The sequence below is a fragment of the Mauremys reevesii genome, linkage group 1 (assembly GCF_016161935.1).
Source record: "Mauremys reevesii isolate NIE-2019 linkage group 1, ASM1616193v1, whole genome shotgun sequence".
Lineage (NCBI taxonomy): Eukaryota > Metazoa > Chordata > Testudines > Geoemydidae > Mauremys > Mauremys reevesii.
Window position 1 is genome coordinate 225,859,280 of NC_052623.1, and position 69,431 is coordinate 225,928,710.

General features: G+C 48.6%; 2 protein-coding genes and 1 long non-coding RNA gene across 4 annotated transcripts; 2 read left to right on the forward strand and 1 right to left on the reverse strand.

Annotated features, from left to right (window-relative positions):
- The first annotated feature begins 13,387 nt into the window (after window positions 1-13,387).
- On the forward strand, window positions 13,388-42,101 carry FKBP4 (FKBP prolyl isomerase 4). The gene is made up of 10 exons (XM_039519973.1): window positions 13,388-13,564; window positions 19,467-19,611; window positions 22,522-22,664; window positions 34,183-34,303; window positions 34,788-34,944; window positions 36,635-36,725; window positions 38,382-38,465; window positions 39,885-40,070; window positions 40,605-40,844; window positions 41,405-42,101. The coding sequence occupies exons 1-10, from the start codon at window positions 13,481-13,483 to the stop codon at window positions 41,513-41,515; spliced, it is 1,362 nt and encodes a 453-aa protein (XP_039375907.1). The 5' UTR covers window positions 13,388-13,480; the 3' UTR covers window positions 41,516-42,101.
- On the reverse strand, window positions 22,794-27,339 carry LOC120395513. The gene is made up of 3 exons (XR_005592674.1): window positions 27,216-27,339; window positions 24,474-24,621; window positions 22,794-22,861 (listed from the first exon to the last, which is right to left on the reverse strand). It is a non-coding gene; the product is annotated as an uncharacterized LOC120395513 (long non-coding RNA).
- Window positions 42,102-45,334: 3,233 nt separating the features above from the next.
- Window positions 45,335-63,748, forward strand: ITFG2 (integrin alpha FG-GAP repeat containing 2). Of its 2 annotated transcripts, XM_039481692.1 has the most exons (13): window positions 45,337-45,522; window positions 47,780-47,875; window positions 48,354-48,395; window positions 49,564-49,741; window positions 50,116-50,255; window positions 50,875-51,023; window positions 52,388-52,482; window positions 56,629-56,682; window positions 59,984-60,075; window positions 61,558-61,675; window positions 62,398-62,571; window positions 62,730-62,873; window positions 63,450-63,748. In XM_039481692.1, the coding sequence occupies exons 1-13, from the start codon at window positions 45,412-45,414 to the stop codon at window positions 63,488-63,490; spliced, it is 1,434 nt and encodes a 477-aa protein (XP_039337626.1). In that variant the 5' UTR covers window positions 45,337-45,411; the 3' UTR covers window positions 63,491-63,748. The 2 variants fall into 2 exon arrangements, 1 of the variants encoding a protein (XP_039337626.1); XR_005582854.1 differs by lacking the exon at window positions 63,450-63,748 and having other exon boundaries at window positions 45,335-45,522; window positions 62,363-62,571; window positions 62,730-62,870.
- The last annotated feature ends 5,683 nt before the right edge of the window (window positions 63,749-69,431 follow it).

The window sequence follows — 69,431 nt, forward strand, 5'->3', positions numbered from 1 at the left end:
TAGGAGTCCAAGAGCAGTTCTGTGTTGTGCAGATTCACAGATTTTAAGGTCTGACTTCCTGCAGAATACAGGCCACTGAACTACCCAGTAGCTCCTGTACAGAGCCCAATAACTTGTAGGACAGAACTTACCCGTTTGGACACTCACAGTGGCATGGTGCAGAGTTAGAATTTCAATTTAGAGATGCAATCAAGGAGGCAGGGATGAAGGAGCCTTATGCCTTTGATCCAGTGCCGGCAGAAGAACTAGAAACGGATGAGCTCTCTGTGCAGAGACAGAGAGAGAACACATAGTGCAAAGCAGAAACACTAACTACATCTGAGGGCTTGGGAGGAAAACTTCAGCAGGCAGCAGTGTGTGTGGTGGGGAGAAAGCAGCAGAGGGATGCTGTGTATTTGAGTGGAGGGAGGATGGTGGAATAGTAGCAACCCAGGGGTCCTAGCTCCTGGCCTCCTCTGCTATAAATACTAGAGAACTCCCACTGGATGCAGGAATGGAACAAAAAAGTCCTGACTACCAGATCCCTGTTCTAACCACTAGATAATTGTTCCCCACAGCACTCCCCTCAGAACCCACCAGTCCCTGCTCTATCCCATTCGAACACAATCCCTCCAAATAGTGGCAGCAGAATCCAATAGTCCTGATACATTTGCTCCAAACACTACATTGCTCCAAACACTATATAGGTCTCCATCACTGTGCTTGGAACAGAATCAAGGAATCCTGACTCCAACTTCCCCCAACACCCCAGGCTCTAACTACTAGATCACATGCCCCAAGGGCTGTCAATAAAACCTAGGATTGGGCCTAGGTAGGTTTGTAAACTCTGTCAGATGAACAGCTGCACCTAAGAGTTTGTAAGCTCTGCCGGCACGTACAAGAGGCCCTGTATGTGAGCAGCCACCCCATGCCAAGGGTTCACTGTACCACTGATGAGCGCTCACTCTCCTCTCAGCCCAGACACACAGACAGATGGTAATTAGTGTCAGCCCTTTCCATAGGGCTGTTCGTCTGTCCTGGTGTAGATGGCGACAAGATAGAGTATCAGAACCAGTGACACAGTAGCTCCGATCTTCAGGAAAGTCAGAAAGAGGATTAAAAATAATCTGACAGTAGCCCATGGTATTCCCTTTCATCTGTTCACTTGTCCAAACCACATAATAGTCATTCTAATACATGGTCACTAACAATAAGTGTACTAATAAATTATAATACATCAAAGAAAACAGTAAAGATAATAACTAGCCTAGAATAACAAACAAGATTAAAGTGATGGGAAAGATCAGAATGAACAGTAAATACCTCACTAATATGAAATTGTTGCTAAGAAGTGTAATTGCTAATGGTGAGCAATAAAAATAATGAGGGTAATTCTCAGAATAATGAATAGCTCTTATTTCTACTGGTAATGTCTCCTTAATTCAAAAGTAAAATGTCATTTACAACTACTCTAATAATCCTAATAAATCATTAATGATCACAAAGAGTAAGACAAATCTGGCTAGTTTCTCAGGCAGTGAGGAAGCTCTGGGCCCCGTGCAGGGATGCGGCAGCTCTGGCAGAGCTAGGAGAGAAACAAAGCAAAACACTGACTCAACAGTTCCTGCGACTCTGGGGTTCATGCACTGAAACCCTGCACTGTAACAGGGACCAGAGAATCGTTATCCCCAGTAACGGTCACACTTGTAGTTACAGCCGCTAATGTGGGATAATGGCCCTGTAAGGGGTTGTGCTCACCACCGTGGCACCTCCTGCTGATTGCTGCGGGAATTAGCTCTGTCCATCAGCAGGGTGCCCTCCTCCTGTGGTGCTTCACTCTCAGTCACTGCTTCTCCACCATCTCCGCTGTCGGTGGGGACCAGCTTTGCTCCCAGACAGCATCCTCTTCAGGGCACGGCCCTCTGGCTGTGCCCCAACTCCGTTGTCTCCCCCGCTTCGGGGGGAACCGACAGTCCTTCACCTGGCCTTTCACTGCGGTGGCGAACTGCAGCCCCTAGTCCACCCCTCGCTCAGGGGCAAACTGCAGTCCTTTGGCTGGCCACTTCCTTTGGCGGCCAGTGGGGCAAAGAAGGGGGGGCAAGCCTACCCACTACTCCGGGCCCCACCCCGGGGACTGTCTAGTTGGCAGCCACTCACTGCCTCTCCTTCCCCTCTGCCGCTACCTGCTTTCACCTTTTTGGTGACAGTAATGTTCATCCATTTGGGTACATCCATTTGCAAACAGACTGTTAAGGAGTAAGGAAATTAAGTTTGGACACAATAAATCTTCCCAGGCAATCTTAATTGCTTTTTAAAAAGTAGAAGTTCAAAATTAGTGGATGACATAAATGCAGCAGAGATCATGTATTTAGATTTTTTGAAAGAAAAATTATATTGGATTTCATGAAAACTTAATTAAAATGTCTTAGACAAAAATATTATCCTATGGTTGGAAGACAGGCTAAAAGACCATAAACAAAAGTAATGATAACCAGTACCTAGTAGGGTACCACAGACATCAGTGTAGAATCTAGTCTTATTTAAAATTTCCATTAATGATCTGGAAAGGGGAGTAAACATCAGGTTAGCAAAACTGGTAGATAAGACTAAATAGGGAATAGCTGCACATGGCCATGCAGAAAGAGAAAAAACATCAAGAGAGCTAGAGAGAAAAACAAGAAGAAAATAACAAAATGAGATTTGGCATAAAGTTATCATGTACCACCTATGTATATTTAGCTCTTGTAAGCCCTGATTTGGAAAGGTGTTTAAAATTAGGTAGGAGCTTAAGCACCTGATATTTTTTCTCTTTTCTGAACTCCCTTCAGCTATAATGTGGTGCTCAAAGCTGGATGCAGTATTTCAGGTGTAATTGAACAACAGCTGTACAGAGGGGAACTCTCTGCTCCATGCCTTTGTTTATGCTGCTCAAAAGTGGCTTTTTTTACTACTATATCACCTTGCAAAGTCGTGTCTAGATTGTTGCTCCCTCTCACCCCTACTTCCCATTACATACACCTCTACCCCAATATAACGCTGTCCTTCGGAGCCAAAAAATTTTACCATGTTATAGGTGAAACCATGTTATATCGAACTTGCTTTGATCCGCCGGAGTGCGCAGTCCCCCTCCGGAGCACTGCTTTACCACGTTTTATCGGAATTCATGTTATATTGGGTCATGTTATATCAGGGTAGAGGTGTATTTGTTTCAGATTTTTTTTCAGATGCATTAGTTTGCATTTTTCCAAGCTGATTCTTATTTGGCTAGTTTACGACCATGTTTCTAATCTCTTTAGGTCCCTGTGATAGGTCTTACCCCCCATCACCTGCCAGGCTAGCAAATGCACCCAATTAGTCAGGCTTTGCACCTGTCCTGGGGCTCTCCATGGAACTCTCCCATTGCCATAGGTGCATCTTCACTAAAGTGCTACAGTGGCACCGCTGCAGCTTTTTAAGTGTAGACCTGCTCTCAGTCAGCACCTGTTTAGATCTAGAGTAATTCCATTAACTCTCATGGAGTTATTTTGCATTTACATAAATGTAACTGAGAGCAGAATTTGCCTGTTCTAATGCAAAAAATCATTTTAAAACAGGAAAAATAGTCTAGCTGTTTCCACCAGTGGTTCTCCAGCTGTGACCTATGGAGAGCAGGCTGGGCACATATGTATGTGCTAAGTTCTGTGCAGCTCCACATGGAACATTTCTCAACAGTGAGAAAAAGTCACTGATTTCCCCTTCGGGGGTCCCCCAAATAGGGTTGCCACCTTTGACATGCAAAAACCCCGGCACCCCTCTGCCCCCTGCAAGGCAAGCCAGCCGCAATTCCAATCCCCAACCATAAAGCAACTCTGCAACCCTCCACATCAACAACCATTAGAGAGATCTAGAGACAGTATCTAGGGAGATAATACATATAGATAAGATTGGTAACATCATTTTCTTAAACTGTGGCAGTGGGAACACTGCAGCACCTTTAGCTGAACACAGAAACTTTTAACATTAGATATCCCAGTGTATTGTTATGATAATGCAAATCATTAGACACTTAAAAAACAACAACAACAAAAACCAAACCAAAACAAAACAAAAAAAACTAGCAGCTTAAATTATTTTTCTTGCAAATTTATAAAAAAACCTGGTCAGGCAGGTCAAATATGGGCCAGGTGGTAATAGGGTGACCAGATGTCCCGATTTTATAGGGACAGTCCCGATTTTGGGGTCTTTTTCTTATATAGGATCCTATTACCCCCCACCCCCTGTCCCGATTTTTCACACTTGCTGTCTGGTCACCCTAGGTGGTAACTTTACCCCCAGACCATGATTGCAGGTGAAGGGGCCCTTTTACTGCATATCTCAGGGAGCAGGATAGCTCAGTGGTTTGAGCATTGGCCTGTTTAAACCCAGGGTTGTGAGTTCAATCCTTGAGGGGGCCACTTAGGGATCTGGGGCAAAAAATTGGTCCTGCTAGTGAAGGCAGGGGGCTGGACTCCATGACCTTTCAAGGTCTCTTCCAGTTCTAGGAGATTGGTATATCTCCAATTATTACCTTTATTATTATTACCTCAGCAGAAAGATGATGTGGGAGGGACTATGGGGAACCAGGTACATGACAGGAGCCAGGGGGACCAGGCAGGGAGGAGGAAGCAGTCAGGTGCTGTGGAAGATGGATTGTTCGGGGGGAGACTGGAGGGTCAATGGGGGTGAGAGGAAGCTGGAGAGGGCTGTTGGAGGCAGTGGGAGCCTGCAGGTTATTAGTGGTGACGGGAAACCAGACACAGCTTCTCCCACTCTGTCCCTATCCCCATCAGCCTCCCCCAGCCCCAGGGCCAGTGCAACCACTAGGCTAACTAGGCAGCCGCCTAGGGCAGCAAGTGGTTGGGGACGCCCAGGGCAGTCCTCAGGCCTAGGCAGCTGGGTAGGGCACCTGAAAATTTGGGGCACCACTGGGTCTTAGTGTCCACCCTACTGGTTTTCCTATCCCTGTTCTGACCCTTCCGGCAGGCTCTGAGTCTTCCAGGGAAGGGGATCTAGTAGTTAAAAGACAAAAACTCTCCAGCCTGCCAGACCTATTAGCACAACACTGAAACGGTTAAAGAGCCATTCAAGGGGTAATGAAGACATTTAACAGGCATTTGCCAACCCCCAGGTATCTACTATCAGTTTCTGAATGTACTGACAAAAACAGTTGTGCATGACTGTAATATTTACTCAGAACATGTCTACAGGACCTCTGTTTAAAATTTGCTTTAAAAACATTTCATTAGTGAGTTGGTGAAGATTATAAAATCACATCTCTAAAAAATCCTTGCATAGATTTTTAGATGCACAATCATCTTTAGCCTTAAATGCTTGGATCTTCAGACATATGTTTTTTTAAATAAATTCTTCAAAAGACCACCCTTATCTAAAATGCACATTTTAATTACTATAGTCAAAAAACTTACTTCCAAAGTATTCCTGTCCTTTCTGTCCATCCATTTCTCCCTTCCCCCCCGCTCTTCCCCCCCAGCCAAGGAAGCAACAGCCCTTTGCTTCCAGATAGCTGGACAAAGAGCTTCCCTTTCTTTACTTCTGACTATCTGATGAACTAGTTTTAAGCAAAATCAGTACCTTAGTAAGATATAAAATCCTTTGTTATGCCTAAAATCTTTGGAAACATATTTGTCAAAGTTGGTGAAATTTCATAAACGTGTATTGTTATGGAGCTCACACACAGTATCCGAAGAAGTGAGCTGTAGCCCACGAAAGCTTATGCTGAAATAAATTTGTTAGTCTCTAAGGTGCCACAAGTACTCCTGTTCTTTTTGTGGATACAGACTAACACGGCTGCTACTCTGAAACCAGTAAATTAGTGTTCCCTTTTTTTAAAAGCAATGAACATTGTTATGAACACACCAAACCTCTGTGACTGATTAATTTAAAATAATGTCTGTTTCAGTGAGTTAAATGTGTAGTAATCTGGAATGATTACTTTATGAAGGCTTAAGAGTACATTTAAAATATAAAATCAGCTTAGAAATACTGATTAAGAAAATGTAAAATAGAGAAGCGCTGCATCATGTATTCCATAATATTTAATGTTGTATTCAGCTGACTCACCCTTACTACAAATCTTTTGCAAATAAATGTCTGACAAACTTCAGGGCATATCAAAAAAACTGTGACTGACATTTTTTATTCCCAAGTTTAGTGCTTTTAATTAGGTACCTTCTGCATGTCCATTCTGCGTGAGGGAGAGGGTACGGGGTCTCTGTGAGCAGGGGCGGCTCTAGAAAGTAGGCTGCCCCAAGCAGCGCAGAGCGCTGCGCCGCCCTTCCCCGGTCCCGCGGCGGGTCCCCTCTTCCCGCGGCTCCGGTTGAGCTCCTGCCGGCATGCCTGCGGCAGGTCCACCGGAGCCCGGGACCAGCGGACCTGCCGCAGTCATGCCTGCGGGAGCTCAACCGGAGCCGCGGGAAGACGGGACCCGCCGCAGTCATGCCTGCGGCAGGTCCGCTCGTTCCGGGCTCCGGTGGACCTGCCGCAGGCATGCCGGCGGGAGCTCAACCGGAGCCAAATGCCGCCCCCCCGGGAAACGGCCGCCCCAAGCGCCTGCTTGGCGCGCTGGGGTCTAGAGCCGCCCCTGTCTGTGGGGAACAGTGACTATCCGCCACCGTGAGGCGGGTCGGGCGTCTTGTTATTCTTTCTGCCTTGTCCCTCTGCCGCCGCCCCCACCCCCGCCAGGCTGCAAGGTCAGGCTGCCGTCGGGCACAGGGGCACCAGTTTAATAATACTGCATAGGGCCCCATAAATCCTAAGGACGGCCCTGGGGGCGCCAAAAAGTGGTGGCTTGGCTTGGCTCGGCAGGGAGGACCCGCCTTCCAGAGGCACCGGAGAGCCAGAGCGTTGGCTTGCGGGGGCAGTGAGCCCCAGCCATGGAGGAGCCGGCGTGGCACAGTGGGGCAGGAGCCCTGCAAAGACGGCGACGCCGCTGGGGGGAGCAGCTGTGCCCCCCTGCCCCTTCAGCCCAGGCTGCAGCCTGGCGCCCCCCCACCCCCCCGGGGCTCCTGCAGCCTGCAGCAAATGCATGCAGGCAGAGGCCCCCGTGCACCCCCCAGCTCCCTCCTCACCATGTTTGGGCTTTGCTCCTCCCGGGCATGTGAGCTGCCACCAGGGCACGGGGCCCTGAGCCTGCTCCGCGAGGGGCAGCGGTGGCTCACACTCCCGGGAGCCGCAGAGCCCGAGCACGGCGAGGGGGGAACCGGGGGGGCGCATGGGGGCCTCTGCCCACATGCATCTGCTGCAGGAGCCCTCAGGAGCCCCCAGAAGGCAGCTCTGAGCTGCCGAGCTGCTGCGGCGGCCCAAGACCGGCAAAGCCAGTGATGGGGTGGGGGCCGCCAGGGTGGGGTGGGGAGGGCTCACGGGGGGGCTGTGCACCCTCCAGGGGAGTTCAGGGGGCAGGGAGGAGGGAACCTGGTCTGGGGAGCAGCCCCTGGGCATGGCTGGCCCCTGGGGTCTATAAAGGCTCGTTGGGATTTGCCCCTCAATGAACCCATGTTACAGGGGGACAAGGTGGAAGTTTCGCCTAGGGCGCAAAATATCCTTGCACCGGCCCTGCCCAGCCCGTCTGCCTGTTGCTCACCTCTCTTCTCTACCAGCCATCGTCACCCTGCACTTGGCAGTGCGCCAGCATGGGGAGCAGAGAGAAGGCTCTGCTTGAAACTGACACCACAGTGTCCCTTGGCAGCCAGGAGGAGAAACTGCCACTGCATCACACACGAGATTGCAGCTGAGGTGTAGGCAAGCATGCTGGGCTGCCACGTGTGAGGCTTGGTTACATAACCCTAGCAACTTATGGCGGTATATCTATGCCCCTGAGCGACGCAGTTACACTGACCTAACTCCCAGTGTAGACAGCACTATGTCGAATGGAGAGCTTCTCCCCCAACAAAGCTACTGCTCTCGGGGAGGTGGAGTACTTACACCGATGGGAGACCCCCTCCCATCAGCATGGGTCCATGTCCTGAAACAGACAGAGAACCTCTGGCTTACGCTATCTGGGTCAAACGTGTCCATTCCCAAAGCCTGAGCACATAGGCATCCCAGTGACTTGCACAGGCTGCTTAGGAGGGACAGAAAGAATCCTACCCCACTGCCCAGCAGCTGGGTGCACAGCCCCAATGGGGACTCACTGCAGTCAGTACTATTGCCCACTGCTCCCCCCATCTTCTGGACTCACTGGCCATGCTTCCAACAGTCCCCAACCTTCCCTACATTCCACTGAATGTGTGATGGAGTCTCCCAGCATAGGTTTTCCACACAGCAGAACCAGGGAGTTTTCACTGTCTTTTGGTCTGTAGAGGGCTGATAATTATTGTCCTACATTGTAAAATGACTTTGCATTACTGATTGAGACTTGCTGTTGGTCTCACTGAGGTGGACTGATGCTTTGCCATTGACTTCAAAGGGTGCAGGACAGGAAAAAGTTGTGCAAAGTGCAATTCAATATAAAGAAAAATGCTTGAAACAAAAATGATGCATAATTCAAATGTAGTTTCCTTCATGTTTACTGGATTTTGTACTGTAATAGGCCAAAGTATTTCAAAATGTATTTGATCTTTTGAAACACTGTCTTTATTGTCTGCTCCTTCCTCACTTTTCCAGTGGTTATAGCAGTTCCCCACACCCTAGTCCTCTTCCACTTTAGACATAGAACTGGAAGAATCTTCCTGGGTCAGTGAGTCCCGTCCCCTGTTATCATAGACAATCCCACCATATAATCCCCTTCATAAACTTGTCAGGCTCCTTCTTAAAACTAGTTAGGTTTTCTGCCCCCACAGCTCCTGTTGGGAGGCTGTTCCAGAAGCTCACTCCTTGGATGGTTAGAAGACTTCTCATTTCCAACCTCAGTCTAGTCATAGCCCGTTTATACTCATGTGTGCCACTTTGACTACTGCACACTTGTCCTCTCTGGTATTACCTTGCTCCTCTTCCAGTCTGTCCAAAATCAGCTGCCAAACTCCTCGTTCTCACCCAGAATTCTGTTCAAGTCATCTGCCCTCTTTGAATACTTCCACTGGCTGCCTTTGCCTTGCATACTTCTTGTCTTTGAGGACCTATATCAATCATTTCTGAGCTATATCTTTTACAGTGGGCCTGGATCTCTTTTTTACAGGAAGGCTCCTTTATAATATTCTGGCAGTATAAACAGGTCTTAAACATGTGTAAATGAGCATCATGGCCTTTGTCTCTATTTGTGTCTCTCTGGTCATCCCTTTCACTATGCCAATGACACCAGCTTCTTGCAGTCTTGCTTCCATGCTTTTTTCCATGACATTCCCTATGTCTGGAACAGCCAGACAGCACTCTTTCACCAAGCTCCTCTCCTCTTCTTAATTTCTACCTTTCCTAAATTCTCACTTCTAGCATGTCAACCTAAGTTAGTTAAATTGGTGCCATTTCTGCAGGTAGCCTGAGCCCCTAATGTTCTCTCCCCCCGGGTACAAAGTTTACAGTCTAAAGTTTAGACCACCCTTAAGTTGTTTTGCAGTACATCTCTACCTCGCTGTAACACAACCCAAGATAACACAGGTTTGCATATAGCGCAGTAGCAGCGGGGGCTCCGGCTGCGCTTTAAAGGTCCGGGGCTCCAGCTGCTGCAGGGAGCCCCGGGCCCTTTAAATCACCGCTCGAGCCCTGCCACCGCTACCCTGGGGCTGCAGCAGCGGGGCTCCGCCGGCGATTTAAAGGGCCTGGGGCTCCCCGCAGCCGGAACCCCGGGCTCTTTAAATCACCGCTGCAGCCCTGCCACTGCTTTCCCGATATAACGGCGTTTCACGTATAATGCGCTAGGGATTTTTGGCTCCCCACGACCGCGTTATATCGGGGTAGAGGTGTATCAGGTTTTGGTAATATTTGAATTGCCCTTTCTGAGCACACACAAATTCAGTAGTACCAACTCTTGTGAATTAATCACAAGTCACTGGATTTTGGATCCTGCAGGGGGAGCTTTCACGATAACATGAGACGCTTCTCCATTCCTATAATTTTGAGGGCTGCTCCAGACACAGCAGCAGCACAATCTCCAGACACAGCAGCAGCACAATGTGACTACAGGAGGAGTGGAGCCTTTGCCATCCCTGCTGCAGCTGAGCCTTGGCAGCACTCTCCTAATGCACACTGCTCATGCACAACAACACACTCCACTCCAGGACTTCTCTTGGAATAGCAGCTGCTAGGTTCCAGGCAGAGGAGAATCCTTGGAACAGCAGGGAGGGCAGAAAAGGTGGGGGCAGTTGGGGAAGTGTTGCTTCTTGCAAAAGGCTAAACCAGTCCCATCGTGTGTTTCCTGTGACATTATAATTCATATGAATGATATAAGTTGTGACATAGAAATATTGTCATTATATTTTGGGATCATTTTTGGAACATTACAAATACTCTAAATATATGTGTATGAATAATGTGCAATGTTATATTGAAAAATTATAAAGTTTGTGGGGAGGACAACTTTATGATTTGTAAAATGTTTCTAGCACAGGGAATGGGGGTGGGGTGGAGAGAAAACTACTGGGATCATGCTCATCCCACAATACATCAATTCCCTTCTAGCTGTAAGAGCACTACTGCTGCAATAAGCCAGATTGTGAATCAAAGGCAAACCTAGCAACTGTCAAAGGAGAGCAGTCAAGTATCACATGGTGTCAGTGGAAGTCCTTTACTGAAGGAGCATTTGTCTAAGAGTGCAATACAAACATTCATCCTGCTGAAATGCAATTCCCAGATGCAGTCAAACCACAGTGAATGAAAGAAGGAAAGACAGAGTATACCACCAGGGAAATACAGAGTTAAAAGATTCTAGGAAGAAAGAAAATACTGATTAGGTACCACCCAGAAGCCACAACTTTACTCCTTCCCCCTCAAATAATATCATAGCTGTGTGTTTGTTTGGCTAGGCGTGTTCTTTCACAGACTTCGGGTTTGCAGACTCCACCCATAAACTAAGGGAAAAGACACCCTGGGGTTACTCTAAGGTTACCTTCCCCTCCCCCCCCCCCCGTCCCGCCCCGCCGCTCCTTTTAGGGTTTAGCACATAGAAGAGGAGATTAGTGAAAACACTCATGTAAGGCAATCTAGCCGGCTGTCAATCTCTTTCATGAGGTGCCCATCCACCCTGTGAGAGCCAAACAGGATGAAGAAGCAAAAAAGAAAATGTTCCCAAACAAAAGCTGTTTCTCTTTGCATTCCCCGGGATTGCAGGGCTGTGTGACTGTACGTGCGTTGCCTTGCCATAATGCCTGCTATTTGCAGCAGGTGTCACTTGTGAGGCAGCGCTTTACTGAGAACGAATCACAGCAGGAGAACTGACTCCTGGGGACTGACGAAGCTGGTGTCAGGGCGCTGCGTTGCCATTGGAGTCGGCTGCCACGGGGATCCGGATGCAGGGATTTCACACCACGCCAGTGGGCCTGGCGGGAGGCAGGGCAACGTTCTCCGCATGTCTGCTGCACACACCAGGAAGTGACAGCAGAGGGCACTGCCTACCCGGGAGGGCGCTGCAGAGCCAACCCCGCCCCAGGCCCCCACACACTTAGGGAATGTCTGAAAAGTGTGAGAGAAAATGGGAAGAGAAAGTGCAAGAAACCTCGGGAACATGCCGGCAGCTTCGTGCTGTGTGCAACAGAGGGGGCACAAAACGTGCAGCGGACAGGAGAAATTGTAAAGTTGCTGGGTAGGACAAGAAAAAGGCAAACAAACGCTACATGAATGTAATTGTAAGAATTAAAAGTGAACATGAAATCAGGTATTCTGGGTATCCCAAGAATACTGACCCGAATACTGATCGCTTGTACATCAGTGCAAATTCAAAGTAACTCCACTGAGGAGGTCAATATAATTACTTACTCCTCATTTGCACCAGTGCACATGAGATCAGAAGTTAACTATGCCATACTGCAGCTATTGTGTATATTTACTTCAAAACAAGGCATTACATTTTGTGGGGGCAAAACTGCAATAAATTGCATGTAAAATTTTACCCCACAATGAATTGCCAGGAAAAGGCAGTCAAAAACAGTAGGCACAATTCACTACAGTTGCAAAATTGTGCCTGCAAAAACAGAAGTCTGGCTAGCAAACATGCCTTTTAAGAGGGAGGGTCAATGTTGCTATGAGAGTGTTTGCATTTATTGTTTTTCTTTGTTTTATTTTAAAGTCACCATTTTCAGAGAGAGCACCAGACAGAAAAGTCAGAGACCTGAGTTCTAGTCCTGGCTGTGCCATTTTCTCACTCTGTGACCCCAATGGGCACATTACATCTTGTCTCTATGCCTGTTTGTCTATCTGTAAAATGATCATAGACTTTAAGGCCAGAAGGGACCATGGTGATCATCTAGTCTGACCTCCTGCACATTGCAGGCCACAGAACCTCATCCACCCACTCCTGTAATAGATCCATAACCTCTGGCTGAGTTACTGAAGTAGTCAAATCATGAAAATAATGTTAAAGTTAAGACAACTAGATCTGGAAGAAACTTAGGGCTTATCTACTACACTTAAAATGCTTAGCAATGCATTATCATATGGCTCCTCCTTTTTAAAGTACTTTGAGATGCATGGATGGAAAGTGCGATATAATATATGATTAATATACTTAAAGCGATTTTAAAATGCAATATTCCAGGATACCACCTCCTCTTCCCTGCAAAGAAAAAAGGGCGGAAAAAAGGATTGAAATAATTTAATTGGCTTCTGCTACCCTGGATCACTTGTAATGCTTTTCACTTTCAGGCAGAAGCCTCTTAACTGGACAGACGCACAGACAGACAGGAGTGTGAAATTTATAAAGAACTGCCCAGCAGACACCTATTGCAATCGAGAATGACTGGCTTAAGTAAGAGAGACAATGTGGGTCAGATAATATCTTTCATTGGACTAAATTCTGTTGGTGAGAGAGAGCAGCTTTCATGCTTACACAGAGCTCTTCTTCAGGTCTGGGAAATGTAGTCCAAGTGTCACTGCTAAGTACTAGGTGGAACAGATTGTTTAGCATAAGCACTTAACACATTTCAAGGGACCGTTCACGGTGAAATGGCCTGTTAAGATGTGTCCAGGGAGGAAGCAGCTGGGGGGAGGGCTGTTAGTGGGTTACTACGGATGTTGTAATAAGCCATAAATCCAGTGTCACTGTGCAGGCTGTGATTTTTAATAACAGGGAGGACTCTCTGGGGACCCTGCATGCAGTGCACACACCCGCCTCCGCTCTTCTCGGCTCACGGACCGCGCCACCCGCCCCTAGGATTTGTAACAGTTGCTTTTCGTGCGCTTGTGCGGCGCGAACTTTAGACCCGGCCCCCGGCCCTCCCCTGCCTTTAACTAGAAGACCCTGCTGTCCCTCTAGAAACTTCTCAGTCCCGCCTCCTCTCGCTGCCGCGCCGCTGCTCCCAGCTCCTGCGCCGCGCCCAGCCCAGCGCCCCGTGCAGCCGCGCCGCGCGCCGGCCCCTGCTGCTGCGCCGCGCGCCGCGCCATGACTGCGGAGGTGTGGACGCCGGTGGGGGCTCCCGTGGAGGGCGCGGACATCACCCCCAAGAGCGACGGGGGGGTGCTCAAGGTAAGGCGGGGGCCGGTGCACGGCGGGGGGGCAGCGCTGGGGCCCGCCCGGGCGGGACGCACCTGGCAGCAGCCCGCGCCTTGCCCCCGCCCCGGGCCAGAACTCGGGGCCCGGCTGCCGTGTGAACGCTGCCCCAGCGCCGCTTCGCCAGCGGCTGGGCGGTAACCAGGCTACCAGCGCGCCGCGTCCGAGGCTTTCACAGCCCCCGCGGTTAAATATGCGCCTCTCTCCTCGCTCCGTCCCCCCGCAGCGCGCGGCCACGTGCGTGTCTGCAGCCCGCGGGCTCCGGGGCGCAGCAAGGTGCAGCAGCGGGCTCCTGAGCTCCCCTCCTCCCCACGCGCCCAATACAGTGAGTGCATCAAATGGTCCCGGCAGCAGCCTTGCCTGGAGACCGAGAGGCTGCTGGAGTGACATGTTACAAGTGATAGGGGCCCAGGCGCGCCCACGGGAGCCAAATGCATCCCGTGGAGACTGCCGGCTACGTCTGTAGCCGGTGCAGTTGAGGTGGTTCCGCAGAAATGCAGAGCGCTCTGCTGATTTACAGCAGTTGAGACTCTGACCCTAAAGGTCCCAGAAGGGGATGCTCCATCTTGATGTGAATGGCCGCCCCCCAGACAAAGATGGAACCCCGCATGCTTGGACCTGTAGTCACCTCCCTGCTTTAAACAAACAAACAAAAAAAGGGAGGGGCGGCTGCTATATATCAAATGTTGCGCAGATTAGATGCGGCCTGTGGGCTGTTGGCAAGCTGCAGATGCAGCTCTCAGCCGGGCCAAGTCCCTGTGCCCTTGCATTAAGAGGCATGGCTTATTGCCAGACTGACTGCAGCGATGCCTCTGATCACTCTACCCAGAATGGCAGAAGTCTGAATTCTCTTACTCTCCAAATTTGCAAACCCTGTGTAGCTAGCTTTCTTATTTATTCATTTGTTAGGTATTGCTTCTCCACTTTCTCCACCTAGACTGCAGAGTGGAGCCCTGCACAGGACTATTTTTTTTAATCCCACTCACCTGCTCATTATTGTTTCTTGCATTTTTATCCCACTCTCGCCCACAAAACCCTTAGATTCCTCAAGTCCCACAGGAGAGAGAGATTCCCCCATGCTACTTAACAAAAAAACCCAGCAACACAAAAACCAGTCTGCTGTTAATATAAATGGAATTCAGCTGCAATTTTTTATGTGGTAAACTGGTGAGAGGTTTAGTGTTTTCCTGCAAATTACTGCAGTCTCTCTCTTCCCCCGCAGTCCTGCCCACAAGAAAGTACTTTTTATCTGCTCCCACTATTATGGTAGCAGGATGGGAGAGGGCTAGCTCAGTGGTTTGAGCATTGGCCTACTAAACCAAGGGTTGTGAGTTCAGTCCTTGAGGGGGCCATTTAGGGATCATCGGGGGCAAAAGTCTATCTGGGAATTAGTCCTGCTTTGAGTAGTGGGTGGGACTAGATGACCTGAGGTCCCTTCCAACCCTGATATTCTGTGATTCCCAGCACCACTGCAGAGTCCCTTTCAAAAGTCTGTTCTGATGATCCTGGTTAGTTTTGTTGAAATGTGAGCATGCTGGTCAGTCAAGGCACCCAGACACTGCACCAATAAAGACTATATGGAATGAAAGACGTTGTCCACCCTCCCTTTGAGCTGGGTGGATTTCCTTGGGTCTATCGTGTAACTAGTGTATTTGCACTAAAAGAGCATTGATCTCTTAGCCCCTGGCCTCTCTATAGTGAAAACCAGTAGACTTTTAGCCTGCTTTCCTAGACCAGAGCTGACATGGATTTCTTTTCTTAAAACAAAATCCTGGACTACCTAGGGGATCAAGTCTGTCCTCGAAGTGTTCTAGTCATGGAAACAAGGGCAGAATCAGGCCCGTACACAGGCTTTTTAACAGGGGGAGGGGGATTCATTCATGTGTCAGGGAAACTGCAGACACTTGCATGGCTTATTTGAAGTTTACATAGTGTATATGGGGATGGCTAAAATGCAGCCACTTCATAGTTATCTGAGCTGTGCGGCTTGCTGTATCCTTTAACCCCCCCAGTGCATGATGCCTGTTAAGATTTTGAGATGTGATGGATTTGGATGACTATTATTTCACAAACCATAAAATCCTACACTGGAGGTGGGGTTAGGGAAAGAAGGAAGGGTAGGAAAATAGGACTTTGACTTTAACAAGACTGTCAAAGTGTTCTCTTGCCAGGAGGGCGTGGGGTGCTGAGCAGAGGAGTGCACCTGAGGGATGCTGCATCACCACTTAACACGCTGCTGTGGGCAAAGCAGCAAGCCACATACTTTCCCTCTCTGTTCCTGTGAAGGATGGTGCAAGGTACAGCTGACCACATGAGCAGCTCTCGGGTACAGGCTATGGACTCAGGAAGTAGCCTGCTGATCCAACCTTAATACAAGGCCATGGCTCAAGAACAGTACCTTTTGTCCACACCCCAAGCAGCATGAAGCTTTCCAGGGAGTGAAACAGGACCAGAAGGGAGTGGTGGTGGGGAAAGAACTGAGAGGAAAAGGAGAGATGCAAAGACAGTGAACAGAAGAGTCATGGCATCCATGCCACAACAAGGGGTGAGGGAGACATGAAGTCCATCCAACAGTTTCTCAGGGAGATTTAATTTAGAGAGAGACACACACACAAGGGGCTCTCTTACATCAGTAGAAGTCCATGGAGTTATGCTGGCATGAAACCAGTGTAATGGAGTTGGAGCACCAGGCCCAGGCACTCCTGTAAAGTCACCCCTGACTTTGTCTCCAGGGTGTGAGGGGAGTCAGTCTGTACTCGCCCTAATGCAAATACACTTGGTAGGGATCATGGGCTAGCTGGCAAGGTGAACTAGCACAAAGAGCACTGTGGTCTGCCTCTGTTCTTGAGCTACTACAGAATTATAGCATTGAGAGGCTCTAATAATTAGTCAAGGGGCTTTTGTGTATTGACTTAGGAGCAGCAGAACTGAGAGAGATGAAACAATAGGATTTTCTCGGTCTTGGAGACCTGTCCAGATTCTGCAGACTGGCAATTTGTATGGCATAACCCCACTGAAATCAGTGAGCCTGACTGATCTCTCATACTGCCATTTGTCAGTGATATAGCTCCCTAGATTTCAGTGCGGTTGCTCCCGTTTCTCAGCTGTGTTAGATTACAATCAGACCCAATGGCTGTACCTTGGTTACTGGAGGCAGCATCTGGCCTTGAGTTTGAGCCCTGCACTTGGGCTTTTCAATAAATAAAATTAACCTAAAAATGAGAGCATAGGGAGCATGATCATATTATGAATGGAAAAACTGAGATTCTCTTGGAAGGGAAGTGTAAACATTTCATTCAGATTAGGAAATTGAAAACACTGTCAGTATTGCAGGTGAAACTTGCTATCATCCAAACTGAATGAAGCACAAAAGGTAAACCACACATAAGTGGTCCAAGGTCAGGCACGGCTCTCTCTCTTTTTTTTTTTTTTTTTTTTTTTTTAGTGCCCAAGCTGAGACGTCTTAAAGGAACTTGACTCTTCAGAGTGGGTGCCCAGCACTTTCTGAGAGTGACCCCACCTTCAAGGAGGTCTCAGATTGGCACCAATAACCACTCCTGACAATTCAGCTCTGGATTTTTTTTTAAATTATTTTTTACTTAAAAAAAAAAAAACAACACACAAATTCTGAAATCTAAAGCAGCAGGTGGCATACAATTGGTGACACCAAGGGCTACTTTGGTAATTTTCCAAGACCCAAAGTCTATGCTTTTATTTCCATGTAAAAATACTTATCTAAAACCAAAAATAGAGGTCTACAGTCATAGCAGTTGGCTTGAATGTCTGTCTTCCTTGACAGATGTCATGAAGTTGTTTGTCTTAGTTCATCAGCAATTTTTTTTAAAGCAACTCTCAGATTGGGTGGGAGGGATGGCAGCTATTGGCCATCATGTAGTGGCTGACGGGTTGTATTTAGCCTTTGGGCTCCTCTCCCTATATAAATCTACACAAGTAGGGGATTTTTTTTCTGTTACAGCTGGCCCTGGTGGCTTTCCATTATTATAACACTCTGTTTCAATTGCTGATAAGTCTGTCAAACTCAAACTTTCTGTGCTTGTGCTCTACCTTAGGTGCTACAGTTCAGTCCTTTTCAAGAATGAAGCTGGTAGGAGGGGCATGCGGTGTACTTTTTTTTAGGGGGTTTTGGGGGGGGCGGGGGGCGGTGTTTTTGAGAGTCGTCGTCTCCCAGTAGTTTGAAGAAGGAAGTCAAAATTGGGGTGGAAGATAGTCCTGTCTCCTACTGTTCCAATGAAAATCTGTCCTGATTTATAAGCTCTCGGGACAGTCTTCATTAGCACATGGGCAGATGAGTTTGCACAACTGTTGGCATTTTGGGTTTTGCCAGGCTGCACTGCACAGGCACCTGTCTCCTCTGAACCTCCTGTAGCTCTCCAGATACAGCTGGAACACAAGCAAAATGGATTGTTCCATTCTTCCCAAATACCCTTTGGCCAAGTTGATGTGCTGGACTAGTTGTAGTTCTGTCTCCTCTACTTGCGGACCTTCCTGGTTCCTATTACTGGGTAAAGCCTCGTACCTTAGGAGGAAGGCAAGTAATGTTTCCCATGTTACAGATGGGGTAGCTGAGGCTCAACGAGGTTGCAGGAGGTTACTGCTTGTCAAGCTGGGAATTGAGCCCAAGTGGCAGTGCTTCTTGGAAGGAATATGCCAAATCTGTGTACTTAGATATGTTGTCTGTAAACTGGGGCTATTCTCTCCCCCCACCCCCCACACCTTTACAAAGTGCTGTGAGTCCACGGATGAATGAGTACTATGTAACCTAAGAGCTTTAACTCTGTCCCCAACTAGGTAACACTTGGATTTGGGAATAGAACCCAAGAGTCCTAACTCCCCATCTAATGTTAGAACATGTCCTCACACAGAAAGAGGCAGGGCTTCTTTCTCATTCACTGCACGTACGTTTTAGTACAAAGTTCTACCTCTGTGGTTGACAGCTATAAAGCATATGCACAAGGAAACAGAATTAAGGTTTTGTGGATTACCTTAATTTTGGCACTTCCTAATTTTGGGTGATGTCCCTTTAAAGTCTGGGGAATGAAAACTTAGCTGATGGAGTGTCCCTTTTCTAAAGAGGCATTATGCTGTGAAGCAATTATGTAAGCAACTCTTTGCTAACATATTTAACAGTAGTTTAGTCAATGTTGGGATAAAAATATTTCCATGAGTATGTCAGTGATTTCCTCTCAGTAGAGAGGAGAGAAACTTAATCTCACTCATTCATGAAATTGGGAAAAATTGGGATAACCACCTTTCTCTCCCTGCCAAAATAATCCCCAGTGTTGTGCTAAAACTTTCTCTCCTAAACTTCCCCATTTTGTGATGGGTAAATCCTGTAGCTGGATTTACAGTTACCATTTAAAAAAAAAACCTCCATGGAAACCTGATATTTTCACTTGAGTCCTTTCAGACAGTTAGTGCATTTTTAAAGGCTGCAATTTTCAAACCTAGTGCCTGTAGTTAAGCTCCTAAATCTAGATGGCTAATGCATATTTGGATGCCTGACTCTTAGATTAAAAGCTTCAAAAATGTTCTTCCTCTTTCAGAGCAAAAAGTACACCTACCAACCCAAAATGGTTCAAATGCAAGAATAGCTTATTGTAGCCAGGCAGTATTTTAGGGTGAATAGAACACATTAATAGTAGTAATCTCCCCAGTTGGCATTGTCCAGGAAATCTGTATAAATACAAGGAAGCTGAGAGCTGTTTTCCCTAATTTCTAATCTAAAGAACAAAGTGTTACCTCTTAGGGTAGTTTAGGTCTGCCTAGTGTTACACACATGGCAGAGTTATGTGACTTATCCAAACTGTATTTTTTTTGTATCCAGCTCAGTATCACTTACTCAGCATTTCTTTTTCAGGTTATCAAAACGGAAGGAACTGGGACAGAGTCTCCCATGATAGGTGATAAAGTGACTGTCCATTATACAGGATGGCTTCTGGATGGCACAAAGTTTGACTCTAGCCTGGACAGGAAAGACAAGTTCTCATTTGATTTGGGGAAAGGTAATGTTTTGTATTGAAATTAAGCTGTCATGGGATAAAAGGAAAGGTCCTTTCATGGATTGAGAACTGGTTAAAGGACAGGGAACAAAGGGTAGGAATTAATGGTAAATTCTCAGAATGGAGAGGGGTAACTAGTGGTGTTCCCCAAGGGTCAGTCCTAGGACCAATCCTATTCAATTTATTCATAAATGATCTGGAGAAAGGGGTAAACAGTGAGGTGGCAAAGTTTGCAGATGACACTAAACTACTCAAGATAGTTAAGACCAAAGCAGATTGTGAAGAACTTCAAAAATCTCACAAAACTAAGTGATTGGGCAACAAAATGGCAAATGAAATTTAATGTGGATAAATGTAAAGTAATGCACATTGGAAAAAATAACCCAACTATACATACAACATGATGGGGGCTAATTTAGCTACAACGAGTCAGGAAAAAGATCTTTGAGTTATCGTGGATAGTTCTCTGAAGATGTCCACGCAGTGTGCAGAGGCAGTCAAAAAAGGAAACAGGATGTTAGGAATCATTAAAAAGGGGATAGAGAATAAGACTGAGAATATATTATTGCCCTTATATAAATCCATGGTACGCCCACATCTCGAATACTGTGTACAGATGTGGTCTCCTTACCTCAAAAAAGATATTCTAGCACTAGAAAAGGTTCAGAAAAGAGCAACTAAAATGATTAGGGGTTTAGAGAGGGTCCCATATGAGGAAAGATTAAAGAGGCTAGGACTCTTCAGTTTGGAAAAGAGGAGACTAAGGGGGGACATGATAGAGGTATATAAAATCATGAGTGATGTTGAGAAAGTGGATAAGGAAAAGTTATTTACTTATTTCCATAATACAAGAACTAGGGGTCACCAAATGAAATTAATAGGCAGCAGGTTTAAAACAAATAAAAGGAAGTTCTTCTTCACGCAGCGCACAGTCAACTTGTGGAACTCCTTACCTGAGGAGGTTGTGAAGGCTAGGACTATAACAATGTTTAAAAGGGGACTGGATAAATTCATGGTGGCTAAGTCTATAAATGGCTATTAGCCAGGATGGGTAAGAATGGTGTCCCTAGCCTCTGTTCGTCAGAGGATGGAGATGGATGGCAGGAGAGAGATCACTTGATCATTGCCTGTTAGGTTCACTCCCTCAGGGGCACCTGGCATTGGCCACTGTCAGTAGACAGATACTGGGCTAGATGGACCTTTGGTCTGACCCGGTACGGCCTTTCTTATGTTCTTAACCGTCTGTTTGGCACCATTCAGACTGAGGCCCCATGTATAATGATTGTGGCTCCATTTAATTGTTCCATAACTGCAAATTTTAAAATTCCTACATAATTATGCTCCAGGAACTAAATGTTTAAATTTTAAAAAATTTGACAATTTTTAAAGAAAACCTCTGGAATGTCAATGGAGTGTAGTCAATGCAACAATGCCTGCTTAAGGGGTTTGTCTACATGGGAAGTCATTCCCGATTAATTCTACCCAATTCGCTCTCTGTATGAATGTTCTTAGTATGGAATAAGAATGCCTTCTTTCAGATCTTCTTAATGCACTTCCAAAATGGATTAAGCTAATTTGGAATAAGGCATTCTTATTCCAGAATAAGATCATCCACATAGGAAGTTAATCATGAAAAACGACGATTCCCCTTTAAATAACATCCTATTGTAATATGGATTAATTTCCTCATGTAGAGAATCCCTAAGAATGCAGATGGTCTGAAACGATAGCCTAGATAAGTGAACTGTCACATTTATCTCAGTAGGGGATTCACCCTGAACTGTAATAACTTAAAATATCCACACTGGCTATTTCACTCCTCTCATCCTGGAAGAAACATCAAGCAAGCCATGCCTATTTTTGATGGTTCGATATTGAAGCAGGTTGCAGTGGGGCAGCTGTCAAACTGTGGAGGTGAAGAATGAAGAAACCAGCCCCTCTGCCCCTACACTTCTAAGTCATCCTTGGTCAAAAGGGAGCAGGAAAGAAAAGCATGCTTTAACTGGCTCCTTGGTGCCAGAAGCCCAGTCACACCTTCCACCATTTCAAAACTTCCAGCTTCTCCCAGACATCTTGTACCTGGCACTTACATTTTGTCAATACAAAAATTTCAACAGTTAAAATTAGGGGACAGGGTAAAATTGACTGCCCTAAAATAATTAACACAAGGAATAGTGTACCAATTGGATAAGGGGCAGTGAATAAGAGGGCTTGGTGTGGCCATGTCATTGGCGGTTCAGGCCTCTATTCGCTCTCTGGCTTCAGAAGAAACCCTTTTCCCTCCTTTATAATTGTGTGTAGCTTTATCTTTTGGGGAGTGGGGGTTTGGTGGTGTGTGGGAAGAAGACAAGTTCTAGGGATGTCTAAAGGAGTTAGTGCCCCAGCCGTCCTCAGCAGTAGCAGAGCTTCTTCACCTAGATGTTTGTTTCATGTTGAAGGGCATCTGGATAACATTTGTGCTGGCCTCTGCCAATTGATAAAGTACAAAGAGAAAAGACAATCGTTGTGGATTGTCTGTTTTCAAAATAAGAAAAATCTCACACCCTAAGACCTTCCTCTTCCAAGAGTTTATTATTATTATTTCACAGCACTTGGGAGTGTGCCAGGAACTTCAGACATAGTCCTTGCTTCAGATGGCTTGCACGCTGTAGACAAAAGATTGTGGGGGTGGGGAGCAACAATGTAGGGTTCAGCACTGTAGGCCAGATTTTGATTACTTCCACATTTTGACTTGAGTGGAATTAATCCTGATGTATACAAGATGAGGTGAGAGCAGAATCAAATCTGTAGTTTCTATTAAGTGCCCCCATCAATTTTTGGGTGTTTTGTGTAATAGTAATGACCAGTATCTCATGGCTGTTGACTTCTTTGATATATGCCTAGCAATTATGACCTGAGTTCTGATTTGTGCAGGTGAGGTGATCAAAGCTTGGGACATTGCTGTGGCAACTATGAAGATTGGGGAAATCTGTCGGATTACCTGCAAACCAGAATATGCCTATGGTTCTGCTGGGAGCCCCCCTAAAATACCTCCCAATGCCACATTGATTTTTGAGGTAAGTCATTGACTACACTCTCTGTGTAAGAAAGATGGTGCATTTTCATTAGAATGTAGGGAGTGCAGCTTAACTCCACCAGGTGACACTTGCTTACCTGTAAATTCCCTTCATTAGCTTGGAAGACTGGGTAGGTCTGTCAGTGGAAATAGAAAGGGATGGTCCTTGCCCTCAGAATCCAGGACCATCTTGTGAACCTGCAAAAAGATCAAAGGGCTGGAGGAGAGAACTGTGTGATCTGTTACTATATTCAGCAGACGTAAGGGAGAATGACACAGGGGTGTAGTAAGGCAGTCAGCAGTCCAAAATAATACATCAAAAGTGAAATACTCCTTTATATAAAGAGAGGAAGGATGGTCTGGAAGGCAGCTGGGAATAGAACCCTGGAATTCTCATGCTCTGCCCATTGACTTGCTGTGTTACTTAAGGGAACTTAACTTAAGAGGTTCTGTAAAATGTGTATAAGGGCTGGTGTACACTAAGAACTTAAACTGACACATCTACATCTCTCAGGGGTGTGGATCTATACCGGCCTAATCCCCAGTGTAGACAGTGCTAGGTGGACAGAAGAATTTTTCCATCAACCTGCCTCTCAGGCAGAGAGATTACCTATGCCAACAGGAGAAACCCTCCCATCAGCATAGGTAATGTCTACACTGAAATGCTGCAAGTTACCCTGGTACTTCCTTATCTCAGAGGCATAATTAATTTTAGTAAAGCATTTAAAAAATTGTATGTCTCCTATCTAAGGATGTTAACAATGAAGGAAGAAAACTAGTTAAGATTTGAAGTAGTTGGAAAAATGAAAGTTAAGAACCCACTTCCATTTTGCAGGGTTCAAACCAGACCTACTTTTCACTTTATTGAAACTATAAATTTTTCATTTACCCAAAAAAGCCACTAACGGTAACGATAGGATAAATGTCTCTTAGAGATAAGGTAGGTGAGGTACTCTCTCTTATTGGACCAACTTCGGTTGATGGAAGAGACAAGTGTTTGAGCTACACAGTTGTTTTTGCCACAATTTCACACAACTTGACACCGTTTAGGATTTTTAAGTCTAAACCAACTTTGTTCCAAAATTGTGACCAGCTCTAGTTAAGATGTCCAGAGTTCATCAGTAGCCTTAAAACTACAAATTGTAGTTCTTCTGCAAGAATGGAATATCTTGTTAATCCTTAAAGTAAGGTAAGAGAGCAGTTGCACTGTGGCCCAGAGTACACTGGTGATCTGCAGAGAGCTGGCTAGTCACATAGGCCTGGATCCACAAAGGGACTAGTGGTTAGGATACGGGAGACCCTGGGTCCAGTCCACCTACCCCAGTGACTATTTAATTACTGGTTTAAAATGGAACAGCATCAACAGGAGAGAGACCGAGACCTACATCAGACTATCCCATAGTTCAGTGGTTAGGGCACTCAACTGAGAGATGGGAGACCCCTGTTCAAATCTCCTCTTTCCATTAGGCAGAGGGTAGAATTGAACTGAGATCTCCCACATCCCAGGTGAGTGCTCTAATCCCAGGGCACAAAGCTATAAGGGAGGGGACCACCACCACCTTCTTAGTTAGCGTGGGTACTGATCCAGTGAGCATGCTCTGAGCACGCTTACCACATCAGGACTCAAAAGTGAGATAGGTGTGGGCAACACTATCTTCCCCTGGTTCAAGGATCACATGAGGGTTTAGATGGGAGATAGGCATCCAGACATCTCAAGTGAGGCAGCAGTGTGCATGCCCAGAAGCAGGATCTTGGCACCTAGGGAACTTTTTCAGTGGCACTTAGGTGCTGAGTGAGTTTAGGCACTTACAGGGTTAGGTGGCAGCCGAGCAGTGGTTTTGTGGATTGTAGAGGTGCCTAAGTCCATTTGTGTATCTTGGCCTTAGTGCTGGCACTTTTCCCTTCCTCCTCCTCCTCCTGCAGATGTCCAGGGTCTTCATTGCAAGCAGCCTGGAGGCCTGTAAAAGCAGTTGGAAACAGAAGGAGGCAACTTACGTGCCTCCACAAGGAGCCACTCTTACATAAGAGGAAGTGGGCGCAGCCTTCAGCTATCAGAGCTGCCCTAGGAATTAGTGGCTGGTAGGCACTAAGACCAGAGGAGTGGCTGGGTGAGGAGGGAATGAAGTAGATGGGCAACATATCTGCATTGAGGGTGCAGAGTAGGGGAACAGAATAGATAGGAGAGGAAAATTGACTCATGTCAAAAGGAACTAAACTTAAGTTGCTAAATCTTGTTCTTTGTATTGTAATCCTTCCTATCATAACTTTTTTCTTGTGAGCAGTTACTGCAGCTGCCATAAGGGAATTCTGGGTTTGTGACTGGAAGTGTGTGTGTACTGGGGATGGGGGGAGAGGAAGGAGTTGTTCCATGTGACCATCTTTCTCTCCATACTTTGGGAAAGCTTTACCCCTGGGGGAAGGCATGTAGCTCCCAGCTTGGTTTGTGGGATGTTCTCAGTTGAACAGGAGAAACTTAGAATTTGAATGGAGATCCTTGCGAGTGTTTTTAAAAATTTACATTTCTGTGCTCCCTTCTGTCAGAGGGAGATGACTTTGTAAAAAGTCATTGACGTTAACCCATCTTACAGGAGGGAGGAGGAGAAGACCGACCAAAGCTAACAACTTGCCCACTGTCATAGCAGTTCTGTGGCAGAATGGGACTGGAACACAATCTCCTGCTCCCTGTAGACCAGGAATGGGCAAACTACAGCCCGAGGGCTGCATGTGTCCCTTTTTGACATTTTAATCCAGCCCTTGAGCTCCAGCCAGGAAGCAGGATCAGGGGCTTGACCCACTCCACTCATGCTGGGGCTCCATGCAGCTCCCAGAAGCAGTGGCATGTCCCCCCTCTACCTCCTATGTGTGGGGCAGCCAGGGGCTCCAACACTGCCCAGGCAGCTCCCATTGGCCAATGGGAGCTGCAGGGGCAGCGCCTGTGGACAAGGCAGTGCACAGAGCCACCTGGCTGCGCCTCCACATTGGAGTCGGAGGGGGGACATGGCACTGCTTCTGGGAGCTGCTTGAGGTAAGCGCCACCTGGAGCCTGCACCTCTGACCCCCTCCTGTGCCCCTACCCCAGCCCTGATCCTCCCCTCTCCTGCCCTTCAAACCCCTCTGTCCCAGCCCAGAGCACCATCCTTCACCCTCAACCCCTCAGTCCCAGCCCCAGCCAAAGCCCTCACCTCCTCCCACACCTCAACCCCCAATTTCATGAGCATTCATGGCCCACCATACAATTTCCATACCCAGATGTGGCTCTCCGACCAAAAAGTTTGCTTTTTACAAGCAGGGGAGGGCAATCAAAATGCCTTTGTTTTTTCCCCCAATTACATTCATTTATTTAACTGATTCATCATGAAGAGGCAGGAGTGTGGGTCAAAAGGTTTCTGGTTCTGACTTAGTCACTCATTCTAGTCTTTCTAGGGGCAAGGTGGTTTTACTTGCCTACTTAACAAGGGTGTCAGAGACTAACTAGTTCAAAGCATTGTCTACGTTAGCGTTACTGGCATAGCCTGTCTGGGAGATGGAGTGTGTTGCTGACATAACTATGCTGGCGAAAAACAAACCTAGTGTATATGCACCTATACTGGTATTAGTGTCTTGGGCTGGTAAAGCTTATTTTGCTTTGTTGAGCCAGCATTAGCAGGATAACTGGGTCTATGCAAGAGGGGTTTGCTGCTTTAACTATACCAACACAGTTAATGTCGAGTTAAGTGTAGACCAGGCCAAAGTTTGTACAGTGATTTCTAAAATGTAAAACACTATATAAAAGGATAGTCAGTGTCTTATTTAATGATCCCTTCAGTTCATCTTTAATGGAAAATGGAGGCTGGTCAACACAGGTGAGAATGTAAATAAAATCTAGTGTGACCCCTCCACATGTCTGTCCTTCCTTCTCCTATTAACTTCTGCACACTGAACCACTTGTCTGCATGAAGATATTTCTACTACAGAAGAATGAGGGGGAGAGACTACTGGGAATGGGGGCTAGATTGTAAAACCTTACTACCAGTGATCAGCATTTGCCCATGTGAGTAGGTCCATTGAAATTAATGGGGCTAAGTATGCAATTAACTGTTTTTGCTAATGGGAATAATGGGTTCACAATCTAGACATAAAATAAAGACTTTGCAATCATCGTTACTCAGGATCTCTCTCTCTCTCTCCAGCTAGCTATGGTTCATTTGTATTAGATTATTGGGCTATGCATATATATGGTACATTGTTCCCTGTAATCGTTCACGCCGGGGCTCGACCCTCCTGAGGGCAGGAGGGGAGCCACACCAACTCACTAAACATCCTCTGTTACAAGGGCTGAGCAACAGCACATAGTTCAAGGAGGCTCAGGCCTTCTGGTGCAGGGGCTGAGCAACCACAAACAGTATATAGACCCAGGTCCTTGCACCTGAGCATTGGGTGAGGGGGAAAACTGCCACCACAGCAGGTCAGTGGGGTCCTGACCGCAACACACGGACATAGGCTCGTATGTGGCTGCAGCCTGACTGGGGTTGGCTGCCTCTGGGCTACTTCCAGTTCCCCCCTCAGGGCCTACCTCATCCATGGCACCGGTTCCAGGCCAGTCAACCAGCATGGGCTCCTCTTGACCAGGGCTTGGTGGCAGGTCCAGCAGCTCCTTGGGGAAGTCCGGCCAGGCGTGCTCAGGCGGCTCCTCCGGCTAAGAGCAGGGATAGGGAGGCTCCAGCAGCTCCTCCTCATAGCGGGCATGGGGGAGTCCCAGCGGCTCCTCCCAGTAATGGGCACGGGGGGGCTCTGGCAGCTCCTCCTCGTAGCGGGCGCGGGGGGGCTCCAGCCAGTCAGGGCAACTGCCTCGAGTCCTGGAGGGTTCCCAGTCACGAGCTCCCGGTGGTATGTCTGCTCCCTGCGGCAGCTAGGCCCTCATTGAGCTCTGGCTGCCGGCTTTTATACTTCCTATCCCGCCCCTTGACTTGTGGGGGGCGGGAACAGGCAGTGGTGGCTCCGCCCACTTGGGTGTCTGCAGGGGCACTCCCTCTGCTGGGCAGGAGGGGAGCCACACCGCCTCACTACATTCCCTATAATACATCCTTGTGTACGTGCAGGTGCATGCGCACATACAAGCAGAATTATAAAGATGGTCCCTTCCTTTTCTCAGGCTATTTTGGTGGTGACAGCTTCAGTGCTGGAGAGCCTAAACCTCCACTGTGACAGTTCTCTGATGCAAGGGTGTGAATTTTCCCAGGGTCAAAGGGACAAATAAGTTAAATTTAACCTTAGTGTAATTGTTCTTGAACATGAGCAGCTGCCAGCTGACCAGAAATATACATTGGGGCATTAGAATCAAACCCCCAAAACAAAACACTCTACTTGGCTAGTTGAAGAAGCAGCTCCCGTGACTCAGCTAGTAGTGGGTATAGCACTGTATGTAAGTAGAAAGTAATGGCTAAGTAGAAAGCAACTGTTTCTCTGCTAGATCAAGCAGAGCTAGTTGTTTAGCCCAAGGCAGAGTCTCTGCATTTCACAAGCGTTCAGCTCAGTGACCAGGCACCAATTTAGTCATACTAGCTGCTAGCAATCATGTGTGGCAAAGTTAAATATATGTGAGAAGATGCTGCCTCTATTTGAAACCAACTCTGTGGGGCGTAGTTCTATTAACCTCTTTTTGACATTGGAAAATTTAAAATACAGGTTTATTCCAAAAAAGTATTATGGCCATGTTTACTGTCAGTACAGTAAGAATGAGTAGCAATAAGCATAGAACATCTTTGATAGCATGAACATGCTCTGAAACACTTCCTCCTTACCTTCATGGCTTGCGAATATGAAAACCTGTATTTCACTCTGGATGCTTTGAAAGAGAACTCCACATGAGATCGTCTGTATTTACATACCTTTTCACAAGCTCAGGTGTTCCACTGCCATTCTGCCAAAGCCCCCAATAACACAGGTATAGCTGAATCTCAGCCTTTCCCTTTTCCTAATTACCCATGCTTTCTTAAGTGGGGATCTGTGTAATGTGTTATGGTTATATAGTTGTGAATAAACAAAAAAACCCAATCCTTCGTTTTATGGAAACAGCTGCCTGTTATTGCATAAAAGAGGAAAGGCCTCTGTTTCTCCAGAAGGCTGCCCTGCACCCAATGCCCTTTGCTCCTCACTACTTTAAATGATGCTTTGATTCCCCTGCAGCATGATCTAGGTGGCCTTGAATCATCTATGGTGAAGCTAGAAGGTCCAGCTCCTCAAAGGTATTTAGGTGCCTAACTCCCATTGACATCAGTTAGAGTTAGGTGCCTAAATAACTTTGAGGATCTAGGCTGAAGTCTCTGTGATGTCTGTTTCCAAGCCCAGATTACCCTTCCTAGCAAAGAGAGGTCTCCTCTTTCCCCCTCCTACAAACAGCACCCCCAAAGTGACTACAAAGTAGAAAGGGAGGATGCTGTCAGCTGCCTCTGTCAGCACTGGGAAAGTGGTTGCGTGGGGGGCAGGGTTGGAGAAGTGCACATCATCCCGTCCCTCCTTGTGCAGTTTCCTAGCAGAAAATGAATAGTGCCTTGGCCTGAGTTCATTTCTCCAAGGCCTGGTCTACACTGGGGGGGGTGTCGATCTAAGGTACGCAACTTCAGCTACGTGAATAGCGTAGCTGAAGTCGAAGTACCTTAGCTCGAATTACTTACCCATCCTCACGGCGCAGGATCAACGTCCGCGGCTCCCCCGTCGACTCCGCTACCGCCACTCGCTCCGGTGGAGTTCCAGAGTCGACGGGAACGCGTTCGGGTTTCGATATATCGCGTCTAGATGAGACGCGATATATCGAACTCTGAGAAATCGATTGCTACCCACCGATCCGGCGGGTAGTGAAGATGTACCCCAAGCCAGGGATTCCCCCTTTTAAGGCAGGTCCAGGAGCCTGTTTTGTAGTGTGAAGATTCCATCGCATACATCCCTTCCTTCCCAGATGTTCCAGTGGGGGAGGAAAAAGTAGGGGAACTGGCCACAAGTTTCTTACCTAGAAACCATGCTCATCCCTGCACATTTATAGGAGCATTGGTCCAGAGGCTCTGATTTGCTCACATGAGGCGATCAAAAGCCTGGGACATTACTGTGAAGGTTGGAGAAGTCTGTCAGATTACCTGCAAAACAAAATACTCCTATGGCTCTGCTAGGAGCCCCCCTAAACCACCTCCCAATGCACGCATGATCTCTCTCCCCACCTTGAGGACTTTCCTAACAAATAATGATAGAGTTTTGGGCTGAGTTCATTCCTCTAGGCCAGGGAGTCCCCTTTGAAGGGAGAGCCAGGAGAGTCCTTGGCTGGGTGGCTCCATTGGAATGCACTGCTGGGGAGACCACAGGGCCTCTGTACAGATGTGCCTGTGGATTTGTAGGGATGTGCATGGTGCCTGGCTTGGCGCTGTGGCCTGTTCCCCCGATGGAATGTCTGTGGAGGAAGTTTATGATGAAATTCTCTCACATTTCCTCCCTCTTTGCCCCATCGTGCGAGTTTCCCCACGGGAGGGAGGCAGTCTGCCTCAGAGCATTTAACCTGGTTTATATTCCCAAGAGGGACTGTGATAAGAATACCAGTTACATCAAGGAGATGAGTTTACATTCCTCCCCTGTCCCACTGAAAAGTGCTGCATTGTTCTGATCTACTAGCTCAAAAAATAAGATTGGCCCACTGTCTTGTATACCTTGAGGCCCAGGAGCCAACAGTACCCTGCATCCTCTCCAGGCACTGTGGGGATACAAGACCTTTCCGACTAAAGTGGTTTTTTTTGCAGTTTATTCATGCAAAAAGAGAAGTAACATTAAAGCTCTGGTGAGAAAATCATTATAATCATTTTAAGTGGCTCAGCTTGATTCTAACCCAGCAAAGACTGCAAATACACTACAGCTTTTATGCCTGGTGAGAAATGTGTTTTGATCTTCCAAATGCTTGTGCTGAGCAGACTGGGAGGAGCTTTTCTATAAAGAAATAAGTTCCAGTAATATGATGCAAATGACTTTCCTGAGAACCTTAGGAGAAAAATTCCAAAAAGCAACTGCTTCTCTTCTGAACTGAAGTCTGTTTTTCACTAACCTCAACCTGCTCCTTCCTGTCCTTTGCCTCCTGCTTCCCCCTGCTGCTATTAATGCCTCAGACTCTTAACATGAGTGCTCTAGTACTGAGTGTTTTAAGCAGTGATTTGGGGCCTCCAGCCTTTCTTTTCCCAGTAGGAGTCCTTCCACCCATCTGCCTACCCCTTCCCTGCCCTATATCCAGATGAGCAATGACAGAGGGACCCCCCAGACATAGAGCTCCCTTGCCCTCTGCACCTGATCCTGATTTAGGTGAAGTCAGTGAAGGAATCGATAAGGCACTTAACCAAAGTAAGTGTGTCCATGCCACAGGGTTGCACTGATTTACTAAATCAGTTTCTAAACCCATTTAACTAAGCCAGTGTGATTTTTCTTTTTGTGAAAACAAGGCCCCAGAATGTAAATTTCCCTTTATTACCACCTGCACATTAGCCAGTTAATTGTGGGGTTGGAGTGATGTTAAGAAGTGATAATCTGCTAGCCATAAGAAGCCCCATTCTGCAGGAGAGGGGAGCAGGCCCTCAACTGGTTATAATTCCCTGTTTCCTTGACCTGTGCAGGTCCAGTGTGCTCCTGGTAGGCTATTCTAATTTACACCAGCTGGTCACAGTCCTTAAGGGACTGTCTGCGAGCTGAGAATTTCTAGAGAACAGCAGTGCTCCAGCCAGCACCCCTCCCTCTCCTTACACCTGGGACAAGTGTGAGGGATGGTATAGAACAGGGGTCCTCAGACTTTTGTACTGGTGACCCCTTTCACACAGCAAGCCTCTGAGTGCGACCCCCCCCAATACATTAAACACTTTTATATATTTAACACCACTATTAATGCTGGAGGCCAAGCAGGGTTTGGGGTGGAGGCTGACAGCTCGGGACCCCCCATGTAATAACCTTGTGACCCCCTGAGGGGTCCCGACCCCCAGTTTGACAACCCCTGGTATAGAACCAGCTTTATGCCCATTGAGAGCTTCCCTCCCCAAACAAGGGGCTTCTCAGCAGGCCGGATAAAGCTACTAGCCAACCCTGTATTGCCACTCGAGCAGTGCTATATTTCTGGATTGTGGGGAGACTCTGACCCAGAAAATCTTTCCAACAGTTGTTAGACACACCCAAAGGATTAAAACCAGTTATGGCTTGGAATTAAAGCTAGTTCTGAAAATCCAAACCAAATGAGCAGTTATTGTGGAACAATTCCTTTTTCTGTAGGGAGGGGCGAATCCCTTCCTAAAGTGTCTCAGTCAGAAAGTCCTGGCTCCCCTGCAGTGATATTACATGCCATTGAAAAAAGAGGGAGAAGCCCAGTGCATTCTGGAAGAGGGTTAGTGAGAAACAGAAATGAAAGTGCCTTCTCATGACTGGCTTTGTACACAGTAGGCTCAGGAGTGTGCAGATGGAGCTTGAGCAGCTGTCTCCTCACCCCGCCAGCATTTGGCACTGGTCACAGGCTGGACTCATTTCTCATTTTCCCCTCCTTCTGCCAGATTCAATATGTATTTAAAAGTAAAACAGAGAGGACTAGGACAGAGTGTGAAAAAGATAGATACATGCTAGCATAGGGTTTCAAATTCTTTATGGAACCTGGGACAAAGGCTTGTCATCAGCAAAGTGTTGTGGAATAAATTGGCTTGTCCCGCTCTGGTCTTTCTCCCGTTTTTCTGTGGTCAAAGTGTTAATCTGGGATCAGGAGCCCAAACAAGTTGAGAAAGAATTAACTGGAATCAAAGGCTGATCATAGCTCAAAATTATCCCTTAAAAGAAAGTCCCAAGAGAGAGGTGTCATCAAAGTGTGCAAGTAGAACAAGTTGTTTACAAGTGTCATCACCTTTCCAGATCCAGACATTCTGGTCCATTCTGTGAGCCTCCACCGCAATGACCTTGGGCAAATTTGTTTGCCATCTTAAAACAGGGTGCGTTAGTCTAAACAAGGCTGATTATAACAACCCTGTTGCTCATTTATACTCTTTGTTTTTACCATCAGTCTCACTACAGCATGTTTATTGGTCAAAACAACCTCTTGTTACCATTGTCATAACATAAGACTTTCCATAGGTGATCAGCTTGCTGGTCCATCCTGTTTCCAACAGCAATCCAAGCCAGACACCTCAGGGGAAGAATTATCAAGTCTTAAAAATCTGGAACTAGACTCTCATGCCACACTATCATTGAGAACTCGGGTTCATGTTCTAGCCAGGTCAATTTCCAATTGTAACAGGGGCAGTTTGCGTTTCCCTTCCAGCAGCCTACATACTCAGAGTCAGTTTGGCTTCACCCTCCTCAGTACACCTGAAATGTAGCATTTCCCTACCTGGCCCCTTTCGTTTCAGGGTGGGCAAGACTAGAGAAGAACATGGATGGAAATAAAACCAGAGCAGCAAGTGTGCTAGGGCCTAGGAGAAGGATAATATGGAGGATAGGGGACCATCATTCACCAATCCATCACAAGGGGAAAAGGAGGAGGGCAAATGAATATAGGTTGGGAATCACTGAGTTCAGCTGAAATAAAACTGGGCTGAGCCTCAGCTCTGTCTAGACCCCCTGAAGAGCTCCTCCTGGGTTTCCTTTGATCTCGTACCAGCCCCTTGGAATCTGTCTCAACTGGGGCTCCAGTCCGGTGCCTATTGAAGTCAATAGGAGTTTGTCCATTGATGTCAGTGAGAGCAGGGTCAGGCCACAAGTGAGCAGCTTGCTTCAGCTCACATAGCTGCACTTGATGTTTCTGCATGTTCCCCTCACCCCTTCCTCTCTCTGCCCATCTTTTCCATTTTTACCTCTTCTTTTTGGCTCATGTCCAGCCCTGACCCACTTAACATTTCTATTCCCTCCAGATTCCTATCCGAGAGCAGGTCATGGCCATGCCTGCTCATAGTGCACTGAGTTCCAGCATGTTACCTCAGCACCAAAGCAGCAACCATGAGCAAGTCCATCAGGCTTTAAAATGCTGGTCTTTAATGTTACCTCTGCTATGCTGCCTGTGTTCCAAGGGGTATTTGATGTAAACGCTCACCCCTCCCTTCTCCCACACAAATGCACATTACTTTTAATCAGCCTGTGGAAGGACAAGGGCTGGATCTCGCCCAAAGTGTCATCCTGACTCCACCCAGCATCATTGTTGTCAGTTAAACAGTTCATGGAAGGCAGGTCTGTGTGATCACAAAGCTTGTTAATGGTCCAAGGCATTCAGGTTTTTATGTTCTTTGGGGGCTTCCAGCCACTAGAGGGCTAGATATAATCACAAACACTTGAGCTGCTCTGTCTCCATCCTGCAGAAGGGCAGGTGCACTCTGCATATGGAAGTAGCCCCAACCTTGGTTGTCTGATGCCTGAAACATACAGTCCTTTATGGCAGCAGGATTTTCAAAGGCCTCTCTGCTGCTGCTTTTCCTCTCATGACGGGGGACTGAACTACACAAGACCGCTGCGTTGACACTTCAGGAATTAATGTAAGGCTGTCCTTTTCTCTGCAGATAGAGCTGTTTGAGTTTAAGGGAGAGGATCTCACAGAGGATGAAGACGGCGGAATAATCCGAAGAATCCGTACGAAGGGCGAAGGCTACTCCAAGCCCAATGAGGGAGCCCTTGTAGAGCGTAAGTCTGTTTCAAGGGGCAAATGCAGGAATAGTAAAGGAAGTTGCCTTGTGCGTGGGTAGCAGGAGGGATGTCTGGCCACTAGGTAGCAAAGGAGCCATACCAAAACCACCTCTCATTCGACTGCTGGACAGCTTTTATCCTACCAGAAACCTGACTTGGGGACTCAGGCGGCGTTGTAGGGCTGCCTAGGTGTCCACACTCCTTGACAAGAAGAGCCAGACATTTTTCAGGAAGATAGAGAGCAAGGGGAAGGTTCTGACATTTGTTCAGTGTTGCACAAAGAAGACAACCCAGATGTGCAAGTGAAAGGGTTTATTGGGTTTAGCACCAGATGTTACATTCGCTGCCCAGGCAGTCTTTTTAAGGGAAAGAAGTTGCTTTTTACAAGGAAGCCTGGCATTCCCCTGGCTCCCTCTGCTAGCTTCTCTCTCGCTGCACTAGATACCCTCTAACCTGCCTGTGGGTTTTTTTTGTATCTCAGTCCAGCTAGAAGGTCGACATGGAGATCGAGTGTTTGACAAGCGGGAGCTGCGGTTTGAGATTGGAGAAGGGGAAAATTATGACCTTCCTCCTGGCCTGGAACAAGCAATTCAGAAAATGGAGAAGTCAGAGGAATCTGTGGTGTATCTCAAACCCAGGTAAGCATCTGCTGAACTCCAGTGGTTTCACTAGACTGTGACCCTGCCCCAAGGTGGCCCCAGTACTTCTGTCTTTTGATTATTCTGGGTGTGTTTGCAGCTCGGAGGAGTGGGTGTGTTTTCTAATTTGTGTAGTTCTGCCCCCTGACCCTCCCAAAACACCCTGGTCAAAATTTGGATGGCCCCAGAAACCTGATATCTGGGAAGTATCTAGCCAGCTGAGACTCCGGTTGGAGAAGCAGCCAAACTGGAATGTGGGTGGACATGAGCTGCATTCCCCACTGTTGGGCTGGAAGAGTAGCATTGACTATAGAGTTCATGCAGGAACATAGGGATTGCTGTACCAGAACAGAGCGATAGTCTAGCTAATCCAGCTTCAGAGACTAGGGAGAGGTGTAAAAAATGTATGCTGCTCCTAACTATTCAGCACAAAACCGTGGTGGTCAATGCCTTCCTGCCCCCCAAGAGTGATTATGCTCTGAAGCACTTGGATTCACAGCCATTGTCATTTTCATCCCAGCCCGTGGGACTTCACATGCTGTTCCTATTTGTATAAATGTACATGCCCTTTTTTGACTATTAATAAGCTGTTTACCTCAGTAATACTCAGTGTACAGTGATGCATGTGAATGAGCTGGGGGTAGAGGATGGACATTCTTGAGATCAGCTTTTTGGCCAGTCTGATGTGAGAAAACAGCCAGCTCACAGATGCTGAGGTTAGGAGAGAGGCTGTTATAAAATCCCTCTGCTGATAGAACAGCTATGAACATTTTGCGAGGCCTTTGGGGAGAAGAAAGAACCTCTCCGCTTTCTCTGAAACAAGACCAGCTTCTGTCCAAACCCTGCATCCACCAGGGGAGCTGTTTCAAAGATACATGTTTTTGAGTGAGCTGAGAATGGCTGGGCCTGGGGTATGGAGAGCCAGATACGGCAACTTTTTTGATGGTCCTGCATGTAAGCAGCAGTTCCCCTTTTCCAGGAAATAAGACCAATTCTGTGGAAAGGGGGAGATGCAGGCTCCATAGCAGGGTTGTAAGCAAGAGAAAAGTTTGTCCACATAGTTTCCAGCAAACCCTGGCTTGGTTTAGGTTTTGAAATATTTTAAACTGAATCTAGTGGTAGTGAACGATGCAGGTTAAACAGCAGTTGGGACCAGAGTCCTCTGTTTATTCTCAAAATGGGTAGAACACAGGCAGCAGCTAGACATGCTCCCCCACCCCAACATGCTGGCACCTGAGCTTGAGGGACTACCTTCAGGTGGGAGGAGGTAGTTCAGTGTCCAAGCTCATTAAATGCTTGGCCTCACAACAAGGGAGGCATCTAGTGCCAGTTACCAGTAGTTTTATGGTGTGGTCACATCCACTAGGAACTGAACTGAGACCAGCAAACTCATTTCATATAGGCCATCTAACAGCCATGAGATGGTAATAACTTTGGGTGGCTGCTGACCCAAAATCAATACAAACTGGTAACCTAGAGATGAAAGACTTTGCATTCCAATCCCACGCAGTCACCCTGGCCCCACCCTTGTTGTTTTTAGGCAAAAACTGCTCATGCCTTTGTGTCTTTGGTAACACTCAGCAGAATGTGAATTTGGTGCATCTATATAGGCATGTTCTCTTCGCTCCTGCTTCCCTAACAGAGAACAGGTCTAGCTGGATTCTTTAGAAGCCATTTATTTCTGTTACAGCTACGGTTTTGGGAGTGCTGGGAAGGAGAAGTTTCAGGTCCCTCCAAACGCAGAGCTGCAATATGAAGTGAAACTCAAAAGCTTTGAAAAGGTAGGGATGAAGTCCTGTTGGGATAGGGAGAGAGGTGTGTGTGGATACAGCCTTTGCCTGAGAGAGCAGGAGGAAGAGGTGAACTTTGATCAGCTGAGGATGGGGAAAAATAATAAACCTATGGAAGGTGAAGTGGGAATAGGAATCCTTGGCCGAAATCCCCTGTATTCTCAAGTATCAGAGAGGTAACCGTGTTAGCCTGGATCTGTAAAAGCAAAGAGTCCTGTGGCACCTTATAGACTAACAGACGTATTGGAGCATGAGCTTTCGTGGGTGAATGCCCACTTCGTCGGATGCACGTCACCAACAAAAGCTCATGCTCCAATATGTCTGTTAGTCTATAAGGTGCCACAGGACTCTTTGCTGCCTGTATTCTCAGTGGACCCACATCTGCTTTGAGCAGCATCTCTCCTGCTGTAATCCAGTTCCCTCATGCTCAGTGGCAATACCTCCACCCATTCTTCCATGCCTTCCTCTCCTTACTCCATAAAAAGATGCAGCACATTCCGATTGATTTCTGTAATGCTGCCTGCAGTGACTCAACAGCCTGAGTACCAACCTCAGGGCAGACTGTTAGGAAGCAGGGCACAAACCCCACACTGCTTGTGAGTTTTATACTTAGATTTCCCCAACCAGTTATCAAGTGTAAGCTCCTCAAGCACTATAACAGCCTAATCATGGGGTCACAGTCAGTCACCTTGTGTACTCCAATCTATTTTGCCACCCTGGTGAGCGTACTTTTGTGGTAGATCGTCCCTTACACCAAGAATCACAGCAATATTCAGGTGACTCCCCGTCCCAAAGGACCAGCACTTTACCCCAGATCAATTGCACCTTAGATCTCACACCAAAGACAATACCTGTAACCAATTCTATAATAAACTATCTAAAGATTTATTAAGCAGGAAGAGGAAACAGGAGTTATTTACGAGGTTAAAGCAGGTAAACAGATACACAAATGAGTTAAAATCTTAAATTTTGAAAAGTAATAGAAGTTTCTATAATAAGCAAGCTCTACGCGACCTTTGGAGCTAACCCAGGTTAAGCACTGGGGATCTCTCACTTATGCCTAGTAAACCTTGCCCCCCACAGTTCAAGCAGCATAGATTTCCTTCTGTTTGGCGTGATTCCCCTTTATCCCTTGTGCTCTGAGGTTCAAGCTCAGCATCTTCACAGGGAGAGGGGGTGAGGAGGCAAAATAACAAACATCTGTTATCTTCTTTATCATCCCATAATAGTATGTCTGGTGTCAATGGACTTTTCCTGTTGGGTAGGATGCAACGCCGTCCGTTGCAGATCAGTACTTTACACAAGTTAATGTCTTTCTCTTGTATGGTGATTTACACAGTCCCAGAGGCTCTCAATACAAGTGTTCAAATATTATCTTATAGTACGGGATACAGATGTTTTAAGTGAGATTAAGGCCTGCAACAACTCACGAGCATTCAGTAGAGTGTAAACACTAAACACATTCTTACAATTCTCATACCTGTTTTAACAATACTAACACACAGTTGAGTCAAACTGATTCCAGCTCTGTATTTGTCAGTGTTGAGTTGAGACATGGAGACCTTGGCATGAGCTGGCACCTGGTCTGCCAGCGTCACATTTTCTTCCAAAATTAGATGGCTGACTGAACTATTTCTGTCTGGACAGGCTAAGGAATCTTGGGAGATGAATACAGACGAGAAGCTGGAACAAAGCTCCATTGTGAAGGAGAGAGGCACTCAGTACTTCAAGGTAAGTTACAGTCCTCCCTGTGTGTGGTCAGTATTGCCCAGGCTCTGCTATAGGCCAGTATTGGTGCTGGAGCAGACCCTGTTGCAGGGCTGTCTCACGCATTGATGGCATGTTGCATGCAATGTGCTGCTGAAGATAGGGGTACTTATCTTAGTTTTTTCTTGGGTGCTGGAGGATGGGCCTTGGAGTTTTTTTGTCCTGTTAGGGAGTTCTCCGTGGTGTCCATTCTGCACTTTCCCTGGGGACAAAGAGCTGGAGGTTGAGCCTTGCAAGTTGTACCCGCTTGGTATTTTCCTCCATTATATGTCTGGGGTTAGTGACCCTGGGGCTTTTGCAGCTCTACAGGGAGTTCTCCACTGTGCAGGAACAATGTGGCAAAGCTACAATGCTTGAATTTGCTGCCATGAAACAGTGCTACACATGGGCAAGATTCTGCCCGCCGTTGGGGGCCTGAAGAGGCCACGTTACAGTTGGGGACCCCAGGAGGAGCGTTAGCTGTTATGGCTGCTTTCTTCTTGGGGGCTTCCATGGCACACATGCCAGAGTGGTAGCTACACTACCCCTAGAGAGTACAGCATGTTCCCCACTCTGCATCTAACCAGTTGTGACAGCTCGTGCAGTGGGGGGACAGTGGTATCCTGCCTTTCCCTGCTCTGTTTGAGACATCTGGCACTCATGGGGGACTGTGCTCCCCAGTGGGATTCTGGCCTGTTCCTGGGCTTTTTGCACAACCACCCAGAAGCCAGGGCCGCCCAGAGGGGGGTGCAATTTGCCCTGGGCCCCTCAGGGGCCCCCACGGGAGTTTTTCGGGACCCCTGGAGCGTGGTCCTTCACTTGCTCCGGGGGCCCCGGAAAACTCTTGCGGGGCCTGGGCCCCCGGAGCTTCTTCCGCTCCAACTCTTCGGCGGCGGGGGGTCCTTCCACTCCGGGACCCACCACCGAAGTGCCCCAAAGACCCACGGCGGGGGGTCCTTCCACCCCGGGACCCACCGCCGAAGTGCTGGGGCTTCGGCGGCAATTCGGCCCACATTTTCTGTGCCCAAACTCCACACAAGTGCTGTACGTGAAGATAAAATCAGTATAAGGGCCAGAGAGTAATACGCTTCTGGCAGGGCCGGCCAGAGGATTCAGGGGACCTGGGGTCTTCAGGGCACTTCGGTGGCGGGTCCTGGAGCGGAAGGGCCCCCCGCCGCCGAAGACTCCAGGCCCTCTGAATCCTCTGGCCGGCCCTGCTAGACGCGTATTAGTATCTGGCCCTTATATTGATTTTATCTTCACATACAGAACTTGTGTGGAATTTGGACACAGAAAATGTTCTCTGTTCACCTTTAGGTAGCTGTTCCTGGGTTGAAAAATGCAGTAGGAAGTGTTGTGAAGAGGCGGGTGGAGCTGGACTAACTCCAACTTTATTGACTACAGGAAGGGAAGTACAAACAAGCAACATTACAATATAAGAAGATTGTGTCCTGGCTGGAGCACGAAACAGGCTTCTCTGAAGAGGATGATGCAAAGGCCAAGAGCCTGAGGCTTGCTGCCCTCCTTAACCTGGCCATGTGCCATCTCAAGCTGAAGGAGTACTCCCTGGCCTTGGAAAACTGCAGCAAGGTAACAAGACTTTATACACCCTGGTGAGCAAAGTGGGCAGAGCAGCTGGATCTTGCTGTACCTAGCTAGGCAACACAAATCACTGTGGTGGGTTTGTGCCTCTCTTTCCCTGCATCCACCCTGGGAATGGCCAATATATCAAATTCCTCAGTGGAAATGATTATTCTTTTCCATCATCATTTTCTGTGGGGGATTTTTTAATAGCTTCTTGTCTGAGAATCTCTAGGCACTTTAGAAAGAAAGGTAAGCTTCACTTTACAAATAGGGAAACTGAGGCACAGAGCAGTTAGATGACTTGCCCAAGGTCACACAGGAAGTCAGTGGCCCAGCCAGGACTAGACCCCACATCTCCTGACTCCTTGTCAGATGCCCTAGCTGCCACACCACACTGCCTCCCTTTCTCTTACCAAGCCCAGAATTCCTGGAGCATTTACCCTATAAAATAAGCAAGCTCATCCCATAAGTGTCTCCTGCTGATTGTCTGGCTGTGTTTCCTGAAACCAAACTCCAGCCTGCTTCTCCCTTCCTATCCAGGCGCTTGAGTTGGACAGCAGCAACGAGAAAGGTCTTTTCCGGCGTGGTGAGGCCCATCTAGCTGTCAATGACTTTGAATTGGCCCGGGCAGATTTCCAGAAGGTGCTACAACTTTACCCTAGCAACAAAGCAGCCAAAGTGCAGCTACTAGCCTGTCAGCAAAAGATCCGGGAGCAGCACGAGAGAGAGAAGAAGATGTATGCCAACATGTTCCAGAGGCTTGCAGACAAGGACTCCAAGGTAAGTGGTAGCAAAACCCTGGGAGAACTGAATGGGTACATGTGGGAAAAGAGGCAACAGGGATTGAGGCAATTCTGCTTGTCATCTTCAGTGCTGCCAGTGGTACAAAGGGAGGACTCCCTAGCATTGCATCTGCAGAGAATGGAAGCAGCCCTCTGGTACCAGGTTTGGCCGCGTTGTCAGAGCCAAGCAGCACAGAGTTTTGTGTAGATTGGAAATGTTCTTTTACAAATCCTCATCATTCAGAGCCAAAGTGGAGTCAGAAGCATGATCATGTTGTTGCTCCCTGCATGAACCTGGCCTCATTTAGGAAGAACTGCAAGAAGCACCTTTTTGCCCAGGCCTCCCTAACTGCTCCTGGTTTCCTAGCTAACTGATAAAACTTGAGGGAAGCAGAGTACATGGTCTCCCTTACTGAGATCCCGAGTCTCAGCTGAACCCCTTAGGGAGCCCAGATATCCTGCTGATGAGCACCAAATTAATCTCTGTTATAGTGATAAGATACTAGAGCCGGGAAGGGGTGAACATTTTGCTCAGTTTTTTCAATGTCTCCCATGTAGCCAGAAGCTGATACCCTCCAGACCAGTGGCAGCTGCAAAGATGACACAGACATGAAAGAAGACAAACAGAACGGAGTTGAAGATAAATCACAAGTTGATGCAGAAGCATAAAAACAAACCCAATTCCATTAGTTTTGTAAACTGAAGAATTTCCAGTGAATTAGACCTTTATTTTTCTATCTGGTTGGATGGTGGCTTCAGGGGAGCAGAGGCTGGGGCCACGACACCGCAGTCATTTACAGCTTCGTGTGTATGTCTGTGTAGGAAACTTGGTGGCAGCCCAGATCTGGTGTAATCCTAGGGACTTTATTTATTCATTCTAGCTCTCTGTTGTTGTCGGGAGGTCTGTCAGGATTCCTTCTGCTCAGTTTCATTTCACTCTGCCATTGGTGTGTGTCTTTTTTTGTGGTCCCAGCTCATTCTAATCCCAGTTCTGCTTCCTAAACCTATTTCTTTGATTTTTTCTTTTAAAGCAATCTGCTTTTCCTGAGAGAGTCCTCACCTGAGAGACTTATGAACAAATCACTGCACCGAATTTTTCCACCTCCACCTTGCTCCTTGCTGTTGCCTCTGTTAAAGCAGAGCCCCCCTCCCATGAGTAAGTGTTGTAACCTTCCTTGTATGCCTGTTCTTTGCACATTGCTGAAGGTGAAGACTGTGAAGTCAAAGCTTGAGCAATAAAGCAGAAAAACTCCCAGAGGTCGAATTTGTGTTTTTAAGCAGGATGTGCACAGCTGTACAAAAGAACTTGATTCTCCCAGCATCCCCGAACTATACCAAGGCTTCCCAGTCATGCAGCTGCATCTTAGCCATGGTAGTTCTAATGAATGCCTGTATTATACAATGTTCACTGCATTCACTAGTATAAAAGATTTGCTCCCTCCATTCACTAATTGCAAGGGGAAAAAATGAATTTCTCACTGCTCCTAGAAAAACTGGGAGTCCGGTTTGAAATCGGTGCCGTCAGCTTCTGCACATGGCATCTCTATTCATGAGAGCATTGTCAACAGACTCAGTTTCTGAAGTGCCTAGGTGGGCCTGCAAAAATACCCTTCACTGATGCATCAGTTTTAAAGGGACAGCAGCAGTGGTTAAAGTTAGACCATTAGACAGGATTTTTAAATCTTAAGCATAAGCTGTTGAGAAGAAAGTAGCGAAATGACTCCTGTTAACTGCTCTGCAGGGAAGCTGTTATGTGTTGTACCCCCCTCCCAACTGTGAAGTGTGCTTCCTGGCTGCAGGCATGGAATGTAGCACTGTTCTAAATTTATCTGTCTTGGTTGTCCTGCTACCTGGATTGAAACCAAGGGGAAGCACTTTTCCTTTTGTAGCTACACAGTAGGCGGAGAGGAGTAGGTGGGTTCACCCTGAGGGCAGAATTCTTGCAAAACCACGCATTGGATATCTTAAGTGGAATGTCCACTTAGGCAGGACAGAATATTGGAGCAGACATCCTTCATTTAGATACAGGATGGAGATCTTTGTCTTGAGGGGAGAAGGTAGGTAGAAATGCCCCTTTGTCCTTCCATTGGAGAAAGGGAGCCGGGGGTTGTATAATGAGGTGGAGAAAGAAACAGCCCAGAATGAATTTCGAGGAAAGGAAAAAAATCTCTCATGCTCAGCTGAACCAATATGTACATTGTGACTTTCATTGAAATGCATGTACAGTGGAACATCAGAGTTACGAACACCTCGGGAATAGAGGATGTTTGTAACTGAAATGTTCATAACTCTGAATAAAATGTTCTTTCAAAAGTTTACAACTGAATATTGACAGCTTTGAAACTTTACTATGCAGAAGAAGAATGCTGCTTTAACCATCTTGATTTAAATGAAACAAGCACAGAAATAGTTTCTTTACCTTGTCAAAAAAAATTAAAAAACTTTTCCTTTATTTTTTTAGTAGTTTACATTTAACACAGTACTGTTCAGTATTTATTTATTTTGGTCTCTGCTGTTTGATTGCATACTTCCAGTTCCAAATGAGGCGTGTTGTTGATGGGTCAGTTTGTAATTCTGGTGTTCCTAACTCTGAGGTTGTACTGTAACTGCCTTTCCTCCTGAATTGACCCACTTTACAGACGTTGGGCCTGATTCTGATCTCACTTATACCCTGTAACACCACTGACTTAAATGTAACTACTCCTAATTTACTCTAGTGTAAATCGGAGAAGAATCAGACTGTATGTGCACAAGACCCATTTCCTTCTGAACTGCAGTGCAGCCACCTCTTGAGTGGAACGTTAGAAACACTACGTGACAGGTTAGGACAAGCTATGAAGAATAGTCTCCCAACTGAAGTTATGAGGGGGAATTTCAAGGAAGTAGAATATAATTGGAGTTGGAATTTGGCTAAGAAACCAGAACAAACATCCCTGCTCTGATGGAAAAAACAATTGGGTCTTCTAGCATCTGTTCCGGTTAAGATTTATTCTGTTTTCCTGAGACAGCCCCAAGATGTCAGGAAGAATAAAACCAGAAAATGAAGCTACTGAATAGGGATTTTTAAAATTATTTTATGTTTTTAAGAACAGAATTTGCATAGTCTATCAGGAGAGCTCCCTTTTTGCTGCCTGGTGCTCACTGGAGATATATGACCACCTTCTCCTCCCACTTACGATTCTGTCATTCCATTGACTTCAGTGACACTAACTCCTGCTTGCTTGCAGTAGTGGGAGTAAGAGAACTGGGCCCACGGTTTCCCTACCCCTTGGAAGGCTTTGAATTTTGACACACTCAGAGGTTGAATAAGTGGTTTGAGGGAAGAATTGCTCTTTTGGCCTTGTCTGATGCTCCACAAGTATAAAAAGAGCTCAGAAGAGAGATCGTATGTCATTAGCCTTCCTCACCAATGACACATGTAAATATTGTCAATTTAAAGGTGGGGAGACAGGTCAAGGCCATCCAGCCAGTCAATGGTCTTGGGCCTCAGGGTTTGTTTCCCCACCTGTAAAATATGAACACTGCCTGGATTTGACTGAGAGTTTCTGGACCTGCAAGTGCCTCCACAGAGCTGATTACGTAACAAGTTCAGCATGAGACGTTTTACACAGGATCCATAGCCCGAAACTTTTATAATAGTACTTGTATGTTGCTTTTCATTTGTACCACTACACCTGCTCAAAGCAGTCGCTTCTGCCAGGGGACAATGCAGATTTCAATCATCTGCACTGCAGCACAACAATTCATAAGCATCTTAGTGGTATACCTCACCATGCTTTAAAAAGGAATGTAAGCATCATCATTTCCATTTCATAGTTGGGGAAGAGACCTCTGATTTGCCCATGGTCATATTGCGAATTAGAGAGCTGGGAATTCTAAATTCCTGATGTCTAGTCCAGTGTTCAGATAGCCCAGAGAAAGCAGAGGTTCCAGGATATAATGCTTTCTGGGAGTAGCCTCGTGGAGTACTACATGCCAGAAGCTGGACTCACCAGGGTCTCATATTGAAGTGAAGCTGGGCTCTGACGAGTGTCAAAAATGGCATGATGGGGCTCCATGATCTGTGGGTTTCAGTGACTCCAGAGCCAGTGTGCTCAATTTACAAGTAAGAAGAGATGTGTTTTGAACTGCCAGCCTGTCAGATTCAGCCTGGGATCTGAGAGTTGACCTGGGATCTTCCCTTCTCACCCCACTCCCCCCTTGCTGCCCTCAGCGAGTCCCTAATCCAACTCTTCAAAACGTATGAGTCGGGCCCCACACGCTCAGACTGATTTTGACCCCGTGAGAGCTGGGAGCGGCCCCAGGTCTCCTGACTCCGGGGCTTGCCGCAGACCCCCTGTGACAGCCCGGCCCAGGCCCCACCAGGGCGCTCCGGGGGCGGGGGCGGGCAGCCCGGCTCTGCTGCCCCCGCCTGGCCACAGGCTGGAGCGGGTCTTTCAGGGAACCGGCCCGTCACGTGATTACTCCTCATTTCCCCCCCCGTGCGCTTTTTGAGCCCGTGGCGCCTCCGTAGCACCCGCGGGGTCACAGGGAGCCGGCCCGTCCCTGAGAGCGAGACCAGCTCTATGGTTGCCGGGGAGATGCGGTCGGTCAGTTACGTGCAGCGGGTGGCGCTCGAGTTCAGCGGGAGCCTCTTCCCCCAGGCCATCTGCCTGGGAGACGCCGACAACGATACGGTAACAAGGGGCGTAGGGGCTGGCGGACTAGAGTGGCGGGGGTGGTGCCCAAGGCGCACGCGCGAGAGGGGAGCGCGAACGGAGGCGGGAATCTGCGCGGGGGGGCGGGGTCTGGCTCAGGATTTGCATAATGGGTCTGTCCGCTGCCTGGGGCTGCCCTGCCCGCGGCGCGCCCCTGGGTGCCTCCCCCTGGCACCCCCCCGGCACCGCCACTGGGCGCCTGGTGCTCCCCTCCCCGCGCTGCGCCCTCCTGGCACCCCCGGCACCGCCACTGGGCGCCTGGTGCTGCCCTGCCCGCGCCGCGCTGCGCCCTCCCGGCACCGCCCTGGGTGCCTGGTGCTGCCCTGCCCGCGCCGCGCCCTGGGTGCCTCCCCCGGCACCCCCCGGCACTGCCCCCCTGGGCGCCTGGTGCTGCCCTGCCCGCGCCGCGCTGCGCCCTCCCCGGCACCGCCCCAGGGTGTCACCCCCCGCTCCCCTCCACCCTGGGCGCCTGGTGTTGCCGTCCTACCCCCAGCACCGCCCTTGGGTGCCTGGTGCTCCCCTCCCTGCGCCTCACCTGGCCCTGCCCCTGGGTGCCTGGTGCTGCTGCCCTCCCCCTACGGCACTGCCCCTGGGTGCCTCCCCCTGCTGCCCTCCCCCGGGCACTCACCCCCCCCCCCCCCGGCACTACTCTGGGTGCCTGGTGCTGACCCCCTCCCCCTGGCACTGCTCTGGGTGCTTCCCCCTGGCACCCCCCCAGCACTGCTCCAGGGTGCCTGCTGCTGCCCTCTCCCTGGCACTGCTCCTGGTGCTGCCTTACCCCTGCTGCCCTCCCTCTGGCACCCTCCCTGCCTTGCCTGGGGCTGCCTTCCCCTGGCACTGCCCCTGGGTGCCTGGTGCTGACTTCCCCCTGACACCTTGTCTGCACTGCCTTCCCTCTGGCACCTGCTAACTGTGACAGATTTACACAATTCACATTTTGACCATTATTTTCACATCTTTAAGGGTTAGAGACTTTCTCTCTTGCTATATATTAAACTTTAATAATTAAAGGACCCCATCAGTTCTGTAGTACAAGATGGCAGCCTCAAATAAAAAAAATTCCTGTGCCTCCCCAGTTTGACCCGGGTCATATTGCAGCAGTGCCAACCCTTGGTCTGGTCACAGGAATGCAGTTCAAACACTCCTGTTCCTCCATCTAATGTGGAGCAAAAAACCCCACTGCAGTGGGGTACTTTGGTCAGCTGCCACCATGAGGCTCCCTGAGTGAAATTTGTGACCACCAGCCTTGATTATTACAACTCCTATTCAGGAACAAAGCCACTGACCCTGAAAACACTCCACTTCGTACAAAATGCAGCGGCTTATCCACTTAGCAACACAAGTCATCGTGAACATGTAATTTGTTTTCCCACTTAAACACAAACTGTCTATCCTAATCAAAATTATAGAAGGCAGCGGCTTCATTTGGCAACTAATAGTCATTGCCCTCTCTAAGGAATAGTTATATTTTGCTCTTGAAAATTATACTGAGCAAATTGCTAGCATAACACAATACACATAAGTGGAAGGGGCCAGGAGAGCTTGCAGGAGGTGTAGGGAATGGCCAGTCCCAGGAGATATTTTTGAAATCCCTGCCACTTAGTGCATTCTAGTCCATTCTAGAGGTATACATATTATTTATTTGTATTACAGTAGTGGTGATAGGCCCCAGCTAAGATAAGGGCTCCTTGGTGGTGAGTGTTGTACATGAGAAAGAGACAGTTCCTGTCTCAAAGAGCTTACACTCTAAACAAAGAGTGGGAGGGGAAACTGAGGCACAAAGCAGCAAAGTGACTTGCACAAGGTCACACAGTACATCAGTTGTAGAACCCAGCTCATCTGAGTCCCACTCCAATACACTGAACAAATGTTTTAGAAAGCATTTTTAACAGCCCCCAGGATGCCATCTGTGATGGGGCTGATTTAACAATGTCCAGGGAGAGGCAGGGAAATCACCTCAGTCTTCCCTGATGGTTGAATTTGAATAAGGGACTCCAGGGAGCCCTCTTCACCACCTCACTATCTGGTGGAATAAAATGTTGTCTTTTATGTCTCTGCTGCTGCTGCTCTTCCCTCCTTCTCCTGTTATCTCTGGTCTCCCCTTTTCTCTCTCTTCTTTTCCATTTACTGCTTCCAGCTTGCAGCTTTACATCTAAATTCTGGTTTCTTTTCCCTCCTGGGGCTGATGAAGGTGGGTGTGAATTTCCCATCATTAATATTCTTCCCTTCTCTCCAGCTGAACGAGTTAGTGGTGGGGGACACCAACGGGAAACTCTGCGTGTACAAGAATGACGATAGCAAGCCCTGGACCGTGCGCTCCTGCCAAGGAATGGTCTGTTGGGGCAGAGTTTGCCACTCTGTGCTGTTTGTTTGCCAGGAATGCTGTGTGGGGATGGAAAGCCTTCAGAGAAGAAGGCATCGGGATTGGTCCTGAGGCCCTGCACAGTTGCATCAAAGACCCTGCTCCCTGCCCCAGTCCTGGGCTCTCACTCTCTGGGCAAGCAGTGCTGTCCATAGTGCTGAACAGCCACTGGAAAGAAAGTTCTTGTTCACTCCCCCATCCTCGTCCTTCCTCCAGTGTGCTGAGAGTTTTGCCCCAAGCTCTGCATGGGAAGGCGAGGTTCTGCCATTGGGCCTGGCCTCTCACTCCTTTGCCTGAGTGAGGTTAGACGGGTCCTCATCCAAAGGGATGCTGATCTTGAGGAGGATCCTGAAGGCTAGAGGATCACTGGTGCAGGCTTAGCCCAAAGTATTGATGTATGTTTCCTTTGCTACTTCCTGGTTTCTGAAGTCCCTCCCTTTTCTTGCAGCTCACGTGCGTTGGTGTTGGGGACGTGTGCAACAGAGGAAAGGTGAGGGCATTTGGCTCCCCACCAGCTACACTCACATTGGAGGAGGGAGATTGGCCTTTGACATGCGCAGTTGTTTGGGGTTGCAGCACATTTTAAGTGGGGAGGCGAGTCCCCCCAGGTTCTTTCTCAATTCATGTCTTCCCTGGTTCTGAGAGAGCTAGCACTACTGGTTTAAACATTGTCCCTCAATTAACGTTGTGTGGGAGCCACCAACAGGCCTGATGAGTAAGCAAACCAACACCTTGCTAGGGAAGAGACCTGCCAATGGCTAGTGCATCTAAACTGTACTGGCATGTTTGACCCTGGAGTGCCCCAGCCGATCCTCATGGGTACTACTTGACTGTGCTGGGCCCTGTGGTGCAGCTGTTGCCTGCCTGCCGTTCACTTGCATGTGCTTAAATTGGCCCTTGCAAAGACTGAGATGCAGAGCAGCCCATTGCAGATTCCAGTCCGTGTAATACGGCAGCTCTTGCTGGGCCATTATCTGGGAGAATTAAACCCAGGACCTCTGGATCCAATCATCTAAACTCACGTTCCATGACTTAACTGCTATAGCAGCCTCATTAACCATTATACACGAGAGAGAGAGAGAGTCACACTATGCGAGTGTGATGAATAGGAGGGGACTGCGACATCTGAAGACTTAGGCCTGGTCTACACTAAAAAGTTAGGTTGACCCAGCTATGTTGCTTAGGGGTGTGAAAAATCTAACCCCCTGAGCGATATTGTTAAGTTGACCTAAGACTTGGGGAGGTAGATTACCTACACCAGTGGGAGAAGCCCTCCTGCCAGCTTAGGTAGCATACGGTAGGTGCTACAGTGGTGCAGCTGCTCTAACCTTTCAAGTGCAGGCAAGCCCTTGGTCTGGCAAAGGTGACCAAGAAGGTTGGATGCTGTGGCTCTGCAGCAGCTTCTAGGCACAGCCAGAATCTCTGCTGCACTGCTTTGTACTTTCCAGACATCTCTCTGTCAGTGCAAACTGGCTCTGGTGCAGTAGCCCCTGCACTGACCACACCTAGCCAATCACTGTAACAATTGGCTCTGCAGACAGAGCTTACAGTGTAGTCACTGTTCATCTTGATGGCCCTGCCCTTCCCCCGAGGGGGGGACTGTTGCAGGCAATCTCACCACCTCTTCTATTGATTCAGGGTCTCCCCTCTCCTCTCAGAATCTGGTTGTTGCCGTGAGTGCCGAGGGCTGGTTTCATCTCTTTGATCTGACTCCTCCACCCTCAAAGCATCCAGATGCCTCTGGCCACCACGAACCCCCACTGGCAGATGAGCAGAAGCTGGTGTTCAAGCAGCACATTCCCGCCAACACCAAGGTCATGCTGATCAACGACATTGGTGAGCATGTGAGGTAAAAGGGGGCAGAGCAGGAGCTCAAGCACATGGCGATGATAAGAGTAGAACAGGCGCATGGGGCTCAGCGTGGCAGTGCATGTACCAGAACATGAGGGAAGCAGGAACCCAACCCATCTTGGCCCTAGAAGAGAGGAGAAGACTTTGTGGCTTTTGGGGGGCTGCAGTACATGAGCTGTTGGGGAGCTAGGAGGTCTGAGATTTTTCTAAGGTGCCCTTCACTGTGGTATCTGAGCACTAAGATCTTTGGGATCATGGTACAGCAGACGCTTGTGTGGCTCTGTGCTAAGCGTGCCTGCAGGCAGTGGGACTGTGATGCCTTGATGGAACCCATTGTTGTCTCCCTGTGTCCCCTGCAGATGGAGATGGGAAGTTCGAGCTGGTGGTGGGTTACACAGACCGTGTGGTGCGAGCCTTCCGCTGGGAGGACCTGTCTGAGAGCTCTGACCACATCTCCGGCCAGCTGGTGCTGCTGAAGAAGTGGCTGCTGGAGGGGCAGGTAGGAAGCAAAGTGCCCTAGATGGAGGTATATTGAGTATGGACTTCAGGAGTTAGGTTTCCCAAAGGGCAGGGCCCTCCAAACGAAGAGGAGCCAAGCCCCAGTTTTCTGAACAAAAGATCAGCGATGGTGCGTCAGGAGTGAATTTCCCCCCACGGTTTGTGTGTTGTGTGCAGGGCAGCTGACAAGTGCAGGTGATTGGGTGTCCAGTCAGCTGCTTTAACCTTGTTCGGCTCTCTATGAATCTAGGGTTGCCAACCCTCCAGGATTGTCATGGAGTCTTTAATTAAAGATTATGTTGTGATGAAACCTCCAGGAATACAGCCAACCAAAATTGGCATCCCACTATGTGCTTCCATTCTCTTTTGGGGAAAAAGGATTGTGTCCCCCAACATGGAGCTGGATGTGTCGCCTCCTTTGTTGAACTCAGTTCAGTGCCTGTTGACTTTCTGGCAGAAACCTGGTTCTCCAGAGATCCTGCTGTTTTGGGGATGATGGGGGCATTCGCTGGATGTGTCCAAAGTATTGGCTGGGGACTGACTCACTCACTCACTCTTCCTTTGGGAAATGTACATTCCTTCCACTCACAATCCCGCTTACTGTTCCTGGGCTGGTGCAGGTGGACAGCCTCTCTGTGAACCCGGGCCCTGATGGTGTCCCCGAGATGATGGTGTCCCAGCCGGGCTGTGGCTATGCTATCCTGCTGTGCACCTGGAAGCCGGACCAGCAGCCCCTAGCAGAGGGAGGAGACAGCTCTGCAACCAGCAGGTGGGCATTAGGATCCAATGGGACAACATAGAGGTGCAGTTTTACAGACTTGCCACAAGGAGGCATGGTTGCAACACATTCTGATTGCTGATTACACTCCAGCTGCCCCCTTGACTTTGCATCCTCCTTCACTGCCTGAGTCCTGCGCCAGCCCCTCCCCCTGTTCTGGGAGCATCCACGTGCTGTAAGCCCACAAATCTTCACCCCCACAACCCTGGTGCTTGAGTGCTCCTTGCTTTGCTCTGCCATGGACCGAACACTCTGGCTCCGCTCCCTGAATTGTGTGTTGGCATGCAGGGCAAGGAGGTGCCGCTGGGGTGTGTCTTGCAATATCCAGAAGTAGTTGTGGGAGCTTGGCTAGTGAGTTGAGGGAAGTGGATGGGAGCCAAGTTAATGCCAAGATGAGGGGAGGGAGGCTCATTGGGAGCCTGATCAATGGGAGGGGAAGCCCACTCAGCCCTCTGAATCTACAGCCTGAAGGTGGGACTTTTCTCTTGTGGTTTTTATTGTTGCTGTCTGTGCTCCCAGAGGTGTCAAAAGGAGGGTTTATAAATCGAATCCTGGGAGTTAGACAGAAAACCCCCATTCGTTCATCCAGTCTGTCTCCCTGGGACTAGGGCAGGCTTGTTCCCTCCAGAACCTTCTTGTGTCCCACCTAGCCAATTTCCCAAGTGAATAAAAGGCAGCCTTATAATATAATCATTTCCCTGCTGTTCCAGGTCTAGGCCCTGCCTGTGGCACACAATGTAATACTTTGGTCTCATTTTGGTTGTTAGGTTTAATGTGCGGGTGCTGGGTGGTGTTGGTGGCCAGTGATACACAGGAGGTCAGATGAGATGAACTGGTGGTCTCTTTTGGCCTGAAACTCTCTGACTCTATAGCGGGGGTGACTCTCAGGATCTTTCCTTTCCTTGTCTGAAAACTGGTATTCCTTGGCTTTTCTGCTATCTCTCAGCACCTTCTCAGGTGTCTGATTTTTTTACCACCAATATAACTGGGAGTGGTTCAGAAAGGCTCTTAGCTAGTTCCTTCCCTCCCCATGATACATGTATGCACTCAGATTTATCACATAGACCCTTCCCAGGTATTTATCAGCAAATAAATACACTCAGGTAGTTGAAGACCCTGTGCTTTCTTAGTGACTGAAACATCCCCCAGATGGACTGATCTCCCCTGCCTCTCATCCTGGCTGGGATAGCAGGCAGCTCCCAGAAGTCAGTGTGTGTAAAAAAATAAAAATAAAAATAAATAAAAAAAATAAAAATCCCTGCGCTGAGTTTCAAGGGCAGTGACTAGAGAGTCGCTCTGGGATTCTCTGGCTGGAATCCCTAACCCTTTCCCCTCTGTTTCTCCCTTCTCCCTAGGGAAGCCCCCGTTCGGGACGTTATCCTTCACCAGACATCTGGCAGGATTCATAACAAGAACGTTTCCACTCATCTAATTGGCAGCATTGGCCGAGGTAAGAGGCAGAGGCAGAGCCTGCAGCAATGTTCAGGGCTGAGATCATAAACTCCCAGCTATCGATTCTGTCGGATTCTGTTAGAGCAGTGGTCTCCAAAGTGGGGTGTGCAAGAGCATCCTTTTGGGTGTGTGTCAGGAGGAGCACCGCCGGAGCAGCGCCACTTTTTTTTTTTTCTCCTTCGGCAGTTCGGGAGTCCGAACTGGCCCCAGGACGTTAGGATAGCTGAACAATTTGCATTAGACCAGGGATGGGCAAACTTATGGCCCGTGGGCTGGATCCGGCCTACCAGCCATTTTAATCCAGCCCTTGAGCTCCCTCTGGGGAGCAGGGTCTGGGGCTTGTCCTGCTCCAGCTGGGGAGCAGCGTCGGGGGCCACTCCACATGGCTCCTGGAAGCAGCAGCATGGCCGCGCTCTGGCTCCTATGTGTAGGGGCGGCCGGGGGGCTCCACTCTGCACGCTGCCCTCGCCCCAAGCGCTGCCCCTGCAGCTCTCATTGGCCGGGAATTGCAGCCAATGGGAGCTGCATCGGTGTTTCCTGAGGATGGGGCAGCGCTCAGAACCGCCTGGCCATGCCTCCACATAGAAGGCAGAGAAGGAACATGCCGCTGCTTCCAGGAGCCGCCTGAGGTAAATGTTGCCTGGAGCCTGCACCCCCTGAGCCTCTCCCCACATCCCAACCCCCTGCCCCAGCCCTGATCCCCCTCCCACTCTCCAAACCCCTCATCCCCCTTTTACCCGAACCCCACTTCCTGCGTGCTCTGTAGGTTGGTCCTTGGCTCTCCCTCCTAGACTCCAGCCTAGCAGAGCTGCCCTAGACTCCCTCCTTCACGGGGGCAATGCTCGAGAAGGCATTAATTGTCAGGGCAAGTCACATTCTCTTTATCTCTACTGCTGCGCTTGCCCTGTGCAGGAGGGAGAGGGTTACCCCCAGCCGTGCTGTCTGTAGAAGGCGTGGGGTGCTTTGTGGAGCAGTGAGGGGTGCCTGGATCCTCAGCACCAGACCCTCCCCGATCTCAGCACGCAGGGCTCCCATTTGGCCTGTCACACTCTCAGCATCTCAAATGCTGCTCCAAGCACTGGGAGCACCAGGCCATGAAATCAGTTATTTCACTGCATGCAAAGCCCCAGACCTCATACTGATTGGTGGAGCCTGCTGGCAAAGGGAGATGTGCAGAACAAGAGGAGACAAGAATCCCTGCTGTCAGAGCAGTGCCAGCTGCTGAGGGCTAAGGACCCACGTTTTGTAAAGGGGGGTTCAGGAAGTGGTTTCTGTCAGTACATGTGTCAGCGTCCATCCCTAACTGGCTTTCAGTGTCACTTTACAATCCCTGATGTGACTGTACATGAGAATGTTGCTTACCTGACACAAGCTGTTACCCAAAAGAGAGTCCTGCCTCCCTGCTGGGTGTGTGTGGGTTGGGGTAGCTAACACCCCTCTCCCCTCCCCCCCAGGCTGGCCAGCAAAGGTGCTGCAGTTCGGTGTCCCGATCTCCCACAGTGAAGCTGTGTTCCTGCCTAGGGAGAAGGGACAGGGCTGCTGAGGAAGCTACATATCAGCACATAATCTGCGCAGCTCACTAGCCAGTACCCCAGTCAGCTGGACCCGGCTTCTCAGAAGGCTCCCTGTGTCCCCCAGGTCCTCCGGCTACTCGGGTTTCTCCTGTCACTGTCTTTTCCATGGCAACTTGGTTTTTGGATGCAAGCATCCTCCTACTGCACTAGACACCCAGACAAACCAGCATTGTGCCAGGCTGGGAGAACCAGAAAGCAATGCTGTCTAGAAGGTGAGGGCTGGGTGCTCCACAAGTTGCTTCTTGTGTAGGCAGCTGCTCCTCTGTAAAGTGGGCATTAAATCTCAATCACTAGGCAATTGCGCACCCGTCTAGGGTGATTCTCCCCATGCGCACAGTAGGTGGCTTTGCAGTTACACCAGTTGGACCCACAAGACAAGATGTGAGCCGCAGAAGGGAGGTGGCTGAGTCAAAATGGGCATCATTAGCAAACTGCCCTGTACTTGCTCTCCAGCTGGGTGGCTGGGTAAAGATAGTGTAAGTGGCTGGTGTAATCCCAACAGCAGAGCTGGACTCCAAGGGTACATCTAGACAGCAAAAAAACCCCATGGCTGCACGTCTTAGACCCCGAGTCAGCTGACTCAGGCTCACGCTATGGGGCTAAAAATAGATGTGTAGACATCCAGGCTCAGGCTGGAGCCCAGGCTCTGAGACCTTCTCCCTCACTGGGTTTCAGAGCCCAAACATCTACACATCTATTTTTAGCCCTGTAGTGCAAACCCTGCAAGCCCGAGTCCATTGATTTAGGCTCTGAGACTTGCTCCTGTGGATATTTTTTTGCTGTGTAGATGTCCCTTGGGATACCCCACTCAGTTACAGTATTTTACAGTGCCAGTCTCCTGGCTGCCCCTCTGCTATGGCCCCGGGAGATTCATATGCCCCTTTTCATGCTGTCCTCCTGGCATTGCCTTTTAAAAATAAAAGTATTGCCTGGCCTGCAAGATGATGTGAGTGGTGCTGTGTTTGCCTTTGTGTATCATGGCACTCAGTTACATAGGCACAGTATGTGAAAGCCACTGAGCATCTGTGTCCAATCAGCCGATCAGCTTGTAAAGTGGGGCTCCCAAGCAGCCAGCCAGTGCTTGTCAGGAGGGGGCAAGGTTGCTTTGCAGAGTGTTGCACTAGTGCAGACTTGGGGAGAACATGACTGTGGCATGGGACTCAGAGCTCTTCCGGAGGGACAGCTTTCCTCTGCAGATTTGCTCAACGTTTGCCTTCGGGAGTGCTCTGTGCTCACTTTCCCATACAGCCATCTTATGTGCCCCAGCAGCAGCACCAGGCTGAGTTCAAAGGCAAGGGCAGAGGGGAGGGGAGGCCTAGTTGCAAGGCCTCTCCTGCTTCCCAGTGGAGCTGCTACATGCACTTGTGCATCTCTGGAGAATCAAGGGGGTGTAAAAGAGGTAATTAAACCACAGGCACCCATGGGCCTGCAGCTGCAGCTCACATTACATGGGGAATCCTAGGATCAGTGAATGAAACCAGCCAGTCCCACTTACATGTAAACTAGTTGTTTAAAATTCATTGCTTGGTAATAGCCAGGGATGCCCTACAGGGGAAGGAAAGTGATGCAGAAATTAAGATAGCAACAAGATGGTGAAAGTGCTAAATACCCATTAGGCAAAGTTTCAAGGCTGGGCAGAAATATCTCCTAACATCTCAGGCTAGATACCTTCAGTCCCTCCTGCAACACCAGTGCTATTCCACCTCCCAGTCACTGTCCAAAGACTGCCACGTGTGTGGGTTGGCGATGGTATCGTAGAGCAACATTCAGTTGTCCTGATTTACTCAGCGTCAGTGAGAGCAGAGTCAGACTCACTGTTGTTAGCGTGATGCTGGCCCTTTAACTCAGGGGCAATCTCCAGCTCAAGCTGTTAAGTCACAATTCTGTGGGGGATGTCAGGGGAGAGAGTCAAGGTGGGCGCTTTGGGCCCTGACCACCCTCAGCCTCCCCATCTGTGGGTTTTGGGTAGCGACTCCAGCTGAAGGGGGTGGAGCAAGTTAAAAGGTTCCTCCTGAAACTGCTGCTGTCACAGAGCCCTTCAGTGGGAGACAGGCCAGGAGGGAAGCTCTCCCTCTTTGGGGGGTAGGGGGGAGAAGAGATGCCAATCCAGGCTTCTTCTCTGGGCCTAGTGACCAGTGGCTAAGAGTGGGCAGGACTATGTCTAATAGCAGATCAAAATACTGGCCAAGCACAGGGAGAGGAAGCAGAAAGGAGGTGTGCAGAAGGCCAGAAAGAGCAACAAGGACCCCCAGCTTGGGAGGGTAGATTCATTGAACCCCTTCCTTTCCCCTTGCCCCTCTGTGTTGTTTTCAGCTGGTCCTCTCCCTCCGAAGATTCAGAGGAGATTGTACCACAGTGACCGACCCCTCCATGAGAGAAGGGGAAGCAGACTCCTCTAGCTCGTCACACCCTGCCTGACCACAGTCCTAGTGCTCCATTGAGAGGGGGAGAAGGAGATGGGGATGGTGGACGGACAGTGAGAGATTAGGGAGGCTACAGCCAAATCTCACTGCTGAGATCTGGGCTAGACAGCAGCATGAATGACATGTGCTTCTGTTCTGTGTCTGCAGGCTGCCCTAAAGCGGATGCTGGCTCAGGCCTGTTTGCCCTCTGCACTCTGGACGGTAAGTCCCACTGCTGCCCTTGGATCAAGGGAAGAAGAAGGAAGGGATTGCCAGGGTATAGCTGAGGCCTGTTACCACTCCAGAGCAGAAGCATGGGGGTAGTTCTAAGGGCACACCGGAGGCTCAGCGCTACTGGATTTGGGATGGGATGGAATCAGGCCTCTGAAGTACTCTTAGAGCAGTGATACTCAGACTGAGTCTGAAGAGCTGCAAGTGGCTCATGTGTCTCCTGTATGATTTAATTATTAACCAATCAGGATGCTTTTATGATAGTATTAACCAATTAAATTATCAACTTGCACCAAGTTATTAACTTATTTGCTGTGAGATTAATATAAACTAAATATTTCCCCATCATACTGTTTAAATATAAGTCCTATAGTAAGTGATACAGTGAATTCACACTACTGTGGCTGGTTTGGGTAATGTTGATCACTAATTTGGCTCCAGAACCACTGAGGTCTGAGTAGCGCTGCCTTCAAAACATGCAGGAGGATTTGGCATTTGAGGTTGTTGCACTGACATTGTTCCTTGTCCTTATCTCAAATACATGCTTCCATGTTAGTGGGAGAGGGCAAGAGGTCTCCTGTTCCTCCCTGCACAGGCCTTTCCTCTTGTGCCCGCAGGAGCCGAGAGAAGAGACCTCACCAGAGAGCCAAGCCCTGATTCAGCCAGGTGTGTGAGCATAAGGCTGACTCTTAAGCACGTGAGCAGTCCCATTGAAGCTAGGCATGTGCTCCAGTTCCTTGCTGAATCAAGGCCTTGCTCCAGGGGTTGTTCTCGACAGGGAAACGGAAATGTTTTTTCTCAGTGAATTACTCCTAGCAGTCATCTGCACTTCGCTAGTGGGCACCTTGCATCCATGGGTTTCAAAGCACTTTGTAACGAGTAATTGCTGAAGCCACCCAAAGCTGCCGAGGGAGGGAAGTATTAAATCCACTTCACAAATAGGCAAACTGAGGTCTGGAGAGGGTAGGTGACTTGCCGAAAATCAAACAGCAGGTTCTTAGGAGAGGTGGGACTAAGAACTCAGCTATCCCCTGACTCCCAATCCACTGCTCTAACACTCCCAGTGTGAGACTCCAATCATTAACAGAATTTAACGGTCAGGGTCACCAGTGTTGTTAGATGTTCGGCTGCATGTGTGTGTTTTCCCTGTGTGCTGTCCCAGCCCTGCCTAGACAGCTGGCACGGCAGACCTTGAGCGAACCGCCCAATGGCTGCAAGATCCGTTAAGGTACAAAGGTGCCCAGCCAGGTTTATTGTCGACGAAGCAGAGTAATAGCACCTGGCAGACTCTACGAGGATACTAAGACATGTATGCCCGTGACAATGGATGCAGCTCAGTCAGTGGCAGGACTTTCCACTGCCCTCTGGACTGGCCAAAGACACTCCCTCTGAGACACCATTTTATATATCAGTATAAACAAGTTACATATTGCCCCTTTAACGTGGTTAGTTGATACCCTCTGACATAGCTGGTTATCACCCATCACCTTATACATTTCTATTTGTTACACTGTTATCCTGACCTTATACTTAGGAGGGGTCAGTGTGTTCCTGTTATTTTTGGGGAATGTTTTGTACCATCATTAATATTGGGATGTTCTGGTACCACTTTTTTGGAATGTGTTTGCGTAAGTACTCTGTGCCTAGCACTTCTTAGGAATGTTTTTGCAATATCAGCCCTGTTCTTGCCAGATTTTGTGAACTTGCAAGCAGGCAGCGCCTGACATTTGCTCACAGCCTGACTTTTGCTAACTTTGCTTTATATCCGCAAAGCTTGCCCACTACTTCAGCTCAGGCCTCATACCAGACCTGTAATACAAGGGCTTATATTTTAGGCTTGCTTTCTACTACACTGGCATATTCCAAGTCTATTTGCACACTAAGCTGAAATGCCATACAAATAATGCCATGTCTGAAAGCCTCTGGAAAAGAGCAGGGAGGCGTGTTCCTTACACCCTTTGAGATGGTTGGGATGCTGCCAAAAGCAGCAAGGTAAATGAAGTCTTGGCAGAGGCAATGGTGTGGAGTGGATTGAGCATGGGCCTGGGAGCCAGGTTTTCCTGGTCATGTCCCCTGTGATAAAGAGGAGACAGGATTCAGGTGTAATAAATAGAAAGGGAGGGGATTCTGTATTGAAGCTTTTGGATACAGACAGGATCCTGTGAGTCTCACTGTCTCTTTAGCTCCCAGACTGGTGAACTGCCTAAAGTCACCGTGCAGGGTCTCCCTAAATCCTGGCCTAGCTCAGCAGTCATGGAAGAGACATGCTGACTATGCTATGGTCCTGAGTTCTAATCCTGACTTTACTACTGACTTGTGTGGCCTTGGGCAACTCCCTTAACCTCCCTCAGACTCAGTGTCCCTCTCTGTAAAATGGGGCTAATGATACTTACTGACTCCACAGGGTGTTGTGAGGATTAATTAGTGTTTATTCCCTGCTTTGTCTCACAGACACACCTCTGCGAGTCACAATCTCCTAGCAACATCCTTGTGCCAGCTACAATTGCTGACATGGGAGAGAAATGTTAGGAAAGTATCAAGTGTGTTTTAGCTTCTCCTAATGTAATTTGGCAGCTGGGAACATAAAGGAGAGGCAGCGCCATGTGATCAGCCAGCTCTCTGCAGACCCCAGCTAGAGCTCCCCAGATCCTTGGGTTACAGCTGGGGAACCTCTGGCATAAGCAGTGTCTGATTTGAAATGTTAGGGCTCATTGTGTGTCTGTATCTTATTCTGAGAAAGCATTTCCGTCCATTTCCCGGCTGTCTCAGAGTTCAATCCAATTAGCAGAGCTGCTGCCATTTTTCCTCTGAATCTCCAGCTACTGCTGACAAGCTAATGGGTCATCATCGTTTCCGGAGATGAGACACAGCGCTGTGTGTGTCAACCATAGCCTGCACTACAGGGCTGCCTCTCCCTGGGAGTTTGCAGGTGGAAGCCTCTGGATGGGACCCAGCGCGTTGCTGGGGGACACCACAGTCCCCAGTGATATTCTCACAGGGTCAGGCTCTGCTGCATGTCACAGGGATAGGGGATCTTGGCACCTCACCTTGCTTTGCTCTGAAGTCTGCACAGCTATAAACAAAGTAAGCCTGGAGTTCCTGAGGTGGCCTGGGCATGTTCAAACCTCCTTCTCACCAGGGTCAGAGCATGTTTGACTCAAATACTGAAAAGTACCCCTAGCAGCACAGCTGTGGGGGAGGGGCTTATGCCCTCCCCCCCAGCCCCCACAGATCCAGGGTGCTGACTCCTTTGTGGTAAGATGTTGTCTAAGCGTCTCCTTCTTCCCTTCAGGAACGTTGAAGCTCATGGAGGGGGCGGATAAGCTGCTGTGGTCTGTGCAGGTTGATCACCAGCTCTTTGCTCTGGAAAAACTGGATGTTACTGTGAGTGTAAATGTGAACAGAGCAAAGACCGGCACTGTGAGAGGATGACTAGGGGTGGAGACACTGAAATGCCTCTTTGCCACCTCCCCCACAGAAGAGAGAGCAGCACATCCTGGGATTGTCCCATGTTCGCATAGAAAGCCCAAGAAAATAGAGTCTTTACCACAAACCCCACATGCACTGTAGTCACTCAGCTAAGGAGCTGGGCTCTGACCCAGAGGGCCCAGTATTACACTGTATAGTCTTTCCTCTTCTTTCCTTGCTGCCTGGCTTGTTCTCTGAGTTGAATGATTTTGCTCCCTGTTGTTAGGTGGAATAAGGAACGGGATGGAGAATAATATTATAATCTCAGTGTATCAAGTGGTGCAGTCTGTCGTGGATATTGTGTACAATACTTTTCATTCCATCTCCAGAAGGAGGGTGCAGAACTAGAGGGGGTTCAGAGAAAGTTGATGAGAGCAATCAAAGGCCTGGGAAAACTCTCCTATGAAGACAGATTTAAAAGATTGGGATTGTTACCTTGGCAGATAAGAGAGGAGATGCTGAAAGTTTTTAAAATAATGAATAGCCTAGAGAAGGTAGATCTGTTGTGGCTGTCTCATAACACACACACATGGGGACAGTCAACTAAATTAAAATGTGGGAAATTCCAAACTGAGAAAAGGAAACACTTTTTTCACACCATGAGTAATTAGACTGTGGAACTCATGGGCACATGAAGTTGTTCAAGCCAAGAATTTAACAGAATTCCAAAAGCAATTGGACATTTCTGTGGCTCTCCAGAGCATCCAGAATGTTGCCACACATTTGGAAGGAATATTAAACCTTGTGCCTCAGGGCTTAAAGTGTTAGACACCAGAATGAGACCTATATGAGGCAGGTTACCTCCAGTGTTTTTGCACCTTCCTCTGCAGCACCTGGCTCTGGCTATGGTTAGAGTCAGGACACTGGGCAAGATGGATCTTGGGTCTCATCCTATGTTCCTGTTCTCCAGAAACCCTCAAAAGCCTGACTCTCTCATCCTCCAAAGAGGGAGGGTCCGACTGAGATGCTGAGAATAAGGCAGCCAGGAAGTGTTTGGGGCTCTTGTGGGGGAAGGAGGAGGAAGCAGTCACTAGGAGGGAGTCGGGATGCTTGTCAAGGATTGAGGTGGGAAGAATGAGGGATTGAGAGCACATGGTACTGGGGAGGAAGTGACTGGCCCCATCTATAGTTTGTATTGTAGGGTAGACTGAACCTAGAGAGGCCACTGGCGCAGAGAGAGCCCAGATGCCTTTTCCCTGAGAACAGATTATCCGTATCTCTTATCAGGAGACTATCCAGCTGTGTGCTGGGATGCTGCATTGAACACAGGTTATATCAGAGGGTAGGAATGGATGCTGCTTGCTGTGGGTCGCTGGGATTCCTGTGTATCTCTCTGGATGCCTGATACCTGTGCTAATCAAAGCTCTTCCCACTCCCCCACCTGTCCGACTCTGGCAGGGCAATGGGCATGAAGAGGTGATTGCCTGCGCCTGGGATGGCCAGACGTACATCATCGACCACAATCGGACTGTGGCCAGATTCCAAGTGGACGAGAACGTCAGCGCGTTCTGTGCTGGTGAGTGGCCTGCCTGGTGCCTACATCTGAGACACGCAGCCCTGGCTGTGAACTGAGCTGCTGACTGCGCTCCATGAAATATGTCACTGCTGTGCCGAGAGAGGCGGAAGCCCCTTGATTCTGTATCCTGCCCTGCTGGGTGGGTGACTGTGTGGGAAGCCCAGCTGATCTCTTCATATTGCTGCAGGGAAGAGGCCTGGTGAGAGGGAGGAATGCTAGGAGACCCAGCCCCGGTGAAGCACAGGTTTCCTGCTGCCTTGTGCCTCTTTTACCTCATGCTGACCCCCTGTGGGTGCTGTGTCCCCTTCAGTCAGCTGGTGAGACCCTGTCCCATCAGGGTTTTCTCTGTTCCCCCCCCCTAAAGGCACGTTTGCCCACAGCTGGATTGCTCAGGCATGCACTGCATAGACAGCCTCCTCCTGCCACCATGTGACTAAGGGTCCATCAGGGAAATTCTGCACACCAAAGTCCATGTCTCTCAGTAAAGTGCGGCTCAGCTCACCAGTGTACTAGCTGGTAGCCAGAGACTTTCTTCCCCATCTTAGATCAGCAGCACAGTTGGGCACAGAGGGGAGAGTTAGGCTACTCCATTGTGTTTGCCTTACCCCACCCTGTGCCTTCTGATCTCCCATGGCCTCCCCCTTACTTGTTTTCCCAAGTTACCTCTTCATTTCCTCTGCTCTTCAGTAACTGCTGGTGGCTCCCTCTCTGGCTTTCCCCAGGCCTCTATGCATGCAAAGGAGGCCACAACAGCCCCTGCCTGGTTTACGTCAGTTTCAACCAGAAGATCTACATCTACTGGGATGTGCAGCTGGAGAGAATGGAATCCACCAATCTGCTGAAGATACTAGAGACCAACCCAGAATACAGGGACCTTCTGCAGCAGCTGGGCGTGGGTGAGCATTGCGCAGTCTGCAGATATGTAGTGAGAAGGGGGATGGGATAATGGGAGGATCTATACATTGTGGTGATAGCTGGGGCTCCTAGGTACCTTACTGGGGCTAAAACGCTTCTCACTGGTGGTAATACCGCTCCTTCTCTGCCTCACTCACAGATGGAGATGATGTCTCGGCTGTCAAAGATCTGATTCACAAGACCCTGTACTTCCCAGAAAAGCAGCCACAGAACAGTCCTTGCCAGCATCGGGGCCCTGCTGGAGCAGACTCCTCCAGTCACCCCACCGTTGCCCAAGACTCGTGTACGTAATAGCACCTCTGCTCACAGTAGTGACCTTTCTTTAGATGTTGGCTACAGTCAGGCATTCATGTTGCACCAAGCTCAGCGTGCATCTGGGATCAATGAGATCCTTCCCTCCTTGTCAGTCTAGGCTTCTAGCAGCTGCAGACAAGGCACTATGTTAGAATTAGCCTTCAGGTCAGGGGTGAGGTAAGGTGAGCACTCGGGTGCTTGGTTTTATCATTGAGAGGTGGTGAGTTCATTGCCCCTTTAGCTGAAGCAATGAGGGTCCAGTTCCTTCTGTTCTCTGGGGTGCCACCATTAGTATTAAACTCTCAGCAGCCATGTTCTCTGCTGGTCAAAGATTGTGCTTGTGAAGGGGAAACAGAGAGCAGCAAACTTCAGTCTAGTCTTGGTATGTTATTTGTCCAGTACCTGTGGAGCTGATCCCCTGAGTTCCTAGCAGTTTAGGAATGGGGGATTAGCTTGTGCAGAGAGGGCTTTTTGGTTGTTCTGGGTGTTTTAGCATATGTCCACATGCATGAATCACTAGACAGCATTACCCCCGCTTCAGTTCTGACACTCCCCTTGATCCTAGGCCTCCTCTCGCAGCAGCAGCAGCTTTCTTCCGGGGTGTGATCTCACACACAGAGCTGACTTGTTTCCCATGGTACTAAGAACAGGGAGGTGTGTGGCTGATACCTGAAGAAAATTAGGCAGCTCCAGCAACAGTGCTGGCAAAAGGAACCCAAACTGCATTCCTACCAAGAGCAATCAGGAGAAAGCTGAACCCGCATTCTGGTCGCTCACATAAAGACTGTGGGCCAAGCTCATCCCTGGGATGACTATTTATACAGAGCAGTCAAGAACTGGACAATAAATTGAATCCATTCTAAACGTTGTTCTGTGATGATGACCAGCCTTGCAACCAGCAGTGCCACTGTGCCTCCCAGCCTTGCACATCTGTAGCAGCTGCAGATCTGCCTTCCACCACTGGACACCTGGAACAGCTAGAAAGAGCATCATTTTGCTTTCCAGCCCTGCACATGTGTAATAGCTAGGAGGAGCAGGCACTCCACTTTCTGCCACTGCAAAGCTTGGGGGCATGCCACTCCAGGTCCAGCACTGCACAGGGGAGAAAGGTGGCACTGCACCTTCTGCAGGTCTGCTGTGCTCTGCTCTCTCCAGCCCTTGAACATCTCTGACGACTTTGCCCCCTTCAGTCCAGTGCCACTCTCAACTAATTAAGATGAGACCAGCAGGCAAACCTGCTGCTCCGCATCCGTTATCATCTCTCATCCATGTGATGTTTTATTTAACACGCATAATGGATTGAGCTTTCCTCCCACACTCCACCACAGAGAGATTTGGATCTGACTCCAAGCAAATATAATTAATTCAATGATCGCCCCTTAGCAAATGATAACATGTAAGGATCCCACAAACTGTTGGGCTCCTGCTGTGCCATGTTTTGAAAAACACCCTTGAGCACCTCAGTAAGGAGACTGAATTCCCCACTCATTTCAGGAGAGTGGAAGTGCCCGCCTGCCAGGGGTAGAGGCCTAAGGTTGGAACAGAGATTTGGGTGGGGGTACGGTATGGAGCATTTGATTATTAGACAATAAACCTTGGCTCCTGTGAGTATTTTCTGTCCATAGATCTCAAAGTGTTTTAGAAAGGAAGGTTCTCCCCATTTCTCCGATATAGAAATTGAGGCACAGAGAGATAAAGTCCCCTGCCCCAGGCCACACCAAGGAGTCGGTGACAGAGCTGGGAGCAGAAATAAGTTTTCCTAATTCCCAAATCCTGTGCCTTCTCTACCAGACTCTGCTACGTGGCTACAGAGAGAGGTGGTTTTCTCTCCCCCATGTAACCAGTACAGGGGAAGGCATTATGGGCATAATTTTCAAAAGTGCTTAAGGCCCAGAAATCAGTGGGAGTTATGTCCCTGAATACCTTGTAAGGGTCTGGGCCTAAGTGACTTAAGAACTCAAGTCCCATTGATTTATTTTTATTTTTTTTTAAACATTGCGGTCTGTGGAAAGGGAAGGTTTGGGGTTTTGAGGCACTCTCCTGCGCAAACTGAAACCAGGGCTGGAGGACTTAGATCAGTTGATTCTTCCCAAGAGATGATTCTATGGGAAGCATCTAGTAAGGGGATGAAGCTGTGGGGATTGGTATCCAAGGGCTTGTCTTCACTAGAGCATGCCCTAGAACATAGTACTGAGCCAGACTTTGCAGGTGCTGTAAACAGGGCCCGGCCATGCTTCACACCGTGCCAGCTGATGATGGTTAGTGGTAACCACTCCTCAGGGCTGTGTTTAACTTTGTCAGTTTCTAATGGATATGAGTCCCAACAAGGTTATAAAACATGCCATAGTTTAGCACCCTCATGCTACCTCCAGGTTCCAAGCCAGTTATGGTCTCCAGGCCCAGCACAGTCAGGCCTTGCAGAAGACTCAATGATCTTTGTTTCAAACACAGCCAAAACTCAGCGCTCCCAGCCTGGCTTCTGAGGCTGGGCATTGAACAGTAGTACAATTCCATCTCCGTAAAAGTGGTGGAGAAAGCTCCTGCCAGAGATGTTGATTTGATCTAGAGTTGACAACTTTCTAATTACACAAATCCAAACCCCCTTGTCCTGTCCCTTCGAAGCCCCGCCCCTACGAGCCCCTGCCCTGCTCACTCCATCCCCCCCTCCCTCCGTTGCTCACTCTTCCCCCCATCCGCACTCACTTTCACTGGGCTGGGGCTGAGGGGTTCGGTGTGTGGGAGGGGGCTCTGGACTGAGTCTGGGGTAGGGGGTTGGAATGCATCACAATGTCTAGGGACTGCCCATGGCTGTAACACTTCTTTTGTGTGGGTGCTTTCTCTCACACACCAACAGAGCAGTCATGAGAAGACTGTTCTACACAGATATAGCCCTGTTTCTGCATGGCTGCAACTTGGTGCCTCTTATCAAGCTCTGGTCCCCGCGTATCCCACTTTGGTTGGCAGGAGTTGCTAGCAGAAACATGTCCCAGCTCTGATTACATCTCATTCTCCCGATGGGCCCCGGGCACCAAAGGGTTCCCACAGCTTGCTACCAGGAACACGCCATCTGCCAACACCAGGGTCAGGCTGGCAGAGCTTCCAACTACTGAGCCCAGGCTGTGGCAGGGCGATCAGCAGGCTCTTGTAAAGCATTCCCAGCAGCCTGACTGCAGAGCAGCTGTTTGCAGAGCCGGGTCAATAACAACAGAGAATGACTTGGTTCTGGCTGCCCACTTGAAGCAGAAATCTTTATTAACAACACCGGAGACGAGGGAGCACAAATGACTGCATTGATACCATGGATGCAGCATGTTCATACAAAACAAGACACTGCCACGCAGGTCAGACTGTTGCCAAGGAAGAGAGCCAAGTGTAGCTGCTGTCGGACAGGAAACCGAGTGAGGCAGAGAGGGGCTCATGCGGAGATATGACCCTTTGATGGGGACCTGCTTCCAACCCAGACTGGGCAACATGTACCCAAATGAAATCTGAACAAGGACGAGTGCCAGCCACTCAGCATGATGCTCTGACCTGTAACCCCCTCTCCCACTGATGAGCTTGGTAGAGAGGTCACATGGGTACAAGCACTTGAGGACCTGCTGCTGAGGACTGCGTTGTCCAAAAGACAGGGAGGGCCTCATTTACAAACACAGCACTCTAAAGCTGGTGCTCTACTTCTTAAGCAAAAAATGTTTTCACCCCAAAATGGCCCCAATCTAAAATTTTCATGCAAAATTGTCCATTTTACAGTTTCTGTTTTCCATTTCTTTTGATGTTTTTATCATTTTTCCCCCCTTTTACCCTCTCTCCTTGTCTTTTCGGTCATTTTCAAAAATCAATTCTCCCCCCCTTCAAAGAAAAGGGAGTGGGGAGAAAGAGATGCAGTGGGGAGAGAAGGAAAAAATTGAACAAAAATATCAGAATTTTTTGCAGGGTGAAATTGTTTTTCCATTTTTTCAACCAACTGTAGACTATTCCTAGCACTCAAAGCCAGTGGATGCTCCTGTTTACTCCCTTCTTTCCCTGCTCCCATTACAGGCACAGGAGGATGGGTGAGGATAAGAACCCCTTGCACAAAACAGGAGCATTGTCTCCTGCTGAGAGAACCAGGGCAGTCTTTATATTGCCTTCGTGCCAGGTGATGCCTTCCCCCTCTCTTCATGCCCCAGCCTAGCAATCGATGGTGGCAGCCCCACATGAGTCTAACTGCCATAACTTCCATTAAAGTGTGGCTCTACAATGAAAAGTGACTGACCATGGCCCCTTCTTCCCAGGGTACGTTCGAGTCATGTTTGCTGCTCGTAGTGCTTTTTGGCCCCTGTTCGCCCGGCAGAGCCAGCGCAGCTGAGAGAGCGAGCTGGATTCTATTCCTGCCTTGCTAAGTTATGATCAGTTACATCTGTGCAAATCCACTGATGGCATTAGGGCAGAATCTTTATCACGGGTGATGACAGAGGAGAAAGAACGAGCCAAGCTTGACTCAGATCCCAGGGCAGTTTGCAGGGCTGGCACTTAGGCCCAGGTCCCTGAAGGAATATAGGCTCCTACCTTACACTGAAATCAACAGAAGTTAGGATCTGGTGCTCAGTTTACAAAGAAAAAAATTTTTTTTCCTGAGAGATGATAAACGTGGATGCCCATGATGCTGCTTTTAACAGTGTTCAGAGTCCAATGGCCCTTTAATACTTCTAGATGCTTCCCAGCTGAACACCATGGAGGCTGCAAGTCTATGCATATAGCTGAGTTCCCTAGCTCTTTGAGCAACTGGGGGTTAAACAGAACCCCCTGTGGTACACATGTGCATAACCAAACGTCTGGCATTTAGACATGCTGTAGCCTTCTGAGTGATGGCTGGGATCTGTGACTAGCTTGATTTCCCAGTACTCTCAGAGCCCTGCGGGGCACAACCCATGATGAGCAGCATTTAGTCTGGGTGCATGAAAGCACTTGCAAGGAACATATTTTGGCTCCCATTCAGAATGATACATTTGTGTGTGTAAGAATTGCATCTGCAGTGACACTGACTTGGCTACTTCAGGGCATGATCACTAATGAAGGTCAGGAAAGAAGCTCCCCCAGTGGTATAATAGTGCACAGTTGTGTGCATTGGGGGACATCATGCCTTATGCTGAAGCATTATTTATGGGCCAGTGTTGGAGGCAGGAGACCACACTAGATGGCCAATGCTCTGGCCAGGTAATCATAGAGTTTAAGGCCAGAAGGGACCACTAGATCATCTAGTCAATAGGTGGACCGTGGGGCAAGTCCAGACTGCCAGGTGCTTTTGAACAGACCCCAAAATCTTTTTATTCTTATTTATTATTATTTTCTCTGGAGTCTGGACCTTGACTATGCCTTGACCAGGAAATTTGGACCTAGACCAAAAAAAAATTGATTACCCCCCGAGTCTAGTCTGACCTGCTCACAGGCCACCAGCACCACCTAGCACCCGCACATTAAACCCATCAACTGAAATTAGACCAAAATATTACAGCCCACAGGAGACTAGACTATAATGTGCCACAGGCAGAGAAAAGAAGGGACCAAGTGCACCAGTGCCCAAGCCCCCTGCGATGGTAGGGAAATGAGTAAGTGAGATATTCGCAGATAATCCTGGCAAGCAACCTGCACCCACACGCGGCAGAGGAAGGCAAATCCCCCTGTTCCCTCCAAGCTACCTGCCAATCTGACCTGAGGGGATTGGTTAGATCCTGAACATGTCAGCAAGACCCAGCCAGCCAAGCCCCTGAGAGAGAGAATGCTCGGTGCCACCTCAGAGCCCCTGGCCCACCCTGCCCAGTGTCCCAGCTCCAGCTGTGGCCATCCCTGATGTTTCAGAGGAAAGAGAGAAAAAACCTCCTAGAATACATGGGCGGGGGGGAATCCCTTCCTGGCCCCTTTAAGTGGTTGGCTGAAGCCCTGAAGCCTGAGCTTTAGGAACACAGGACATAAGTCAGAAATGAGCCCCAGGACTGCTTAGCTGTGCCCCCACCCCCACCATACAATCACACTCATAAATTCATCCAGCTCTCTCTTGAAACTAATGCATTTGTTTCCCCCCACTACTCCAGTTGGGAGGCTGTTCCAGAACCTCACCCCTCTGATGGGTAGAAACCTTCTTCTCATTTCCAGCCTGAATTTGTTCATGGCCAGTTTCTATCCATTTGTTCTTGTACCAGCATTGTCCTTTAGCTTAAATAGCTCTTCACTCTCCCTGGTAGTTTACCCCCTTAATGTATTTACAGTTCATAGTAAAATCCTGCTTCAAATATTAATTCTTGATTTGTTTTCCTGTCCAGTGAAAGAGGCCTTTAGTCTTTGGTGCCTTTCAGGAAAACAGGGATGACTAAGCACTGGCAATGGCTCTAGGAGAAAAACGAGCCTTTTCCAGAGTTAAACTAGTATTAAGCCATCATCAGCATTGCCAACCCTAAGTGGTCAAACATCATGCGTCAGACCCCTGAAAATCATGGGATTGGCTTAAAAATCATGAGATTTTACAATTACTCTATTTGGGCTTCTTTGTCACCTGGTCTTTGAGACTTTC

Coding starts and splice junctions, on each gene's coding strand:
- FKBP4 (XM_039519973.1), top strand. CDS start 13,481: ATGACTGCGGAGGTGTGGACGCCGGTGGGGGCTCCCGTGGAGGGCGCG. Junction 13,565..19,466: donor GCGACGGGGGGGTGCTCAAG/GTAAGGCGGGGG, acceptor TTTCTTTTTCAG/GTTATCAAAACGGAAGGAAC. Junction 22,665..34,182: donor ATGCCACATTGATTTTTGAG/GTAAGTCATTGA, acceptor TTTTCTCTGCAG/ATAGAGCTGTTTGAGTTTAA.
- ITFG2 (XM_039481692.1), top strand. CDS start 45,412: ATGGTTGCCGGGGAGATGCGGTCGGTCAGTTACGTGCAGCGGGTGGCG. Junction 51,024..52,387: donor GACAGCTCTGCAACCAGCAG/GTGGGCATTAGG, acceptor CCTTCTCCCTAG/GGAAGCCCCCGTTCGGGACG. Junction 56,683..59,983: donor TGCCCTCTGCACTCTGGACG/GTAAGTCCCACT, acceptor TCTTCCCTTCAG/GAACGTTGAAGCTCATGGAG.